Source organism: Pyrus communis, chromosome 17 (assembly GCF_041283825.1).
Source record: "Pyrus communis isolate YQ-2024b chromosome 17, ASM4128382v1, whole genome shotgun sequence".
NCBI lineage: Eukaryota > Viridiplantae > Streptophyta > Magnoliopsida > Rosales > Rosaceae > Pyrus > Pyrus communis.
The window spans coordinates 19,371,361-19,440,839 of NC_142581.1; the positions used below are offsets into that span (position 1 = coordinate 19,371,361).

The following is a 69,479-nucleotide window of genomic DNA, read 5'->3' on the forward strand; positions in this document are numbered from 1 at the left end:
ACATGGCATAGGTTTCCTTTGTTCTTGGCTATTCTCATCTATGAGAATCAACAAAAATTAAGGATTTTATTGTGTTCTTGAGTTTGTTCCCTTTTTTTCAATATGATATACTGCATCATTTACATTATTAAAGTCGATTGAATTCTACATGGACTTTAATAGAGTTTTTGAGACTTTAACCATGGAGTAATAGAGTTATGTGGATTGTCATGGACTTTTTAATGACCAATCTATTAATAAAATACTGTTATTTTCAAATATTTCACACTATTTGAAATGATGATTATGACCATGACAAAATGGTTGTATGAGATTGTGGAAGTGTCATGTGGTGATTTTTAGCAATATGTTGGTAGTAAAGTAGTGTGTTTGGTCATTGCGATAATCGTACGGGTGGAAATAGTGGCGGGTTGGGGTGGTAGTGATGATGGTGGTAGAGGTGGCGGTCACGATAAAGATGATATCAGTGGTGGTCATAGTAGGGGTGAGGATGATAATAAAAAGGTAGTCGTAAGAGGTTGTGGTATGGTGGTGAAAATGGGACAATGGTGACGGTCATGGTAAGGTGGTAGTAGTCGAGGAGGTCTGGCATGGAGGTGGTTGTGGCAATGGAGTGGTGCTCATGGCAATGATGGTGGTGACAATGCTAATGATAATGGTGACGGTTGGGCTGGAGAGATGGTCATGGTAAGGTGGTGGCAGCTGCATGGTGGTGGAAGGATAAACGTTACTTTATGGTGGATGGTGGAGTATATTATCAAAATGAAAAAAAAATGAAATCCATCAAAATTTTAAGGGTGGAGGTTGAATTTGAAATGACAATAAACTTACTATAAGCACTCAAAGTCTATTAAAATCCTTTAAAATCAATGAAATTTTAAATACACTTAGAATTCTGTTACTTGCAAAAAGTCACAAAATTTTCGTAGATTTTCTAGAAGTCAAAAAAGTCTTTGTCGAGAGTGACTTTTATTGATTCCTTAAAATGTTGTTTTAAATACACTTAAAATTCAAAAACAAGCAAAGTTCATCAAACACCATATACAATACATCCCCTAGGTTGTAAATTCAACTTTACCAAATTATATTATAGAAATTGAATCCTCAACATGTTACTAAAACCCGAATGCACAGTTTGATATATGAGCCTAATTTAGACACAAATTCAGTATGCTGAATTCCACATAACTTGTTATTCAAGCTCAACCAAATTGATGTACACAACTAGAGTTTTAGCCTAATTTTTCTAAGTTTTTATTGAATTTATTTGAACTTGGTCAAAGTAGATAGGATTTCCAAACTAAAATTGAGTATAATGAGTTATTGAGATCACATCTCTTCTATTTTTAATGAGTGAATAAGGGCTCCAATTTTTCAATATATTTTTCACCTCCCTTTCTTTGATTGAGAAAAAGAAAAGATTAGGAAGCCATGAAAAGGGTAATTTAGTCAAAAATCAGAAAAATCAAATGGTCCACAATATGCCCAGGTGGGTGGCTCTCTGCAAATCTGTATACTCTCTGTTTTTTTTCACTGCATTCTGTTGCATGCAAAATTTTAACCAAAGAGTTAAGTCAATCAGTGAGTTTTCTGCACAAATGCTCTGTTTGCAATCCCTTCTTCCTTCCTTCCTGCCATCCCTTAGTCCCCACCCACCCTCCCTATTTATTCCTCCATTTCCATACTCTTGCTGCTAAATTCTTCCTATTTCCTCCAAAACCTGCCGAATCTTTCTCACTCCAAATCCAAATCACCACTTAAAATATACAAAAATTACAATTAAATTAAGAACCCCTTTTTAGATTTTAGCCATAAATTTTTGTCACCAACTCACACTAATTTCAGCAGCAGTTGGACCTTGTTAGTCAGTTTCTTGATCTCACTCCACAAGTCTTACTATTTCTTCCCAAACCCATCAAATCAATTTAGCTCAACTTTGTGCTTCTCCATCGAAGTTCTTGCTGTCACACCCAGTTCGTCAAATCTTTGATCTCCCTCCACCAATTGATCAAGACACCATTTTTCCACAATCCACACCCATAAATTGAGCTAATTAGAACAACTCACTTCCCAATTCTTCCCCTTTTTTTCTTTTTGTGTTACCAATGTACTGCAATCATTCTGCTGAACAGATCCCAATTTGTCAAATCTTTGATCTCACCCCACCAATTGATCAAGCCACCATTTTTTCCACAACCCACTTCACAATTCTTCAACTTCTTCCTTTTTTCTGAACTAATTTTCTTGACCATGAAGCTTCAATGGAATCCACTACCAATACTTTTACACCTTTTTCTCCAAATTACCCTTTCCACAGCTTTCTCCCCAAGCCCTATGAACTGTACGGACACAACTCGCCTGTGCACCTCCTTTTTGGCCTTTAAGCCGGAACCCAATGAGACTCTGCCGGTGATTCAGAGCATGTTCGACGTACTGCCGGAAGATGTGACCGTTGAGGGCGGCGACGGGCGGGGCTACGTGTTTGTGAAGAAGAACTGTTCTTGCGCGGAGGGGATCAAGAGTTACTTGACCAACACAACGTTTACTGTGAAATCTGCAGATGGGAATGTTTATGACATGGTTATGGAGGCCTATGGTGGGCTGACTTTTCTGCCTAATACCACTAGGCGGGCCGGGTACGGCGCAGTTGTGTCGTTGAGGCTGATGTGTGGGTGCTCGAGTGGGTTGTGGAACTATCTGATGAGTTATGTGATGAGGGATGGGGATAGCATTGAGTCTCTGGCTAGCCGGTTCGGGGTTAGTATGGATAGCATTGAGAAGGTGAATGGGATTAGTGACCCTGATAATGTGACTGTTGGCGATCTGTATTACATTCCTTTGAATTCAGGTGAGTCTTTTTTTGCTTTATTTTTTTCGGTTCATGTGATTTAGTTATGATTTACTCTGTTTGTGTAATTTAGTGGAGGTGCTTATTGGGTATAATTGTTGGTATACTGCGAGGGAAAGCTGTCCATTTTAATCTGGTTTCGGGTTAGATTAGTTCAAAGTTATCGAAAATGCAATTCAGTTAAACTTGTGTAGTAAACTGTGGGAACAATGTATTAGAATTTAGAGATGAATTACTGAGTGAAACTGAGGAAGCATAGTGCAGGTCTATCAGTTTATTAATAATTTTAAATGAGATATCATGTCATGTTTAGTGGAGCAATGATCAAATCACCATGATTGTACCTTTACCAAATTTTGCTGCCAACACTTACAATCAAGTGTAAGTATGGTATGAAAAGGAAAAATTCATTGGTTTGCTGGGCGAATGGATGATGCTCAATAGAAATTGGTCGATTGGGAATCAGTACTTGTTTAAATTTTCGTATGTATTCCTATCTCTTTTATGGATCTTCCTGTTCCTGGGTCATTATGGTTAGAGCTAAATTCCAATGTTGTAAATTTATTTGTTTGATTTTTTATCATGGTTCTAGTTCCTGGTGAGCCGTATCCTTTGGAGACGATTTCTCCTGCTCCTGTTCCTTCTACATCCAATGCCAGTGTTTCAGGTATGGTTTTGATATATCATGAGGAATTACGATAATTTAATTTGAAATGGCAAGCTGATAGTTTTATTAATGTAATATGCACGAAATTAAAACTAAAACTGGTTGCTTTGGTAGTAGTTCTTTTATTGTCAAATTTTGTTGACCTTAATGTAGAGGAAACATTGGAGTCATTACAGTAGCAGAACAATTAAGGGTTTTACATGATAAAGTGTTTTTCATTAGAGACATAGATTCAAGTTTATGCTGCCCTTCTTTGAATAAAATGAAAGATGATCAGAAACAAATTAAGATTCTCAATGCAATATCTCAATGGGGATCTTGTGAAGAAATGTGGGCTAATTTATAGTGTAAATCTGTTACTTTTAATGTTTAAAATTATTGTCAAGAAGGCAAAGAAAGATGGCCGTGTAAGTACGCATGAAATTCGTTTTCATTTTTTAATTGTGATGCATTTCTAATCTTTTGCACACACTTTAGGCACAGAGGAGCAGAGGCAACAAAATCTGCTGCAAATTTTGTTTCCAGACAATTTTGTTAGTTCGATGAGAATATTAGTTGTTAATGCTTTGAAACAAACTGTTTTTTAAGCATCCCCTCCTATTTCTCTTTCTTCTTAGCTTTTCCTTGCCTTTCTAATTTCCCTGGATTTTCCCACTCAATAACGACGTAGTGCACACTACTGTGCATCTTTTAAATCATTATAATAAGTTGTTTACTTTTTGTTTGCAGCAAATGAAGAGAATCATAAGGCGCATCTGCCATATTTATGGATTGTAGGGAGTTTAGGGATCATTCTTGTTGTGATTGTATTAGGCATAGTTTTATATGTTTGCCTGAGGTCATCAAGCTGCTTTACTGAAGCACAAAGAAGTAGTTCAAAAGATCCTGATGGTCAAATTAGGTTTCATGTTCTTCGGAAGCCAAGTTTTTGTTGTGCTTCGGGTAGGTACATGTGTTGCACCTCATCAGATTGGAAGCAAACTAATGGAGATCCTTGCAGTCAGCAGACAACTATCCCCAAAGGTTTTAATGTCTGAACTTTATTATCTCAAATTGTATTTTATTCCTCATGTTTAACTACGAAGTTCTGCCTTTCTAAATGAGTGATGAGTATTCTCTGTATAAGGAAGAAAAGAGAACGTAGAATGCAGTTTGTGCGTGTGTAATCTGCTTCTTTATCCAATCTTTATATACCAAAATGTGGTCTTCCTCCTTAATCTTGGAATGTCCGACTGATCCTCTCCATTACTTGTTGCAGCTATTGGCAGTCATGTACTTGATGTGGAGAAGCCTGTCGTTTTCACATATGAAGATATTTTTTCCTCAACAGATGGGTTTTCTGATTCGCGTCTTCTGGGCCATGGAACATATGGTTCCGTGTATTATGGCCTCCTCCGTGAGCAGGTTCGCAGATTTCTACTTTGATTCCCATAATTTACATTTTCTTTTACCATCTAGCGTAAGTTTCCTTGTCACACCTTTGTCAACTTGTGGGTAATGGTTTGACTTCTATCCAGGAAGTTGCTATTAAAAGAATGACTGCAACAAAAACTAAAGAGTTTCTGGCAGAAATAAAAGTTCTATGCAAGGTTCATCATTCAAATCTAGTAAGTCTCATTGTAGTTTTGGAGCTTGTTGCTTTCGATGTTTTAGAAATCTGACTTTTATTTGCGTTTAATTATGTCAAGGTAGAATTGATTGGTTATGCAGCAAATGACGAGGAGCTCTTCCTTCTATATGAATATGCCCAAAAAGGTTCACTTAAAAGCCATTTGCATGATCCTCATAACAAAGGTAATTTGCATGGTAACACTAAAATGTCATAAGCTAGCCTGGAGGCTCTTTTTTTTTACTTTCCTGTTGCTTTCTTTGGTCCATAATTGTATTCAGGTTAAAGCGTATTAAAAATCGGCTAATAATCTACTCTGTTTTCCAAATTATGTGAATTTTGTGTTGTTGAGCCATGCAAATGTTATTGACCTTTGTGAATGATTAAAACTGTCTTTTAGGTCATACATCACTTTCCTGGGTCATGAGGGTCCAGATTGCACTTGATGCTGCTAGAGGTCTCGAGTACATTCATGAGCACACTAAAACTCATTATGTCCACCGCGATATCAAGACAAGCAACATCTTGCTTGACGGTTCCTTCAGGGCAAAGGTTCTAAGATAGTGTAGTGATTCCATTTGTGTTGTGCATTATACATTTTATACATTTCACTTATTGAACTTATTGTCTTTGTATTTTAGATTTCAGACTTTGGGTTGGCAAGAATTTTTGGTAAAACGAGTGATGGAGAAGCTACCGTAACTAAAGTTGTTGGTACATATGGTTATCTGGCCCCAGAGTAAGAAACCGTACTTGCAGTTGACTACTTTGTCTTCAACAAATTCAAGTTTTAATTTCTTATCTCTTGCTTCCGTAGATACTTGAGTGATGGTCGTGCTACTACAAAAAGTGATATTTATGCTTTTGGAGTTGTTCTTTTTGAGCTTATATCGGGGAAGGAGGCTGTTATACGAACTGAAGGCACAGCCACAAAAAATTCTGAGAGACGTTCACTGGTGTCAATTGTAAGTTCTGCTGAGGAGACATAATTTTGTTCTCAATAGATAAACGATATAATGATCCTTTGGAACATAACATTTCTTTACGAGTAAGTCAAATTTATATGATTTTACCTATACATATTGGTGACACATCATTTGGTTTGCAAATTTGGTTTAAAAATTTGGTCTCCCTAGCATATTACCCTTATGGAAAATCAGAGCAATCTCCATTCAAATGTCAAAATTCTGTACTTAAAAACCATGCGCTTGACAACATTCAATGAGAAATAAAAGCTAGATTTTAGTTATTCCATTGCACCTGCATTTTGTACTTTGCATCTCTTAGAAAAATCGACATGCGACTCAGTCTCCTTTGGGTTTTCCGTATCCCTTTGTTGCCCTTTTTAGTTACAGTTTCCAAATATTTTCTATTACTGTTGCAAATGTTTGTAGTGCAAGAATTCTTGTTATTTTCTCTATTTGTATGACACGTCCCTATTTTTGGTTGAATGCAAGATGCAAACAGCTCTAAGGACTTCACAAGACTCCACGAGCATGTCAAACTTGAAGGATTACATTGACCCAAATATGATGGACTTGTATCCTCATGATTGCCTATTCAAGGTAAAGTAATCACCTTTTGAACTCATCCGGAGTGATGAATATTTTTGCTTGCTTTTACTGACCGTACCTCTCCGGTACAAGAAAGTGCTATAATTTTCCGATGACAATTGACATATAAATTGATTTATATGAAAATCTGAGTGATAAAGTGGCGCTTATTCTTTCAGTGGCCCGCGGGAATGGGGATCGCAACCTGTGAGAGAATTATAAGTTGAAAGTAAATTATACTAGAATTGACCCATCAGCTTGAATCTGGAAATGTGACATTGATTTTAAGTCATCCTGAGCTTTGTTAATCAAGTTATCATGCTACAGAAAGTGGCTGTTAATACTTCACACCTCTCTTGCAAGTAATTATATCGTCAAAGTATACAAAACAAACGATAGGTTAATTTTGAAGTCGTGTTTCAATGTTCATCAGTAACGCGTTCATTTCTTGTTGTTGGCGTAACTGATTACACAGGTGGCCATGATAGCAAAGCAATGTGTAGACGAGGACCCCATCCTACGGCCTGACATGAAGGGAGTTGTGATTTCTCTATCACAGATCCTCCTATCCTCAGTGGAGTGGGAAGCTACTCTTGCAGGGAACAGCCAGGTATTCAGTGGCCTTGTTCAGGGAAGATAGTGAAACCGCAATTCCTTTTCAACCCGATGCCTTGCAATATTTCATTCTTTCGCCCCTCGTTTATCTGTATCATTATGTGTGTATAGCGGCACATACGTAGTCATAAGCTGGTGGTATTTATAGTGGCCTTTTTCGTTCGGTCCTCTTTTTTGCCCGTTTAATGTTTTATTCTTTGTATTGTCATTTGTGGGATTTTTTTGATTTAATGTAAAATTAGATGGAGGAGCTGAGGAAGGGTTGTTTCCTTGTATTACAAGTAAAGCTTTCAGTAGCTTAATTATATAAGTTATCTTCAGTTGAAACTTCTATCTTACTTTTAACATGGATTTTCTGTTATACCCCTACACATAATGTGGCATAGCAAGTTTTCATCTTCAATTTCTAGAAAGCCTTGAGCTTCTTCGTTGATATTCAGTGTCTCGTTTCTACGTCCGATTTGCACTTCAAAATCCAGCCGTTCGAGTGGATGAAAGCGTTTAGTATATACTTCCAATTCAAGGAAACATCCACAAAAATATCAGTAAAAGTTACGAAGAGAAACTGAAACCTATAGACCTAAACTATTTGCAGAGTGAAGCTGGGACTCTGCGAGGTGGAGTGAACGATTTCCGGGAGTGAAGGACAGCCAAGTTATCGAGCACTACAACATCGGCTCTGCTCCAAGGGAAGGCAACGCTTTCCTCTTCAAGAACTTTGAAGCAGTCGTGGATGATATCCGCCGGCAATGGGCTGCCATCTCCAAAAGTGACGGCCTTTACAGGGTCGTTCCTTGCATCTTTCCAGCCGGTATATGCGCTGCCACCATGCTGTTGAACCAAATCTTGCGCTGCGTTGTGCTGTTAAATTTGATGGCAGGGATTGGTCCCATGATTGACTTCACTCCATCATCCAACCATTCTAACTTCATGCCAAGCTTAGCAGCCCTGCCAAAAGTTTTAGTAAAAACATTTGAGGGCTCATCTGATTTACGTATTAGACAAATGTATGTTATCTGCGTGGCATGTTGACGTGGTGTTACATGCTCACTCAATTTATGTGATTTACCTTTCTAGAGTTTACGCAGTTTAGATAATAATAATTGCACACGTCTTATATATACATTTTGGGTGGGCTTGTGACACTACGATACTAACGTGGTGTTAGTGTTACGATCACGCTGAAAAATGTGTTTGGAATGACACGTGGTGTTAGTGTTGAGAGCCCACTGAAAAATTACTCATTGTACAGCTAAAGTGAAGTAGAGTTTGTACAATTTGAAGCAATACCTTTGCTCAGCTATGCTCGTCTTTGGTCAAGAAGGTGGACTTCCAGCCACGGCCGATTGGAGAAGAAGAATCGTCGTCTTCCCCCAAAACCCGGTTATATAACAACCCGTGCTTGTCGACGAACTCCGGGTACTTCTCTTTCATCCTCTCGTACACAATGTGGCGCAGAACAATCGGAGTTTCTCCCCCACTTCCAGGCTCCACTTCACAGAAGAAAAACAACTTCGGTGGGTACTCCGGCACCACACCACAGGCGCCGTGCAATGAGAGCATACCTGAGCCATTTCGTGGTGGGATGGAATCTTCTGGTCGGGCGGGGGACTCGTTGGCGATAACAACCCGACCCACGACGTTGGTCCGAGGAGCGGCCCCGCCCACATAGGGTTTTTCGGCTTCGATGGTTTTGGTGATGCAGGAGGCGAAGATATAACTAGCGGGAATTGGCTTCCGCCGTTGAGCTTCTGCTGTGAAATTCGGGTTTCCACCAAGGTACCAGCCATGCTGCCTCTCTGGTATGGGGTGGCAAGTGGTTTGACGCGCCGGTTTGCAGTGTCGGGGTGAGTTGGTGAACTGGGTTAGGGAGTGAAATAATATGGAGCTGTGTTGGGTGGGTCTTTCAGGTCCGAAATTGTGTCTAGGTTCAATTTGACATTTCTCATCATGTCTTTTGGTCAGAAGGTTCAATTTCGACCAAAAGGCTATAAGTCACTTTTAGCTCAGATTTGTAAAAAATGTGTCTAGCTAATAACCAAAATGAATGTGTTAAAAAGAATGACGGTCAACTCTAGCAAATCCACAAGAAAGCTTTATCCTAATGAGAGTATCTCCGAATGAGATGTCAAATTGTCCAAATTAGCAATAACGGTAACAAAAGACAGCATTAATGTTTTCTAACCAACAAGCCAAAACTGATGTGGCATGATATGGATTGACATCTCTCCCCCTTGCTACTAAATTTGACAGCACCTTCAGATTTTTTTAATTAATTAGGGTAAAGTACAAAAAATTACCTCAACTATTAGTCTCAAGACACTTTGATACCTCATCTTTTAAAAATGACAATGTCATACCTCATCTTAAGAATTTGTGCCAATGTTAGACCTCCGTTAGTTTTTCTGTTACTTTTTTTGTTAAATGCTGACGTGGCCAAAGACGAGATCCACTCACTAATCCAACTGGATTAAGAAAAAAATAAAATATATTTTTGATGATAAAATATTCAAAAATTAAAAAAAAAGTTAAAAAATTAAACAAATAAAAAAGGCCTAGGGATGCGGGCCTTCATTTCTTCCACCCGCACCAACCCTTCTCTCTTTCTTCTCTTTATCTTTTCCTGCATCTCTCTCCCATTCTAACTCCCTCTTCTCTCTGCAACCATCGACGCCAAGGAGGAGAACAACGGTGGGAACGAGAGGAGGGTTTGAAGGCGAAGAGAGCGGAGGTGGGAAGGAGGAGGAGAGTTTTAACAATCGAGAGGAGGAGGAAATCGAGAGGTCGAGAGAAGGAGAGAGGTTGGAGAAGGTGTGGGGTCGACGGCGAATCAGACGGAAAAGAGAGGTCGAAGGAGGGATCTGGGTGTGGGTTTGGTATATGGTGTACGGAATCGACCTACTCTTCTCGTTCAGAGCCAAAAGTGACTCTTTTATTATCTGAAAACAAAATCCGCAGCCAAAATTCAAAACCCAGAAGCAAATGATGGTGGAGAAAATAAAGAAACCATGATCTCAGATCACGAATCCAAGTACTTGAAAGTATGGAGGATAAGCGGCAGTTTTGGTTTTGGGTTTTGGCTGTTGTGGCTTCCTCTCTTTCGAAATCCTAGGTTTCGTCTGCTTAATCGGCTTTTCTTCCTTCTTGGGCTACTCCGTCGCCGGAGCATTCATTGGTCGCGAGACAGAGGAGGGATGGGTCGGGTTGGGATTTTTATGGTGGGAGCAATCTGTGGCCGGGGTGGGTCGGGTTGGGAGGTGGTGGTGAGGGAAAGACGAGTGTGGGTAAGGATAGGGACAGAGGAGGGATATCAAATCCCAGAGAGAGAAAGAGAGAGAGATAGAGGGTGGTGGAGGAAGGTTGGGGGAACGGGGAAGGGTTTGGTGGCTGTCGAAGAGAAGAAGAAAGAGGCTTGGTGCGGGTGGAAGGGAAGGCCGGATCCCTTAGGCCATTTTAAATTTTTTTTAGTTTTTTAATTTTTAATTTTTTTAATATTTAATTATTAAAAATATATATTTTTTACTTTTTTAACATCTTTGGCCATGTCAACATTTAACAGAAAAACTAACAGAGGTCTGACATTGGCACAATTTCGTAAGATGAGGTATGACATTGTCATTTTTAAAAGATGAGGTATGAAAGTGTCTTGAGACCAATAGTTGAAGTAGTTTTTTATACTTTACCCTAATTATTAAATGCTTTTTATTAATTTTTTTATTAGTTTAAAGCATTATCCTTTTGTTTTTTTTTTCATTCCCAATGCAAAGAAAGTACATGAATTATTATTTTATGTTTAAAATTTGACATATTGATTGGAGAGCAAAAGTTTCAAAGATGTCAAAGTGCCATGTAAACCTTCAAATTTAAATTTTAGGTTTAAAATTTGATATCTCTTTTGGAGATAGTCACTGCTCGTGAAATTGTGACCTAGAATATATTCACTCACACACACAAAGAGATAGGAACCCTACATGAGCTTCACAAACAAGATGACTCATACCTAGGGCTGGAAAAAATTCCCGAAAATCCCAAACCAAAAAATTCCCCAAATTTTTGGGATGACATACCGAACCGATCTCAAAATTTCGGTACGAGAATCAGTATTGTCTCCTCAGTTTTTTGGTATATATATGTATATATATATATATTATTACACATTTGAATTGTTGCTAACTTCTAGTAACAACATAATTAGGGTTTTATCGCCACATCTATAGGTACGAACCTCCCACACACACACTCACCTTGCACTGCTGCTTCTCAACCAAATGTGTCTATGTCTTCAACATGAAATCAAAAAAGTGTATTGTTAGTTTTCGAACATATTAGGTTTGTAACTTATATTTTTGCTTTTGGTGGTTTGTTACTTATTTTATTTTGGTTGCATGTTAATTTGACTTAGTATGAATGATTGGTATTTCAATATGTATAAAATTTGGGAATACCGAACCATCCCTAAATACAGCAAATATTTCGGGAATCCCAAAAATTGGGAATACCGAAATTTTGGTTCGGAATTGGTCTTCAAATATCAATCTCGAAAATTTTCGATTTTCGATTTGGGATCCCATACCGAACCACCCCTACCCCTACTCTAGTCAAAAGATTAAAGACCCTTTAAACTGAAAAATGGTGACCTGGGAAAAAAAAAAAAAAAAAAGTTAACATGACTAAAAATATTGAATTAAATTTGCTACTTAATACTACAGTCTAGTGGTATTTCTCTCCATTTGTAAGTGAGAGGTCTTAGATTCAAATCTCGTGAATGGTGAATTTGATACCAAATTAGGTTGACCAATGTGTGGCTTAGCCGAACTTCCTCTCTCCTTAGTGTAAAAGTATGTTGTCCTTAAAAAAAAAAAAAAATTTAGAAATAAATCTGATTGACAGTGCTAAATATGGACTCATAGTCTAAGTTCAATTATGTGGTGGGCTGGGGTGTAATGGGCCGGGCCCGGATCAAATAAAGTGATGGACCCAATAAATACAGCAAAAAATGGGAATGAAAATTGAGCGCCACTGATGAAATTCAAAAGGAGAGAGTGACGGAGACAGAGAGCGGAAGAGAGATGCCGAGGAACGAAGAGAAAGTGAGGTCAGTAAGGACGGCGTTGAGGGAGATATCGAACAACAATGGCGGCAGATGCGGCGGCGGAGTAAGGTTCTCTAAATTCTCCGCCACCGCGAAGAAGAAAGAAAAGGAAGGGCACAAGTTTAGGGTCGAAGAACATGATAAAGAAGAAAAGGACCACCAAAACGACGACGCTCTCGATCGGCTCCTGCTAGTTCAGTCCGATCTCTCTGCCCTAACTCACCAGGTAACACAATTCCTCCATCGATCTCAATAACCAGAACTGGGAATTACAGAAAAGTTGAAGTTTTCGCCTTTATTTGAAAATTTCATTTTCTTTAGGGTTTTGTGAATCTGTCAGAATGTATGATTTGGGTTGAAATTGAATGGTAGATTGATGAATTGGTTGTGCAAGCATTTAAATGCCGAGGAAAAGCAACCAAAGAAGTCGAATCGTTCGTGAATTTCTTGTCCGAAATGCTTTCGTCTTTGAAGGTCTGCAAATTTATACCCATCATATGATTAGTCTTTGAATTTCGTTATTATCTGCACTTTATGCAAATTTATGCAATTGCTTGCAGCCATGGGTGCCCGGGTTTCAGAAGGCACTCTCCGATCCGATGGAGTATGCTGCAGATGAAGTCGAAAGTGTGGAGATTGAGAGTCCACAAGACTCCTTAATCTCTCCTTCCCCCCTTGTGTCCTGGCGCGCGGAGTGCACTATTGAAAGAGGGAGACATCTGTTTAAGCTAACCCCTCTTCCCATTTCAAAGTCTCTGTCATCCAGACCCCCGGTCCCTTCTAGGTCATCAGTCTTTGAGAGAATTACTTCGTGTACTGTCGATAGGATACCGAAGTTCAAAGCCACTTTCGGAGATGCAAATGATAATTCGCTTGAATTCGTGACAACAAAGTCAACTCCAAGCAAGCCTTCTGATTCAGTTGCTACTGAAGAAGGAAGCAGTCTTGAGCCTGAGTTTGTTTCTCCACCACAAATGTTTCCGAAACAAGGGGGATCCATGGTTATGAATGTGATGACTCCATGCCTAAAAATGTCTCCTCCTAAATCATGTGTTATGCTCGAACCCATTTCAGAGTCTTCTCCCAAGGGTTGTCACGCCGTTCATAAATCCACTCCGTTTCCTGTTGGATTCACTTATTCCAGTGATTCCTCTGGCAACAAAGCTTCTGGGGATCTTGCTTTCAGGTATCCGGAGCTGTTGGCGCTACAACAGCCGTTCAAATCAGGAATTAGAAAGAACGATGTTGAATCATCACCAGAATGGTGCATATCGCCTCCTAAAACTTGTGTTTTACTTAATCCCCATGATGAAAAGTCTGCAGGCAATGCTGCTACTGATTTACAATTGCCAATTACTGGGCATCTTCTAGATAAGCAAATTAGTTTGTCTGTATCAAAAGAAAATGGTTTTCAAGGAGGCACTCACCCAATCAAGACATCTTGTCTTCAAGGTATTTTCGCCATTCATTGTTTGCTTCTTACTATTTTACTTGTGAGCACACGGATAACATACTGGGCATGTTTTGATTTAAATCCTCTGTATTATTCTTTTGTCACAGAGACTGCAGGCGGCAGATTTTTGCTGATGGAAAGCACTCCCATCTGGAAAGAAGCTGAAAGCGTTGGAACGGGCAGACATCCTGGTGAGAATACTTTAAAGAGGGAGCTATGGACAAAGTTTGAAGCAGCTTCTTTGAATGGGGTTCGATTTAACAACACTGTAACTCATAAGGGATTTCTTGACCGATTGGATGAGGTTGTCGATGGAGTTTAGCAGTTGGCTTTTGGTTACATAGTTTCATGATCTTTCGAAACTTCTGATTTGCTTGTACAAGGTGGTTCGTATCTATCTTATAGAAGCACAAGGCGTTTATTACATGTAATTTTGTATCCCCAGTATCTCGAACCACCAGCAAGGGCATGTAATTTTGCAGACTTCATGGTTTAAAAATTAGAAATTCATCGTTGCTGTAAGCCCTTTGGTTGCTACTGGAGTTTGCCTTTCTCTCTCTCAGTGGTGGTGTTCATGAACCAACAATCAGAAAATAAGCTTGAGGCTTATTTATTCGAGCGATATTCTATTTAATCTAAACTATGGGTGATTAAATCAGAACAAAAATGTGCTTGTCAAATAGAGAACAATGGTGCTTAAAATTGGCTAGAAAAAAGCTTTCAAATAACCAAAAGTTTTCATGACTGATGTTAAGCAGAATGAGTTAAAAGTGCTTTTATAAAAAAACATGGATTTTTAATGTAATGTTTTAATTTTTTTTTAGTAAAAGCACTTTTGACATAATTGTGTTTTAGAAAATTATTTTTGAATTAAACGTGTAAGACTATACAATAAGTTGAGAAGATTATAAATGTACGCTTTTTAATTTAGCGAAACAAAAAAGGTATGTTTATACCATTTTTAAAATTTTAATAAATTAATAACAATGAGCTATTTTGTAACGATTTTTTTCTTTTTTCTAATATAAGAAGCGAGGGAATTAAATAAAAAAAATAAAAAATAACACAATAACAATAATAATTTGTGCTAAGGTCACAAATTCCTAAAACCCTCCCCTTTCTTCAACACTTCCTAAAACACTGAAACCTCAATATTCGCTGGCAATGGTTGGACCGAGTGAATTGATTCATCACATTGAGTCGTACGTCGACACGTCTCGCTCTCCTCCCCAGCAGGTTCACGCCCCACTCAATTTCTCCTCCAACTTTTTAACAATTCTCTGCTCCTTTGAGTTCCTCACTGTTCGGAAAATTATGGAATCAAACGTTAATCAATCGAAATTATTATTAAATTATGAAACTTTTTAGGGTTAAATTCTGTTTACACTCCTGGATTTTGAGGTTTTCAACATTTAGTACATCAAGTTTTTTTCGTCCTAAAGTTATATCTAAAATATTAATTTTAGGACAATCTCATACATCCGTTAGTTAAAATGTTAAGTCTGTCGTTAATTGATGACATAGTGCTTACGTGGACAATGACTATGCACAAGGAATTTTTTTTTTCTTGGAGGAGGGGTTAAAAAAAATAAAAAAAAGAAAAGAAAAAGTCTTCTACCTCCCCACCCACACCCCCCCCCCCCCCCCCCCGCGCGCGCGCGCTCTGCAACCCCCACCCATCTTCCTTCCCTTCTCTCCTCTGCAACTCTCATCTCCTCTGATCCATAGCCTGCCTTAACTTCCCCAAAGTGTAAAACACCTGCAGCCTAGTCCGATCAATAAGTTGAGTAACCAAAAACCCTGAATTCCTGAATTAAAATCTGAATCCCAGCTCAAATCCTAGTACCAAATTCTCGATACCAAAACCCTAGTCATGGCATTCGACGACGAGATAGAGAAGACGCAGGAAGAGAGGAAGAGGATGGAGAAGCAATTGGCCTCCCTCACCTCCGTCACCCTTTGAAACAGACCTCTACGGTGGCACCGACAAGGGCGCATATGTCTCGTCAATCCCTGTGAAAGACGACGATGACAACGCGGAGGCCATGGACAATGAAATTGCTCAGAGGATGGCAGCGTCGTACATGGCCCCTAAGTCAGTGCTGAACGAGAGGCCGAGAGACGGCGACATCGATGAGGATTTGGGGTTCAAGAAGCCGCAGAGGATTATCGATCTGGAGGATGATTATCGACGACAGAGGTTGAACTGTATCATATCGCCTGAGCGGCACGACCCGTTTGCGTCCGGGGAGAAGACTCTGGACCCGTCGGTGAGGACTTATGCCGATGTGATGAGGGAGGAAGCCCTGAAGAGGGAGAAGGATGAGACTCTGAAACTTATTGCTAAGAAGATGAAGAAGAAAGAGAAGGCGGTGGCTCTCATTTTTCTCTCTCGGTCTCCAATTGGGACCCATTTCCGGCGGCTCACGGGGTTGGGTTGTGGGTAAAGGTTGGTGGTTACTAAGTTTTCTCACAGAAGAGGGAGAAAGACAGAGGAAGAAGGGAAGAGAGAAGGGAGGGAAAAGGTGCGGAGGGATGAGGGAGGGAGAGGGTGCGGGGGAGGTTGAAGACGGTTTTTTTTTTTTTTTTTTTTTTTTTGAATCTTGAATTTTTTTTAACCCCTTCTCAAAAAATAAAAAAAAAATTACATGAACCATTTAATGACACGTGACGTTCAGTCATTGTCTACATAGGCGCCGCATCATCAATTAACGGTAAACTTAACAGTTTGACTAATGGATGTATGAGACTGTTCCAAAATTAACATTTTTATGACTCTGAGACGAAAAAAACTTGATGTACTAAATATTGAAAATCACGAAACATGAGAGTAGTAAACAGTCTTTTGCCCAACTTTTTATCATTTTTTGTTATCTGGGAGCTTCGAATTTAATAAGTTTTGGTACTTGCATTAGTTCGAATTAGTGTAGGATGGTTTTGAAGCTCCGAATGTGTTTGCATTGCAGGCTGCGAGCTTGAATTCGATCGTTACGCTCATGAAGAGTGACTTTTTAACCATCCAAGTGCTGGTGCGGTTAAATTTTCCATATTTTTGTGTTTCAGTTTGATTTAAAGCTCGTTTGGATGTTCTATTAAAATGATTAAAAGTGTTTTTGGTGAAAATATTATTGGAAACAATCCTTAGTAAAAATACTAGTAAATCTTGGAAAAGTACTTAAAGTGCTTCATTGAAGAAGCTTATAACTGGTGTTTCTTGTAGAAAGCATTTTGAGTGCTTTTGAAATCCAAAAATATTTTCTCTAAAAATGCTTTGAGTCATTTTAAAAGCACATTCAAACGAGCCCTTAATTGGTTTGTTGTAGCTAATTTCTGTGTATTTTAAATAGGTGAAAGAGATGAGGATGTATTTGAGCACTACGCATAATGTCATCCGTGCTTAAGGTAAATGTTGTGCCGTATAAGATTTGTTTTTTGTGCGCTAGTGACTCTCTCTGCCGCCGGGATTCGGTTAGATGATAGGAATACTTATGAACTTGGGATCCAGTAATGTTGCTCTAGATTGGTTTTGTTCTTTAACTCTGATAAATATCGGTGCTGATTCTTGTTTTCTGTTCTAAGTTTAGGAGGTGAAGGATAGAATTTGAATTCTTGATCATATATGCTATATGAAGGGTTATGAGGTCTAGGGCTGGTTTGGTATTGCTGTGCTTTGAAAAAAAAGCCCTAGTAGAGGATGTTTAAGCGGCTACAGGGATTGGTTTTCGAGATATTGGTGCTGGGATTTTCTGGCAGCAGAAGAAGATTCCAGGTTTTAGGGAATGGCTCTAAAATTCTTTGGTAGGGATAAAGGAAGAAACTTGGGGTTCCTCGGTTTAAAGAGAAGGTGAGAGTTTTTATTTGAGATACAAATAGACAAGAGAAGGAAGAAACTTGGGTTGCGGAAGCAGTACCCGCATGAACAGTGCATGAACAAGTGAGAGACAGAAACAAGACACACAGCTTCAGTAACTGGAATGCTTAATTCATCAAGCGCTCTATGGATTGGTCTCAAAAAATGTATATTTGGTTATAAACTCTTTCACATTTTTTCTTACAGAAAACCATAAAACAAGCATCTATTTTGCAAGTAAACTAATCTAAGGGCAGCATGCGATGCCCCTTAATTAATTATACTCATCAATAAAATAAAACTCATATCCTTGAGTTATGTTACCCTCTTCTTTCTCCGACAAGTTTGTAGCTGCACAAATAGTGTCGCTCTACAATCCCGGATTGCAAGATTTTTTTTCCCTATAATTTTCTCTTCTTAGTACTGAAAAGGATAAATTCCAAGACAAAATCTGAGAGCTTCTTGGGACATGGTATCCTTCTTCAGGTATCCTTCTTCTGGCAGAAGTTGTAACGGTTCTGTCATCAAAGCCACTAGATAGTGCAATTATTCATAGCTTGATAGGGTTCTTCACAGACAGACTGGGGCGTTGGCTCATTTATTCTGGAACCTCTGTTTCGTGGTGTTGTATTTTTGCTTTCTCCAAAGTAAATTAGTGATATCATTCTTTATCAGGCAGATTGGAGAGCTTTACGTGGTGCACTTGTTGGTTGCTTGGCGATGCTGAGGAGGAAAGCTAATGCTGGAATGATCTCTGCTGGTGATGCAAAAGTTGTTGCTAAGACTTACCTAGAGTCCCTACAGGTGCAAGCTTTAGGGCACCATGACAGAAAGGTAGGGTTTGTGGATGCTATTCTTAGTGCCTAGGAAATCGGACGAAGAAAAATTACCTGGCTGTTAAATGTATAGCCAATGACTAAGAAAACAAATATGCTTGACTTCCATCTCCAAATTATGTTGCAGCTTTGCTTTGGGCTTTTGCAATGCCTTTTAGTGCACCATCCCAATGAAGTTGCATCGCAGGTATTTCTCCTGTCTAGCTTTCTTCAGCTTGTTTGTGTTCTTCTTTCTGTTTTTGTCTCTTTTCAGCAATATATGATGATCATTAATGTGAAATGTCGATCAACATTTCACACACGCATGCAAATATACAGAATTGCATGCAGCTAAAACCGAATTGTTACTCCTTCTGTAGTTTTATACACTCACTTCCCTGGGACTCCATTCACAACGAACATGGTTAGGGTCGTCGACTTTTCCAACGCTAGCTCAACAAATCGAAGCGTGCTGTGAATTCAACGTTTAACCGTGTGGGGATCGCTCATCGTTGTACGTAAAACGGCTTGTACTTGTTGAGCGTTTGAGTAGTTGTAAATATTCGAATACACAGCGTAGTTGTGTTGGCAGCTAGGCGATTACGTGAAGAGGCAACTTAGTTTTCTGTAGAATGTTTTACATTGTTCAATATAGCAAGGGCACTAAATCCCTCAATTCACTTCCATGAATGTTTTAGCTTCAGCGAGCTCTTATTGTCAGTAGAGTGTAAATTTTGGGCTAGTTTGTTATTGTTGTGTTTTTTTTAAGGGAAGTGTTATTGACACTCCAAAAATCTCATTCTACACTCCGCATAAGTGTATTTGTTTTTCCTAATATAGAAAGTTTGGAGTGTAGAATGTGATTTTTAGAGTGCTAATAACAATTCCCTTTTTTTAAAAAAAACCTTCTATTGTATTGTGAGAATAAAAAGTTATAAAATAAAGTTGTTGGATGTTAGGTAATTTATTATTTTTTTTTTTTTTTTTTTGGGTTTTTGTAAAAGTGCTGTTAACAATCATTCAATTATTAACAGCACTTTGATCCAACGGACATAGCTGCGGCTTGCTTAACTCTTCCACCCATGTGCGGAGACGATGATTCTAATTCTTGAAATTTGATCCAACGGCTAAAGTTATTATAACTTTTAAAGGAGACCTGTCTTTAGATGTTGTATTAAATTTCAAAGACCCAGATTGGTGAATTTGATGAAAGGCATCCACAGAGGATCTTTCTTGACCCCTGGGACCTTTTGCCAGCCTCCGGACCCAAAACTCGCCAAAAATTCATACTCAGAAACCTTGACAAAAAGGAATGCTACAGACGCTTTAGTACGCTTTGGTTTGGACGGTTACGGCAAGGTAGATGCTCGTCCCAAAATCCAATAGAATTTTACGAGCGAATCTAAGCTGCTTAAAATGCAATGTAGGCCCATAATCTAAGTAATTGACTTGAGGTAAAGAAGGCATATTTATGGATTTGCCCCTGGAACCTATATAGAGTTATCAATTTTCCACGTAAACTTTAATTTTAGACGATTATCCTCTGAACTTTTATATTAGCGAATTTCCTCCTTGAATTTTAATTCTAGTCGATTACCTGCCAGAACTTTTATAAATAGCCAATTCTCCCTCCTGACACTAGATTTTAAAAAATCTCATCTAATTTTCCCTTCATTTTGATCACGCAAACAATACATAACAATATGGGGGCAAAAATGATGAAATTTTTTAAAATCTAACGGTAAGAGGGAAATTGGCTATTTATAAAAGTTTAGAGAGGTAATCGACTAAAGTTAAAGTTCAGAAGGGAAATTAGCTAATTATAAAAGTTCAGAAGAGTAATCGGCTAAAATTAAAGTTTTGAAGAAAAATTTGCAGCTCTAGCGAGAGGGTGAACGGACAAATACCTCTGTAAAGTACGTCATATATTAATAACAAAATCAAATATTCAATAAAACAAGCAGGCGCACAATTTATTGCTGAATACCATATTACCTAATCAAGTAAAAGACATGGATTAGAACTGGTGGGAGGGAAAACCTAATCTTTCTGGATGAACTCGAGAGCACTATATTCAAATCAAAACGTTCTAAAACACGTCTAACTTCTTTACAAGGTTTCTTTTCATCTTACCATTTCATGGTATCTGAGGAAAAATGTCTTCTGGCTAACGATACGTGCAGATATTTTGAAGATCGAATGGACGTCCCAAAAACAAGCTGTCAAATGAGTTCGAACTTGCCTTTACTTTGCATTGACATCCGATCGCAATTGGGCAGATTCCAGATAAGTTGCTAGCCTTCACGACAGTCAGCGACATTTACATCAACGGAGAAATTAATCAGATAAATCATCGTCACCACCACTATATTCATCCATATCTTGGTGTCGTGCAATCTTTTGTGGCCTTTCAAGGGTATCTTCAACATCATAGCCTCTTGTTCTCAATTTTGATACAGATCCCCTTGAATAATCCTGAAAACAGCGGCAAGTCATGCAATTACAATCATTCGATTATTAAAACCCTATATTACCCCATAGAAATTTAAATTTCAACAAATAGGTTCTCATACCCCTGCATCCTTTAGTTCAATTGACGCAACAGTTGGTCTCCGCCTAACCGTCACTCTTGCAGGTGCAGGAAAATGCTCAACTTCATCACTGGTTTTTCCCTCTTTGGATCTCTTTTTTCTTAAAACAAGCTTTGTGGGAAGGGGCTGCATTGTAATGGAAAATTTATAACAACGATACCTTTGAAGACTTCTCCAAAAACAAAGATCAAGAAATATGTGCATGCATAATTAAAGATTAAATTCTCGATTCGAGGGGATACCGCATAGCGTGCTTCATCATCATCAAAGGAAACAAGGTACGTTGTGGGGTCGTGCACATCATCACCTCTTACCTGTTGAGACATGAATAGGCTTGTTATTAAATAAACAGTCAAAAAGTCAAACTTATTAACTTCTTAAACTGTGGACAAGGTACATACATCGTAATGATACTCGCGAACCCAAGAATATGAAACATCTTCAGATTCATCATAGGGATCTTTTGATAGCTGCCACGATTGAAATGGTAAATAATATATGAGCCCCGAGAGCAGCTATAAACTGTTAATGCTAATGTTCTCAAAACAAGCATGCCTACCTCATTCGGTGAAGGGACCATGTAAGCCAAAAATTTCTCAGGATTAGCTGGATCTACACCTGTTACCTTATAACTTTTCATTATGGCCTGTAATGGATGAGATCATAACAGATTACTAGCCAATTATTGGATGCTGAAGAAACATGAAAATATTCCAAGTACAACTTTGGAGAAATATGAAAACATTCAAATTCATCTAAAGCTAGGGACATTATGTTGTGCGATGGCACTTACATGCATTATTAATTGTTTCCCAACCAAAACGAATAAGCAACCACCTAAGACACATTAACAGGAAGTGAAGCAATACTGTTTGAAATATGGTTAGGAGCAAACCTGGGTAATTTTTTTAGTGGGAGACGAAGTGGATACTGGTTCTATTAGTTTTTCTTGTTTGCCTGCCAGAGCTTTAACCAGACCAATTCGTACAAATATGTTGGTCTTCTATTAGTATTTTTTAATTCTATTATACTTCACTGATTTTGGGGCTTTCACTTCTAAACAATGTTATAGCCTGCAATGCCCAAGACATTGAAAATGGAAGGTTTGAACATCTAAAATTTACGACAAAAAACTGGTTGCATGCATCATAACCCCAACTCACTCTTGATTCATAGGCATCATGAACCGACAGGTCCAACTTGCTGTAGATTTCTGAATCAGCAGTAGGAGCACCATCAAATGCTGCAAGGACAAATTGGTCGTCATACCTGTTACAAAAGAATCATCAGTAACAGCCCCAAGTAAATATGAACATTCTAGAGGCAATACAATTTCTTTAAGTAAATGCTTTAGGTATTTAATTAATCAGCCACCAGCCCAATTGTTCATTCTCTGATTTGTCATCATTGAAATAATATCTACAATCTGCATGTACGCACGCCCATTTATGAACATAGATGCTTCTGATTTCTAAGTGTCTGGCGCCTAAAATAACAAGCTGTTAATAAACAGCACAGCTTGACTTAACCATACTCCATTGCCACCACGTATAATGACTTTACTTATATAGATCAGCAATAAAAGGATATATCATCATGTTAATAGAACATTAAATATTACATACCGGTCAAAATCAGGCAACAGAGGTAGAACCTCTTCAGCGTATAAGTTCTTGTTGGTTGCATGAACAGGTCGTGACTTGCAGGCCTCAAATGATGCCTCAATTTCCTTGATTTGTCTTTCCCTGAAAAATGATTCATTATAATTAGTTAATAAATAATAAACATTAGTTTCACAATCACAAGAGTAGGTGGGCGCAGAGCAACCTGTCATTGAGGTTCTCCAAAATGTTGCGACCCTTCATTTCCCGCAGTTCTTTTGCTTGTTTTTCAGTTAAAGACTGTAGATGGCAATGCACATAATTATAACATAGCTTACCAATAATTTAAAGACATATTTCTCATCTAAAATAGAGCATTGTTTGACTACCTGTCTTGCAGACTCCATGCTAAGAGGAGATATATATTGGGTTTTAACTAGCCATGCAACCCCTTTATCAGTAGGCCGCTCTTTTCTTCTGATGCCATCCTTTTTCACAGGTGTCACTGCGACATCATCCCGCAATAATTCCTCATCTTCCAAAGCAAGGGGCAGTCTAACACTTGGAGGAGGAGGACTGATTGAACCAGTAAAAACATATGTTCGGAATTGTCTTGCAATACAAAACTATTGATCTTAAAAAGTTTAGGGTTGAGTATGATACTTGTATACACTGAGGTCGAGTAGGTCAAGAGGAATCCCAAGATCTGGCTCAACGAAAAGCTTGGGCTTGTATGTTTTCTCCAACGATGTTATTGTGTATTTTGTATATCTGGGGGAGGGAGGGAAGATTGTAAAACTTACCACAAAATAATAATTGAATTTGATCATGAAATTCGATAATTTGATAACAAAGGAATAAGGATAACAATTAAACAGCCGATCATATGTCATAAAGTCATTATTTGAACCATAAGAATTGGTTCCCATAGTCCAAGCTTCAACAATAACTTAAAAACATGCTTGATCCCAGAATCCCAATGATACTTAAACCATAGAGTGGGTGTTAAAACATGAAAAAATGAACTCAACCTAGACTATTAGTTTCCCCAAAAGATTTAAAACTAAGCCGAGCCATGTAAATTAGTGTCCCCCACCACACCAATCTTTTCTGGATTTTATATTCTAACAGTTAAAATTTCATAAACTGCCAGTTACTCATTCTTGCATACTCAAAAGTCCATGAACCAGTGAACACGCATTACAACAAGGGCAAGCCTAAATGCATAATTGTCTAGATGGTTGAACAACAGAAGAGATGACTTACTGATCTTTCTCTTTCTTCAATGACATAAGCTTTGGCTGTGCACTAGGATCTGGAAGTTCATTCCTGAATCTTCAAAGAAAATACAATTTAATTAGAGTCATCATAGGAGTAAACACAGAGTGGTGAGCGGACACTATTTCAAACTAAAATTATTTTGTTCTATTTTTCTTTGGAGTAGACTAAAAGAATGTTGTTCAGTCATCGAGGACATATGAGATTGACTGTGACATACCGTCGGTAGTTTGAGACAAGTTTACATTTTAAAACATGTTATATTGCTCAAAAGATCATTATGTTCCACTAAACATATAGAATCAAATGAGTAGCAGTTCAACTTAAACTGTTAGGGAATGAATTATCATCATATTATCAAATCGGTATGGATGTATCAAGGTTTGAAGTCGGTTTCCATTAAAACAGAAAAAGATTGAGTTCAATTAGAAAGGGCAAATTTATGTTCTTCAAACAAAGGTAATTGTTAGCATACTTACTTCAACTTGCATACAAATGTCGTTGGCTTCTTTAGCCTATTTTCAGTCCTCTCACCACTCAAAAATGGAGTAGCTCTCCTTTCCCCCATTCGCGACCCAACAATGGAACCATGTCCCTTCCCAGAAGACAACATATGCGTCTTCTGCAAAACTGAGTTTTGGGAATCCTTCAGTTGCTGCCTATGCTTCTCTTCTTGCCTTTGTTTCTCAAACTCTCTCTTCTTCCTTAATCTCCTCTCTTCCTCTGTTTCCACTCTCCCTGGCGGCCCATTTGCTTTTTTTGCTGGCACTGAAGGAACAGGGGGCTTCTGCTGTTTTTCAGGAACCCCATGATTCATATGCCCACGTTCACGCCTCCCAGAAAGTGATGCCTCTCTGGAAGCCCCTTTGTCATGGGATCCCCTATCTACCCCACTATCCTTACTTTGAGGAGGCGGTGGTGGAGGTGAACCAGGGGGAGGTGGTGGCGGTGGTACCGAAGAATTCGGGGACAAAGGTGGTGGGGGCGGAGGTGGTGGCTGCTGGATTGACTGGTGACTATACTGAGAATTCTGGTAGTACATGGGGGCTTGCGGAGGCTGTAATGGCATATTACTTTGCCCCACTGGAGGAGCTTGAGGGGGCGGTGGTGGTGGGTATGAAGACTCGGGTGGTGGTGGAGGCGGTGGTTGATAGTTGTATTGTGGTGGTGGACGAGGGTGTTGAGTTCTTGGAGGGGCATAACTACTATGCTGGTAATTGTAATTTGGTGGATACGAAGAAGGAGCCGCCGGAACAGCCCCATCGCTGCCACCAGAACCACCACTACTAGCATTATATCCCCAATTCTGGTTATACTGACTGCCTCGCTGTTGCGGTAGCGGCGGTGCTGGCGGTAGAGGGTTTTGATTTGGTGGTGGCGCGAACGATGATTGGGGTGGGAATGGCCGGTATGAAGCCATAGCTGAGCAAATTCTCGAGCACCAAACAATCTACTTTACCACAAAAAGCCAAATTCTACAACGTCCCTTCCAAATTCGCTCTTATCAAAACCCTAAGGCAACAAATTTATCATCAAAATCCAAAACAAAATTCCCAATTGTAAGCTATATATACGCACTTACATATCGAATAGCTGAGATATCTAAACAAAATCGAATACCAGAACCCTAGAAAATTGAAAATTTGACTTGAATGAGGGAGATTATATGCGAACGACAGGAAGCTAAGATTTCGCTCCAAACCCTAAATTACAGTTGCAGAGAGGATCAGAAAACCCTAAATTGAGTGACCAGAGAGAGATCGGAGATCGGAGGGAAGGAGACGCTGTTCCTCTGGGTATTTATATATGACACGACGAGGCGCACAGAGTGTTTGGTGAGCTCTCGGATTCTTTCACCACGTCACTCTGTTATTCTGTTTTTGGGTACAAGAAAGCTTTTATCTTAGATTTCATGATTTGGCTGCATGTTAGTTTTTAACATTTTTTTTCAAATTTTTATTGAAATTTTACAAAATTACAAATATGTGAAACTTTTATTTTTTTTTTTTATTTTTTTTTTTATTTTTAAATTTTGTAAACGCTCCCAATGATTTGTATAATTTTGGTGTGCGCCAACATGGGTTTATATTTTTATTGAGTAATTTAGTTATGTGGCCGTATCAACCAAATTTTAACAAAATTAACAGACTAATCGCAACGAACTTTCAAATTATGATCTTGAAGATGATCTTGTTTCCATAATAAGAAGGTATTTATTACCCTAAATTTGGAATCCCATATTCGGTGAGACCAGAAAATCATGTTTATTATAGTGTTTCTTAAATTAACGCATAAATCCTCATGTTTATTGTGTGTGTGTGTGTGTGTCTCGTATGTTACCAAGTTTGAATATGAGACACGTGACATCTCATCAAGGCTACTGACGGTGCATTAATTAAAATATATATATAATTGTTTTAGGAGGGATGTACGATAACATGTTAGCTAGTATATTTAGAAAACTAATGAAAATGGTCTAACAAAACTAATTTTACTTTTAATTAATTGACACTGTAGTAGGGCTTTGAACTCGAGTGTATTGGGTGCATCCGCTATAGTAAATATAAAGTTAAATTACATTTTAGTTCCTCAAAGTCAATTGTAATCTCATAAAAAATCTTTAAAACATTTCAATTTCATATATTTACTTACTGTTTCATTTTAATCTCATACATGATGTGGCTGCCAACTTGTGTCAAGTGACTAAACAATTAATAAAATATTTAATTATTTTTAACATATGTGGGGGCATTTGTGGAACAAAAAATAATCCCAAAAATCGTGGAGGCGACATGTGAACTTTTACTCAAGTAAGACAAGACTACTCTCATTAAATGGGCAGGACTCTCAATCAATTTGGGATATTCCCATTAAGATATTATCTCTTAATTAATATCTTCGAAATATCATTTCCTTGCACATCACATAACTTAGCCAATAGGAAGCTGCCATGTATAGGACAAAACCTTCAGCATGGCATGCCACTACCTCTTATAAATACCCTCATCACCTCCAAGTTTCGGTAAGTTTTTTGCTAAGAATATAGGCCTTAAACACTTACTCTTTCTAGAAAAACTAACTTAGGCATCAATGATTCAACGTGAGAATTTGGTATTTGATTAAAAGTGTTGATTGCTTTGTAGGTACAAATTTATGTACAAATTTATCAAGACTGAAAACTGCGGATTGTTGCTACCATAATATAGTTAATTAAAATAATGATTGTTGAATTCGTTGAAAAAGTAACAAGATGATTGTATATTAGGGGTGTAGTCAATCTCGGATTTGAGAGGATTTTAAAAGACTCTAAAATACTAGGCAGTCCTCAAATCTTTTTCCTCATATTCTAAAAAATGTAACAAGCTAGGCTTTCTGTTGTTCCAAAGTTCAAAGGGTGTTGAAGTGATAGACTTGCTTGGTGCCTTGTTGGAGATATAGTTTGCAGTTTTAATTGCATCACCCCATAGAAACATTGGCAAGTTGGTAATGCTACAATTCCTTCAAGGTACGATTCTTTCTCTCAGAGACACCATTCTGTTGTGGTGTTCCAGGATTTGTATATTGAGCTACAATTCCTTCACTTTGCAAGTAAAGTGCAAAAGGTCCTGGATTTCTTCCATGTTCAATGTATCTTCCATAGTATTCACCACCTCTGTCAGACCTCACAGTTTTGATTTTCTTATCCAACTGTTTTTCAACTTCAGCCTTGTAAATTTGAAAAGCATTTAGAGTACTAGACTTCTCAGTAAGCAAATATAAGTAACAATATCTCAAATGGTCATCTATGAATGTTATGAAGTACCTATAACCATCATACATAAGCATAGGGAAAAGACCATATATGTCAGTGTGTATAAGCTCTAGTAATCCATTACTTCTGATTGCATCTTTCTTGTGTGAACTCAACATTTTTCATTTAATGCATTCAATACGTGTAACTAGATTATCAAACTCAAGTGGTGGAAGTATGCCACTTTTACTTAGGTTCTTTATTCTCTCAATTGAAATATGCCCTAATCTTTTGTGCCAAAGAGTGGAGGAAGTCTCATTTTGATTCAATCTCTTTTGTCTGACCATGTGTGCTACATGTTTTAACTCTTTGCAATTCAGTCTAAACATCCCACCAACATGCAAACCATTTCCAACAAGCTGAGAATTTTTATAGATTGAAAAACCACTGTCATTTATTGAAAAGACAAAATTCTTCATAACTAGCTGACTAACTGATACTAGATTCCTTTGAATTGAAGGTACATAACACACATTCTCAAGGTTTAATGTAAAACCAGACTCTAACTTTATTCTAACTGTTCAAATGAACTCGACATCAGCTCTTCCTCCATTCCCAACGATCACTAAGACTTTATCCCTTTTTGGCACTCTCTTGCTTATGAATCCTTGTAATGAATTTGCCACATGACTGTCAATCCACCAAGAATCCCTAGCATATTCAATACTATTTGTTTCAAAACAAACTAAAACTTCACCTTTAAAAATCATAACATTACCTTTCCCCTTGCCATTGTCAATCCACTTTTTGTATTTTTGGCAATGTATTTTTGGCAATCCACTTCTTGCAGAAAAACCACTTGCCTTTGACAGCTTTGGAACCTTTGTTTGCACCTAGCTTGGAGTGATTCGATGCCCCCTTGTTGTAATCTTGCCTTGCAGTATTATTATGGTGGTCAGTCACCATATTCACTTTCTTTTCAAAAAATTTGTGCCTTATATGTTGCTCCTCATGCACACAAATCATAATCAGTTCATTCAGACTCTACTTTTACTTTTGTGCATTGTATGTCCTTTTCAGTTGTGAATACTCATTTGGCAACGAGTTAAGTGCCACATGAACTAAGAAAGGATCACTCATAGGGACCTTGAGAGCATTTAATTTTGCACCAATATCTAGCAATTCTAATATATGCTCCCTTACACAACCCATACCATTATACCTTTTGCATATGAGCTCATTCATGAGATTCCCAGTTTCTGCCTTATCTGATTCCTTGAATTTTTCATCAATAGATGCCAAGAACTCCTTGGCATTCTCGGACTTAGGGATGCCACCTTTCACTGTATCAGACATGGACTTCTTGATCACCAAGAGAGCAATTCGATTAGCCTTCTGCCACTTTTCATATTTTGCTTTGACATCAACTGTAGCATCTGCAGCAAGTTCTGGAGGAGAATCTTCCCTTGTTGCCATATCTAAATCCATTAATCCAAGACAGATTTCCAAGTCTTTTTTCCACTTTTTGTAGTTTGTTCCACTTAGGGTCTGAACAGTGTTCACAGCATTCATCATTGAATATATATACAACATGCATGCATTGATTAAACCAATCCCAAAAACTTTATAAAAACGAATTTGATTCGACACTTGTGAGCAAGATGAATCAATATGTCTTCTGACACTGATTTATGTGTTATACCAGTTACCTTCATGTTGATTCCCAACACTTGTGAGCAAGATGAGAACCTTCACTACTGATATAGCACATAAATCATGTCATACCATTCATATATGATCTAGAAAACAATGATCAACACTTGTGAGCAAGAAGAATAGTCTCTATATCATATATTGAATGCAATTTTATGAACAACAACTTTACTACATGATTCAATCTCTCATGATATACGGTTGTAGCTTGAATATATGATCGACTGAATTATGCAGATGATGTCCATATCAACCTTATAAGTATCGAAGTACTAATGATCATGCAGAACAGTTAAAACTGGCATGAATTAAAAACTATGCAAACACTGAATGTTTTCGATAGTCATCAAATATAGTTATAACTTTATACATGCAGGTTGATCAATCGAAAACATATGCGGTATTGATTCTTTATTGGTTTTAACCATACAAACAATGGCTCTAATACCAATTGTTATCCATATTGTTTGTATGATCAAAACACAAGATATACAATTATATAAATTTATATGAAGCACTTACTTGTTGAAGGTGCAGCAGCCATGCAACCAATGTGTGATTGAGAGAACACCAACTCTGGTACGTTTGCCGTGATCGAGAGAAAACACCATCTCTTGTGCGAACTCCTAGATTGATGACAATGCTCTATGGGAAGCCTTAGTTGTCGTGTCTAGGGTTAGCAGGGACCGATGTTTATATACTAGCCAAAGTCTTAGATTCCGTCCATAAGGGAAAACTAAAACTCTCCTTTCTTGGCTCTCAAGTAAAATAACATAATCATATATTATTAAGGATTCAATCAAAACCTACTTATAATGTAAGACACTTAATGTAGGGTTGATATAAGGAAATCAAATCGCAACTTAACTGATCTCCAACTTATACATTCCTATTACATATAGTAGATCATTTATGGTTGATTTATGTTGAATAAATCCAACATTGATGGGATTAAAAGGGAGTGAGTACATTCATGCATCTTATTGCATATATTTTATGTATTTGCAAGAGCTACTCATTTCAATTATTATTTTGTTGGTACTTTTTGTTGTGAATTAATTTATGTAGTATTTTATTTCTGCTGCGTATTCAATAAATTATATGTGGTAAACTCAAGTTTTATCATGTAAGATTTTGTGCTGTGATGTATTGTGTTTTAGTTATTAATCAATTTCATTGTAAATTTTTTCACCATGTCTTGGTTGTAGAATTTATTTTTATAGCTAAGATATGGCTCACACCCTAACTCGTGAATAGTCTTTATCCGCAGGTTGGGGCGTGACAATGCTCAATGATTAGAACCCAATGTAGTGTTCAACATATTTGATCCCTACTCTACATAATATTAGTTTGAAGCATTCAAGGATATATCATATATATAGGATTTTGGTTAATAATGGAAAAATGAAGATAGAGTCAGGCTTGGTTGACTGCAAGGTGTGCAAGGGAGCAGGTAACAATTTCTTATACTAGTTTTTTGTATTATTATGACCCCTAGACCTTAATTAGGCAGGTAACAGTTTCTAGGATTTTGTTTAATAATACTCTCTCGCCATTCTGATTTTTTAATGTCTTTGGTACCACAAGCACTACTGAAGTACTACATTGTATGTCTCTGGCAAAAGGGCAATCGGTGGTGATGGTTGTTGATGATGTAGTGCTCAAAAGCTCACCAAAGTTCTGTTCATCTATCAATTGAGAGAGAGATGGAGCCGTAATGATGTGAAAGAGAACCCGAAAAGGGAGGGGATAAAGTGGCTGTCAAGTACAGTAAGGCAAGGGGAAAAGATTTGTCCTTTTTTTTTCAATAAAAAAATTATATGAAAATCCACTAAAATCTACAAACCAAATTCATTCAAATTCTTTAAAATCCATATGCATATGAATTTTGTAGGAGTCTTAAATCCTCCTAAATCCTATCAAATCTATCACTTTTAAAATCCTTTAAAATCTTAGTTTGACTACACCCCCTAATTTATGGGAGTGCAATGAGACTATCCTAAAGGCAAATGATTTAGGACTACAATATCAAAGAATTAGCTATTGCAGGACCATCTGGAGTGGTAAATCGGCAGCCTCGCACTAGTTAAGGGGTAAATCGGCAGCCTCGCACTAGTTAAGGGGTAAGGGTGGGGGTGGGGGTGGGGGAGCAGGGAGTATTTGGCAGTTTACTCGATGATGAATAAGACAGGAATGAGGATATAGCGGATATTTTGAGTAATGTTGGAATCAAATTCGAGCACGTCAGCGGACACAGGAGAAATCCAGTCAGAATTGCCCATAATCTCCGTCAAAGAGAGAAATGGAGTCGATTGGAAGTGGTTGAATCCAAAAAATCAAAGTCCCACACTTGACCACATAATGTGAAGAGGACGCACAGTCGGCTACGCCTGAGAAGACTTTCTCGTATCCGAGCATTTTTTCTTCCGTACAATCGACTCCGCAGTCGAACGCAAGAGTCTAATGGCCGAAAGGTCCCGTCAACTGGAGTATGAAGCATGTTTTCCCAGCACTATTTATGTTTTTATATCAGATTGTATACTAAGACTACAAGAAATTCAGATTTCATCGACAGAAGGCATAACTAAGTTACCAGGACCGTTCAGTTTCAAATTTCTAGCTGTTTACAATTAGAAAGAATTAACTTTTCTCCAACGAAATTTATCTAGCCTATGTTATTTATAAGCCTTCAGACTAGTGCACAACAAAAAGTACAAAACAGCCCGAAAAGAAGACCGAGATGCTGCTCCATTTCCCCAGATTCAGACTGCTTGGATCGCGCTGCTCTTGCCTTTGCTCACGTCCGGCTCACTAGCTGGAGCATTCGGGTGAAATGCTGACTGCCTTGACGGCTCTCCGAGTAGTCTTAAGGAGAGAGGTGAAGGCTCCTTAAGTCCTCCCTCCTTCTCTCCAAGACTGAGCTGAGACATGCCCAGCGCATCAACATTGACAGGCTCCTTAGGAACGATAGGAATCGGCCTTAAGACCGGTTGATGCGAGGGCTCACCAACCATTTCTCTAAAGGGCCCTGCACTTGGTGCCCAATATGGCCAAGGGTAGGACGTATAAGCTGGGATGTAAGGTGGAGCCATTGGCGGGAAACCGTTTGATCCCATTGCAGGCTCCTGATCAAGTTCTATTACTTTTTCTTCATGTGTGGTTTCCATGGGTTTGGTCTCAGAGCTGAGGGAAAGATTTAATGAAGGTAGTGAGTTTGCATCTTCAGATTCTCCTTCCCGAGAAGAAGGCAGAAAAACTTGTTCTTCTGGCACAGGAGGTGGATCCATAGCCTGGAAAACAAATAACAAACAATTCAATCGCAAGTTTTTGCATCATTATCAAACCTTTATCACAGAACCGAACACCAATTTATTTGACCAAATTACATAGTGATAGGTCAGATAGCTCAGAAGTCAGAATTGATAAACACAAGCTAAACCCATGCGATCGATCATCTTTTGGCAATACATTCATCTTTTAAATGAAAGAGAAGCGCATCTTTACCATAAGATGCCTAATATAGAAAACCATATTCTGTGTCTGATAGCATGGTCACAATTGTGAGTAGAATATTTTAAAAGAAAAATAAATCATGGAGTAAGACATACCATATCGGGAACCATGTCAAAAAGGCTGGAGCGCCTCTTTCTTCGTGTAGCATTACTCTGTCGAATAAAATACTTCTGGGCATGGCTTGCCACCTGGGTGGGAGTCCTAGTCGTCACATAACTCCGTGCTATCCCACGCCAGTCTCCCTTCCCCAATTTCTGGAGACCTATCAAAAACATCCGATGCTCCTCTTCTGTCCAAGGCGTTCCTGAGAACCAAAGCCAGTAAAAATTGATTATAAACCCCAAGAATTGATCAACAAGTAAGATTGGGTTGCAAAACATGGTGGGCTTGGAGACAATTATACTACATTTTGCAATGATTTTATGCAAGCAACAACCTGTCAATTCAAGACCTGATGTGATAACAGAAACAGTTACAAACATTAGATGGGCATTTGCAGGCTTTGGAAACAACAAGAGTGAAAACAATAAGGTTTCTTACAGTTGAGGTTTTTAAGCATGCACAAGTCACAGGAAAACATTAATAAATACCCTGCCTTCCTCCGCTTACAGGGCCCTGTACTCGTAATCTTTTGATTTTCTTTTCAACCATGCATTGTATTACCAATCGTTTGAAACAGTCTTAGCGCAAATGAGTCAGCAGAAGGGAAAAAACGAGCAATCTGTAATGAAAGTCAAACATTTGGATATTTTGATGTGGCATGGAAAGTAACCGTCTTAGCACGATACCATCACCAAACACGAAATGCATACCAAGGACCATAAACATTACCTCATCTAAATTCCATTCAGGGCCAAATATTTCAACTATTATCTAGACAGGACATCAACATTCACGTAGTGTACCCATGAACCCCCAGTACAAGTTATGCTCTTATTAGAGAAAGACTTTGGCAGTGTTTTGGGATCCTTTCCCTACCACCAGTTGTACACTACCGGTGGCAGGCAAGAATTACTAGTTTCCAAGAGGATGTTAACTGTTGTCAGAGCATTATTCGAGGCACTACAACGCAGCCTTTGGCAGAATTTATGAATCGTCTAAAACCCTAAAATTGAATCCATCTCTTAGCTTGTCGGGGTATGGTAAAAGTGCAAGCATGTGCTCCTGTTGTTGAAAGACCACCAAACTCCAAGCTCGAAAGCATTACAAACACAAACACTAACTCAAACTCTAAACAATACATGCACAAAAACACGCATAGTGCACTAACGATGTAAATTACTTCAAATGAACCGCGAAACCACGAACCGACGAGTTCCAGCAAGATTACGACTTGAAATTAACCCATTATTTGAAAACAATCCAGACCAATGAAAAGCAAAAGGATAATAAACAAGGACCAAGTCAACATAGATGAAACAATGAAACGAACGGCTCATCTTCCTCAAGAAACGAACAGATTTTTGCATAATTTAGAATAAAGCTATACATAATAAACACAACAAATAGGTATAAAATAATCTAATTCCGTCAGATTAATTTCAATTTTCATTCAATATTTCAAATATTCCATCAAAATTTTGACTTAACTCCGAACAAAACAATAGAATCAACTTCATGCATGCGAATATAACAAACAAATTCAACAACATCAATCAAATATAACGCCTTTTGCTTCCAAAAATTGAAATAAGTTCGGAAAACGGAAATTACCTTTTTTACGATCGCCGCGGCGATTGACGGAGGAAGAGGCGTGGGCGGGGTCGTCGGATAAGTAACCGTCGGGAACGTGAACCGGGTCATGGAGCGGGTCGGAGCTCGGAGAGTCCGGGTTCGGCGGCGAGGAGTGGTAGTGCGCCACCGCACTGGATAAATTCCCCATGCTGGCGCTCTTCTTAATGATCGAGCCATCGGTGAGCCTCACGCCGAACAGCTTCACGCCTCCGCCGCCGCATAAGGAGGGGGACGAGGAGGAGGACCCTACACGTGTCGGGCACGTGCGCGAGTTGTGCCCGTTGTTGCTACAGTGAGAGCACCGCCGAGTCATTGTGCCGACTCGGCCGGTTCGGCGATGGCGGTTCGGGTCGGGCCGGGCCAAGGATAAGCGAGCGAGGGAGCGAGCTGCGAGAGAGAGAAAGAAGAGATTGCGTTTGTGTGCGTTAAAAGAGAGACCGACGAGAGACGAATTTATTTGGGAAAATTATAGGGGTACTTTGGGGAATTTGAATAAAATGGTGGATTAGAAGGACGCGGTGGTTCTATAATTGGAGGGATTTTTAGACCGTCAAGGACGCGATCCTACGCGCCTTACAATAAATGGTTGAATTTTTTCTTTTTAAGTATTTAATTATTTGTATTATCATTTTTTGTATGTACTGAATCTATTTCAACAAACTGAAAAATTACTCTTATAATGCGCGCGATAATTGAGCCTGAAGTACGGTTCTGTACCTGGATAACGTTCTACTTTTTATTTGATTTTTTTTGTTCTTTTTTATTTATTTTTTGTTGGTTTGAAAAATGAGCATTTTGATATGTTCTTAAGAATATCCTTGAAGAGATAAAGGTAATCATGTATCGTTTTGGATATTAAATCAAAATCACGAAATTATTTTAGAATGCGATCTAATCGTGCGTTGTATTCAATTTTAAATTTTAAATTTAATCTAACATATATATTATTTGCAAAATAAGAATGAAAGGATTACAAATATTACTCACAAAACAAGAACACGTTGTATTAAATTTACTAATATTGTGAATTCTAAAAAACCGATTTTTTGTTGTTAATATTTTATCGTTAGAATAAGCGGAAACGATAATCAAATTACCATTTTTCACCCTACGTATTCTTATTTGATTTGTCTCTTGTTTTCATCTGAATTATTCAATTTGATTGTCAAAATTTTGTGTAGAAATGAAAAAATAAATTAGGGTAGAATAAAACAAAATGGAATACAAATTTTGCTTTGAACTTACCAAATAGGTTGGGAGAAGGGACAATAATGTCATCTTAGGATATTTAGGGTCAACTTGGATAACGTCTTTTATTTTTTTTAACAAACAATATCATTTACACTAAGAGACTGGGGGTGGGCTTAGCCTCATAATAAGTGTGGTTCAAATTCGTCTTTGGCGAGAATCAAACATAAGACTTCTCTTACAAGTGAAGATGAATATCATTAGACCATAGTACTAAATGGTCCATCAAACATTTTGGATATAAACCATATTATTGCTAAATTAATTAAACATTTTGGATATAAACCACAAAAACCAAGGTTTATCTTAAATCCTAAATTAATTAAACATTTTGGTGCTATTTGACTTAAGATACAAAACACGTTTTCCATCTGACCAAATTGCCAAAACGATGGAATTGAAGAAGACTATTTTGGTGTAATTCTATCTTGATTAGTCAATTGCTAAGCAATTTAGTGACATGGTCAAATTATATGTGGCATTGCTTTCAAGGTTTTGGAAATTAATTTGGACACGACATGACCACGTTAATATTCTTTGGCCATGCAAAATATGCCACGTGGATAAAAGTTGAATGGTTGAATCATTATCCTGCCGTAAAGGACACACCAATGTTAAATTTTATAATCCACAAAGAGAATATATGCTAATTAAGGTTTGTAGATCTGCAAGTCTTTGTGGATACACCTACAATTGTTTGTACTCTTTTTCTTTCGATCGAGTTGGAGCTTCGACAAAGTTTTAATACGGTCATGCTTACTACATGATTTTTTTTTTTGTTATTAAATACAAATCAGATTTCATTACGACATATTAAACGTTGATAGAGTATGTAAGGGAGGATGTCAATGAAGGTGACTCAAAGAAAATCGCATGTGGTTACTCATATTAAAACATATGTATATATTTTGTATGGTGCTAGACACATTATTCTCAATTTACGGGTGTCAGATTAAATTAATTGAAAACAATAAAAAAATATACGAGTTAACAAGAAATGTGGGTGTGTGGATAGTACTATCTTATATTTTTCCTTTTTAGTATATCATAAAAGTAAAACATATCAACTCTATTATTTAACCATATTATAAACTTCACATGAAGTAGTAGACCAAGTAACAAGTATGATTACTTTCAATTAATTAATGAACAATTTTTTTTTCAATAGTCCAGGCTATGACTTTTTTTAATTTAACAAAAGATATTATCTACCGTAGGAGGAAGGAGAATGAGTTTAGCCTCACAATTAGCTAACAATAATGTGGTTTAATCATGCACGCAATTATCTACACCTAAAATTAAGGAGATTATCCAATTAAATTTGCGTTTATTTTTTAAATTATTCAATCATGCACACAATTACAAGTCTCAAGGTTTCGTAATGTGTAAGATAAAACTATATGATTTGTGGAGAATGACCAATAGTTTGAGGTCAACACGGGTGCTAGATGGATGGATGGAATACAAGATGGATCAAATAATTTTTTTCAAATATTGGATGGTGGATGATAAGGATTTGGCCAACTCCGACTCTAAGACATGCAAATTTAAAACGTGAAAGTCACATTAACATCTCATTTTTAACATTTTCAAGAAATGTAAATATAAATTCTACAAATATTAACTTGGTATTCTAACGCCACTTAGTACTACGGTCTAACGGTATTCTTCTTCACTTGTAAGTGAGAGATTTTAGGTTCGATTCTCGTCAAAGGCGAATTTGAACCACATTATTGCTAGCCCGTTATGAGGCTAAGCCACTCCCTCCTCTTAATGTAGATAATATTGATTGTTCAAAAAAAAAAAAAAAAACGTGGTATTCTATCTACTGGGGTCCGCTCTATGAAGATGTAAATTCACATTTCTTTGATGAGATGAGTATTTTACATCTTGTGCATTAGAGAAATTTCTGACTAACAAAAAATGTACAATGCATGTTCTAAGACATTTTGCATCTTTCATTAATGATGCTCGAAGTGATGATGTTTTGTGGTTATAACTGACTAAATCAGCCACTCAGTACTACGATCTACTTGTATTCTTCTTCACTTGTAAGTAAGAAGTTTTATGTTCGATTATCTTGAAAAGAGAATTTGAACCAAATTATTGTTAGCACATTGTGAGGCTAAGCCCACTATTTTTCTCTTAGTATAGATAATATCGCTTCTTTATAAAATTTAAAAAAAAAAAAAATTCTGACAAAACCACATCCTACATCTCTTACGATCTTAACCATCAATTACTTTATTTTGCACTACAACCGAGGGATACATTTTTATACTAAATTACTGTAAATAACGAATTTTATACTAAATTATTGTTGACACATTTCGTGATTTAGTTTAAATCGTACTAAAAAAAAACAACTCATCATCCTATTCGTACCATCATCTTATTCGTACCATCATTTGGTCTGACTCGGAGCATGGATCACAATGGCATAAATTTAAGATAGTTTTAACGAAACACTTTCAGTATTGTTCACTTTTAACAAAAATGATATTTTTACTCTAAAAAAACACTTCTGTTACTATTCATTTACAACATATTTTTATCATTTTAATTAAAACTCAAAATTTTCAAATCATTTTTCATTAAAGCTTCGAATGAGAAATCAAGAATATTATCATATGAGGACAAAGAAGTTAAAGTTGATTTGTACGGACACGCGAGATGAGAGGTGAGAGAGGAAGGAAGAAAGGAAGCAAAGTCAAGCTTTGCAGACTAATTGTTTTCGAATTTTGTGCAAGACTTTGAAGAGAAAGAGAAAGAGAGAGAGAGAGAGAGAGAGAGAGAGAGAGATAGAGAGAGAGAGAATAAATAAAGTAGGTTATGTTGGTGTGTATTTGGATGGAGAGATGAACTTCCAGGAATCCCTGAAGGAGGCTTTTGGGTGTGTGTGCGTGAACGTGGATATTTTTTATTTTTTGGCCAAAGAATAAATTTATTACCAACACCATTAATTACAAAACAAAAGGTCAGATAGAAGAAAAGTACAAAAAGAAGATGGACCATAAAACACAAAATGGCCTAAAAACAGTTTTGGAGCCAGCATACAAAAAAAAAAAAAAAAAAAAAAAAAAAAAAAAACCAAACCAAACAGAAAAACCCTAACACAGCTACAGTACTTGTAGCCATCACTGCCGCCGCATACGTCTCCCTCCATGCCACGAGCAACCCAATCAGTCGCCCCCTTCGATGTCCTGCAATCACACCAACACAAACTCCAAATCTAATTAAGAGAAAGGTTGCTGCATCATTCCGAGACCACCACAACAACCATCGCCGCCGCATATTAAAGAAGCTACAGACTCTGTAGCTAAAGGACGATTGCAGGAAGACAAATCTCACGGCCAACATCGCCAACAAAGGCGAACAAGGGGAAAGACCAACACGGGCCAACAAAGGTGGTGGTGTGAACATAGAACCGAAGCTCTACATATCCTCCTAATATTGCACGACGAATTGCGAAGAAAATTGTTGGAATCCCATTATCCCACATTGGTTAGAGGTAAAGGAGAAAAGCAATTTAAATATAATTACCTCATTTTAATTAACATCGAGACCTTTTGTGATAAAACTTCACACCTAACAGACTAGGTAGGTGGTAAAGTGGGGACAGTATCAGTGTTGTTGGGTTCTCGGCCCGTTGACCTGAAAAATTCTATATGGTATCAGAGCAAGGGGACGAGCTTCTACTGTCACGTGATTGGATGGGTTCCCTTTGGCCCCACGCGATGGGTGAGTCCCGACATGGCTCCACATAGGCCAAAGTTGCCATGTGATTGGGTGGATCCCCGTTTGACCCCGCGTGTTAGGTGAGCTCCGACTTAGCTCTACGTGGTTACCGATGTGTGAATCTCCACATGTGACCCACAAAATGAAATCTCACGTGCGGGGGTGTGTTGGAATATTCTATTATCCCACATTGACGGGAGGGAAAGGAGAATCTACTATCGTATCACTAAAGAAAAAAAAAACTACTATCCTATCTTTTTCATAAAAAAAAAAAAATAAAATAAAAAAAAAAAGGAATTTAATTATGTATTTTTTATTTGGATTTTTTTAGGAACAAGAGAGGTGGAATGGGAGGAAAATTGAACATCGAAATAGGGTTTGATTAATATGCCTCTGGACGATGTAGAAAACAAAAAGGAAGTGGGCGAGGAATTGGGGATAGGGTCCTTTCAACTTCGACTTTTTTCATCTTTTTCGTTCTTGGTCTTATCTTCTTTCCCACGACCTCCACCATTTTTAGCTTCCTCTTCTGCCTCATCCATCATTTGTCATATATAATTTAAAATTAAAATATGTTTATTCTTGCAAGGAATTGTCATGCAAAAATAGTCAAACATCTCACATAACTATATATATACTGATTTAATTTGTTGTTCAACTTCATGCCATACGTATGAATATATAGTTAACATGCGTACGTTATATATTCAAACTTTCACAAGGCTATCCAAATTGAATAAATTGGAATAAATTGTAACCAAGTTGAATAAATTAGCACAAATTACTATTTAATTAACCATCTATATTATCTTAATGGAATTATGGTACAAATAAGAGTACTACTAATTTGGAAGAAAAATGAATTCTTGAGCAACACACTACTAGAAAAAATAGGGCTTGCCCAACGGAATTGTTTTCATCGGTTAAAAGTCTTTTACCCAACGAGATATTCAATTCGTAGGGAAAATCTGGTCAACGTTTAGGATTTACAGAAAACCATTACGCAACAAAAAGTATTCATAAGGCAAGCTTTTATCTATTGAGCAAGATTTTGGAGCCGAGAGAAAAAAATTGGCATGCAATTGACACATCTCGACCGGAGTCGAGGCATGTTGGCCGTCACCTGAAGGTGACGTAACCAAAAGTGTAAGTGATGTGAAAATGCGAATAAATTAAAACCGAAACTAGAACTTATTTAAACTAATAAAATGAGTGCGCAATAGTGGGTAGAACACATAGAATACAAATATTCAGAAGTGCAGAGGACAAAAGAGTGTGCAGTCGAAACTAATTAAGTACTTAACACTCAACCGGGAAAGGCTCCCTACAATTAATTAGGTATGTCAGAATCCGCCAGAGTTTCCTCATATGCCACAGAGAATTCATCTATCTAAGACCTGGAGGGGAGAAAAACAGAAGGGTGAGTGGGCAAAAACAAAGGTTTATAAAACACATTTATGTTCGAATTTACTAACCCCTCGCTGTAAAACATGTATAGTTTCCAGAAAATCATACTACGTATAAATATGAAATCAATTGTATATAAACAATAATGCCAGAAATACGACAAACTACAACATCTCAACAATAACATAATGAAAATAGGTGTTCATCAATCTACGCTAGCACACGAGTTCATGCAGATAGTTTCTGATATGAACATGACCGGGTGTAATGTATAGGTACGCTCTAGTGCTACAATCACGTGAAGACTAGCGATAATCGCGGTCACCTACGAGTCGGAGTTGCCTAATGCAACCTATACGATAGGACTGGCACCTACTTGGATCTAAGGCGAGTGTGCGGTGCAGAGGTGAACATACACGTGAAAAACTAGCCCTAGCCCCAGGCGAGCACTGACACCGAGGTGCAGCAATGATGAGCAGACTACAAAATATAAACATGCCATAACCATTCAATAATTTCTAATCAACATGGTAAGCTTACCAATGCATCCTGTAGGATTATTTTAGTATTTTACAACAGTATAACAATTCTTATAACATAATAAATCATGGCATAAAATCAATCTAAAAACAATACTGGCATGATATGCATAAATCAATTCAAATGCATTTGTGGAAATTATAAAGTTTATATATATATAGACACACATGAAAACAAATGCCCACTCACATGTATGTGGTCAGATCATAGCCTCCTAGCCTCGCTTGACCTCGTAAGTCCTCGGGATAATTTTCACCTACGTGCGAAACAACTAATAATAATTAGTTAATTAACACTTACACAAAAAGGCTAGGAAAAACCCTCATAGTTTGCTCAAATGGAGGGTTTAAGTATACCAAAACATTCTACTCGACGTCACGGACCTGTATGTGTTAAGCACTCGCTGGCCAGAGGCCGGACGCGACATCACGCGCCGCCGAGTCATGGCCACATGCCCGGCCACGCTCCTGCCAGACGAAATATTTTGTCAGAGTTGACAGAATATTCCATTTAAGTTAACGATGTTACCTTAACGGCGTCAGAATATTTCGTCAACTCTAACAGAATATTCCCCCCTTTCTCTGATTCTCCGGTCACCGGCGCCACCGTCCTTTGCTGTCGTTGTCGTTATCTAGTTTGCCGGATTCTATAAAAATTTTAAAACTTCATATCTTCTTCATTTCTCAACCATTTTTTACGTACTTTATATGGAAATGAAGCTTATGAAGAGTAGAACAAGTCTATACCTTTTGGAAGTCCAAAAAGTGGACGGAGATAGGCTGAAGTTAGCTCGAAAGTCTTGACCATAGTTTTATCTCCTTGAAACTGCATGTTTCGACGTTGGCTTCTCTCCCAACTTAGGTAAATGGACACGGGGAGTTGAGTAGTGGCTTCTAGGCTTCCCAAAACATTGTAACTCGAATGATAACTCGTCAGAGAAAAATCGCCGAGTCAAAGCTTCCGAGTTGACGAGTCAAAACTCGTCCATTTCGTGATCGATGAGTATGGCTGGGTTCGTGAGGTTTAGAGGATCACAAAGGTGGGGTTTTTATGTTTGATCTATGAAGTTTAGTGGCGGTGTATATGTGTTGTAAAGAGAAGAGGCTCGGGCGAGGGAGAGAGAGAGAGAGAGAGAGAGAGAGAGAGAGAAGACTTTCTGATTGGCTGAGAAGAAAGAGAGGGATGTTGTCTGATTGGGTGAGAGATTTGAGGAAAGGGTTTGATTGGTGTGCATGGTAAGTCACAGACAGGCTTTAAAGAGAATGAATAATAAGATTTCAGATTTTTGTACAATATAAAATGTACATAAAATCCGGCTCACCTTATCAAAAACAATACTTCTAGCATTGAAAATTAACACGCACATGTACAATTCTACCCTTTGTTAACATACTTTCACTAAACGTAACTTTTTCGTTACAAGTCCGATTTGGGTCTAACTTGCGCTCATGCATTCGTAACAACAATTACTATTTAATTAAGCTACTAGGAAAAATAAAATAAACATTGAATAACTACATCCATGTCACTTTGCCAACAGGTGTAGAAATGTCAATTTACACACTCAAGGAGAAATTATATAGAAAATTAGGAGCGGGTCGTCACAACAATACCTTGAGGTTTGTGGTACGAACTCCTAGTTCATTAGCTAGGTCCCTTTGCCCGAGGAACATATTTGTCTGCTTACTATTGTAGGTCGTTGGGCAAAGGACCATGATGATGTGTTAAAAAACCAATGGTGAAGCCCTTGCTCGGCGATGTTAGTGTGTTTTTATTTGTTGAATAATTTTGTATTTGAATGTATGATTAATTAATTTTGATTGTTGTAGGTTTATGATTGGTTTTGAAGTAAATTAAAGGAAATGTACGTATTTGTCTCTTAATTATAAAATGTAAGTTTGAAGTTATTTAATTGTGATACCTATGTATGTTGAAATTGTGTGTTATATGAAATTTTGAGTTTGTGTGTTATGAAAGTAAATGTAGATTAGGCGAATTTAACTTGCGCAACTTTAGTCTAGGAAATCATGATGTGAAATTTGTTAAATTTCATAATCGTTTACATGAAGTTAATTATGCTGATTAACTTCGTATAATAAATTTAAAAAAAAAAACCTTTGATCCTTTTAAGATTTTGTTGGATGCGTATGTAAACGCAGTATATTGCTTCGCAATCTAATTGAATCTTGAATTGTCCCGTTCAAAAATGCACTAGTATGTGTTTAGGGTTTGCGGTAAACATGGCTAAGTTTTGTTCGGGGAAAATTCGGTTGTATCCCCCTATTGTTCTTCTAGTGCATACTAGATATTTGTTTGTATTATCTACATCATGCACTTGGAGAACCTTAGGGAGATGCTGTTGAATTTTTTACGATTGAAAATAGTCGCGTGAATCACAAACCACAACACAGAAAGTGCACTTTCGAATGGGATATGATCATTACTTGACGCATAAAGGGGCAATGAAGCTTATATCAAATCAATATGATGAAAAATTTCTGTAAAAACAAGCGCAATGGACAAATCAAGTTGAAAGATATAAGTTGTGACCAATATTTGGATATGATCGACAACTTTATTCAATTTGCAAGCAACCATGTCAGTGCTCAGAAATCATTTGAGGTGTCATTCCATGAAATATAACAACTGTGTTTGAACAATACTGGAAGAAGTTTGATATCATTTGTATATGAATGCGATGGTAAACATTTACTCCAATTGGACTTATCATTGAGAATTGCCTAGTACATCGTCAATGTCTTCTAGGAGTGGGACAGTTAGGCATGAACCCTCTTCATCTAGCCGTGTTAATGATGACCAAGTGATGGACATATTGAATGATGCTTCACTCAATATGGACAAAGAGCTGTCCATAGATCTTGAGAAGTACGATAAATTGTTGAAGGAAGCTAAGCGAGAATTGTACCTTGGTTTAGAAGATTTTTCTGTCGTACCAACCGTTGTAGAGTTCATGAACATGAAAGTAGAGTGTAATATGATCAATCGGAACTACAATATGATGATGGGGATTATTAAACATATGCTTCTAAAACCCAATGCATTGCCTACAAATCATTCTAGCTCAAAGAACATCTTAAAATATCTTAGGCTGGGATATGACAAGATCCATGCATGCATGCACAGACAATTGTGTAGTGTTTTACCATGAATTCAAGAACGTTAAATGTCCAAAGTGCAAGATATTTAAAGAACAAGATTCTAAATAAGATGTTGCATTATTTCCCTTTTAGTCTTTTACGACAAGATTACATTGAAGTTTATGAGTGGTCGTTGATTGATGAGTTGATAGATTTATGGAAAAATGGTGTACGAATGTACGACAAGTTCATAGCGGAAATGTTCACTTTGAGAGACGCAATTATGTGGACAATTAATGATTTCTCAACATATGGTATGTTGTCGGGATGGAGCACCAAAAGTTATATGGCAATGCCCAACATGCGGAGATGATACATCGTCCTTTTGGCTTGCTAGAAATGTATGCTACTTGGGGCACCGAAGATAATAAAAAGGGGTTTTTGAATATTAGTCAGTGAAAAAGATTAAATTTATAAAAATCTAGTGTTGGATTACATATTGATTTAATCCTTTGAAGTGTACTTTATTAAAATTCGTATTCTATATTTGTTATTTAATGTCTCCACATTATAAATGTTGATTTTATTAATACGCACATTTTAGTTCTTCCAATTATAAATAAACCTAAATGAAAAAACATCAAAAGAAATTAGTGACACATAAGACAAATATTTAAATACATAAGTGCACAAAAAAAAAGACACTGAAATATATTAAATTGACTTCTCTATATCGAAATTCCTGTACCTAAATGTTTGTACCGAAATATATTATAATAAACCTAAATGTTTATACAGAAATGTATGTACCAAAATATATTATAATGAACATAAATGTTTGTACAGAACTGTATGTACCAAATATATGTACCGAAATATATTATATTAAGTTAATGTACCTAAATGTTAATACCAAAATGTATGTACCAAAATGCAAGTACCGAAATGTATTATATTGAATTAGTATACGTAATTATCAATACCAAAATGTATGTACCAAAATTTGTTATAAATAATTAATGTACCTAAATGTCTATATCAATAGATATACCCAAATATATTAAATTAATTAATTTATCTAAATAAAGAACACAAATTGTATCAGAATATATTACATGAAAAAAAATTAGATTACCTAAATATCTACAATAATATATTATGATGAATGAAATGAAAATTAGAATTAAATGTAATTAATACATTTAAAATTGGAAGAAAAAGAGAAATAAAACATCAAAATATAATAAATAAATAAGGTGGCTAAATGTACCAATGGACGAAAATTAAACTTTAATTTTACACATGGTTGTAGTTAAAAGTCATATTTTCTAAGTACTAAAAAAAAAGAAAAAAAAAACTAAAATAAAGTTTTCTATAATAATATAAGGTTTATTTTATTGTTGGGTTTTGAGCCTAGCCCATTAGAATTAGAGTTTTATTTCTTTGCCTGTTAAGAATTAGGGTTAGCTCATTAACAATCTTTTAGAATGTAGCCGTCATGGCTATTGTACAGTGTATAGAGATTAGACCTGACATTCATGTCATGTTTTCTATGTTCGTGTCGTTTTCGTATCATACCAGATATCTTAACGGGTTGCATCGTGTAACACACGTTGAAATAAACGGGTAAAATGATCCAACCTGAAATCGACCCGATAATATTAACAGGTAATATGATCCGACCTGTTACCCAATAAGAAAAATATATTTAAAACCAAGAAATAATCAAATGAAAAATATAATACTAAATAAGTATATATATACCATATTGTCACATTCAAAACATAAAAACGCATTTTTCTTTTAAGTATATATTTACATATCCAAAATAAGAGCATAAAAAAAATAAAAAATAAAACATTAGAACATTACAAAATATCAAATGTTCAAAAGATTTGCAAAATTAAGGACATTGGAACATTAGAACATTGGAACCTTGCCCATTTTCTTCCAATCAAACCCTTCAATTTTCCTCAATCACCATGAGAAACAGTATTGGAATTTTGGCTTGATATATTGTCTTCAAAGCAATCCTCACAATTAGACCATTTTTAATGCACAAGATCCAGGATACCCCATCCAAACAAAAAAAAATCCTAAAACTTCTTATCCATCTCAAAGCAATTTCAAAACGTATCCTCCACTTGCCCATTTTCTTCCAATCAAACCCTTCAATTTTCCTCAATCACCATAGAAAACAGTATTGGAATTTTAGCTTGATATATTGTCTTCAAAGCAATCCTCACAATTAGACCATTTTTAATGCACAAGATCCAGGATACCCCATCCAAACAAAAAAAAAATCCTAAAACTTCTTATCCATCTCAAAGCAATTTCAAAACGTATCCTCCAAAGCAATAATCTCAACTGACGCCAAAACACCGACCCCACCAGAGGTTGAATGCTCTTTGGAAAATCTGATGTCAAACCCAAAACTGCATCTTTCAAACAAACCCATCTAATTACACTCACATACAGGTCCCTAAACACTAAATTTACCAAAAACTGCACGCATTCAAAATTTCAAACTTGACAGAACTAAATATTACCCTATATGTCCACTATTTTGTAACCCAATAAAAAAAAAAAAAACAGGTTCAGAAATAACGATTTTATCTTTTTTTATTGAAAAAAAATTGTTCACTCGGATGAAAAGCAAAGCACATTGGCCACGAGAAATACCAAAGTAAAGGAAAAACACGTTAGATCTCAGAATGTCCAACTTCCGATTCGCAATTCCAAAATTTTCTCAGGAACCAAACAGAGAAGGATAAACCACGACTAACCACTGTCGCCAATGAGGAGAAGCTTGATGAGATAATCGTAATCCGCCCGAGCCCTCGTCGGTTGCAAAGTAGCCATGAATTGATTGATTCTCTCACCGACCCCAAATTCCATATCGAAACCACTCTCTGCAACCAAATTCCAAACCAAAAAATCAACAAAAATCAAAATCTAAGAAACTGCAGGAGACCGCAGCGAGAGAGAGAGAGAGAGAGAGAGAGAGAGAGAGAGAGAGAGAGAGATGAGAGAGAAACCTTTCAAAGAAGCTTGTAGCGGGCGGTCGGCGGCGATGTGAAAACGATCCAATGAATTTGGGAGGCGACGTCGGGTTTCAGGAATTCGAGTTTTTGGTCTGTCGATATAATAAGTGGGATCTGATCATCAGCGGCAATTCTTTCTTGATGCACAATCTCATATTCCTTACCTACATTTTCAACAGCTAAACCAGAATCAAATTAGTTGGAGGAACATGGAAGAGGATGCAGCAGCGATATATGTACTTGTAGCAGCTTCATGATCAGCGGTTGGAAGCTCAGCATCTGGTTCAAGGGAATGGGAATATCGCAAGCAGGCTCACGTGTCCAACGCCGAGGCACCCCCATTTTGAGATGCCAATCTCTAATCGGCTTGAACAATCTAATCAAGAACGAATATGGAGCAATTATGGAGAAAGGAGATGCAGAGATGTAGATACAAAATCGAACCTGGAGTGGAATCTGGAGAATGGAGATGCAGAGATGCACAGATGTAGAGACGACCAGAGATGACAAGGATGATTCCGTCCACTGCATGAGGGAGGAGAAAAGAGAGACTGAGAGAGGCTACCGGAAGAACCGAACATACGGCGGGAGAGAAGGGCTAGGAAAAACAGACGGCGGGATCGGGAGAGAGGGTTACGGGAGTGGGGAGAGAGAAGAGGATTAGGGTTTTTGTTTTGATCAAATGGTAAAATTGGAAAATAATGGAAAAGAGAAGGGATTTTCTCGTTCAAAAAAATTCTAATAATTTAAGTGAAATAGAATCTAACAGTACAGATTTATTTTAATTTATTTTACTGTTGTTATTTAAGAAAAGTCTTTAATAATTTTTTAATTAATGTAGAAGTGTAAAAAATATATAAACGTTCATAATGACAAGTTTTACAACTTTCGTGAAGAGCTCAACTTCGAAATTCGCCACTATAATCATATAAATCATAGATCAAAATTTAATCGTTGATTGTTGTTTACATTTACGCTTCATTTTTCTCATCAAATTTTGTTTTTTCGGATTTTCTTTTTTGAAAATATGATCTATTAGAGGATGCAGGAGATGAACGGTTTTGATCGTTGATATTATGTTCAGAGTTTTTATGGTTAGTGAAAATATTGCTTGATGTTTATAAAGTTTCTACAAACTATAAGACATCGACTCATATTTCAGTTAACCATAATATATCGAAACGTGATATCAAAGATTTGAACTGTTCATCTTTTTACATCCGCCAGATGATCATGTTTTTAAAAAAGAAAATTTTAAAAATGAAATTTAGTAAGAAAAATAAAGTGTAAATAACAATCGACGGTTAAATATAAATTTAAGATTTATGGATTATGGATTATAGTGTTAGATTTCGAAGCTGACCCCTTCATGAAAGTTGTAAAGCTTGTCATTATGAGTGATTATATATATTTTTTACATTTTTTACACTTCTACAATAATTATTATTGATTTTATTAATTTTACGCTCAAATAAAAAACATTATTCATGAGGGTTTGGAGGATTTTAAAAATCTAAACGATAGTGTAAGCGCAACCATTATCTACTCGTGAAGGAATAATGACGAATCAAGTGTTTATATATTCTTTCACATGTTTAATATTTGTATGTATATCTTCTTAATTCTTGCATATACAAATATTATACTAGTTTATTTTAATTTTGGACAACAACATGGTAAGTAAAATTTATTCTAGTAATGATGATAAGGAACTCTCATAATAAATATAAATAATGACTTAAACTTTTTTTTTTTCTTAACTTATATAGAATAATAATACAAAACTATATATTTAATATAGAATATATTGTATATATTAATATGGCTATTGTATTTTATAATAAATCTTTTAGTAATTAAACTTTAAAATTATCAAAATAATTTTTTTCTTAACGGGTCATCCGATAATGACCCAATTAGTTATCGTGTTGATCCGAAACTTGTTATTTTCATGTCGTTTTCATGTCATGTCAAAAACTGCCGGGTCTAATGGAGACCCTATCACAAGAAGTGAAAATTACTTTATTGTGATGATACAATAAACTAGCCAGGAAGTCCATTTTTGCCGGATAAGGGTACAGTGTATGGCTCGTTGAAATCATACATTTTTGTCAATCGCGTGTGTAGAAATGACTCATTGAAATCACAAAATAAACATGACTAAATCCTAATCAACATGTGATTCACAGAAATCAAAATCTTTGTACTTCCAAGATAAAAATATCCAAGGGATTCATGTATCTTTGAACATAGAGCCAACTGCATTGTCATTGTTGCTGACCCCCATCTGAAACATGAACCATTTCCACCACATACATTACTCAAAAAGACCACGTATCTCAGTTTTATTTTTTTGTCTTTGCACTCTACCTAACAAACGTAAGTAAAATGTTGAGGGTAGTTGTCTTAGCTACCTAGCCAGCTCTCCCTTATTTTTCCTTCCAAACGTCCCCTTAATCCAATTGGCTATAACGTCATTTTACTCTCCAACTCCTCCTTATAAATTTAGTACTTCTATTCTGGTCTTTTGCTAACAAAACCTAAACCATGGCGCGAGGAGAGTTCAAGGTGACTATGAGCAAGCAAGAAGTGGTAGCAGCTGCCTTGCCATTGCAAGAGCATTGGCTACCACTCTCCAATCTTGACTTGCTTTTGCCACCTCTGGACGTGGGAGTTTTCTTTTGCTACAATAATAAGCAAAGCATGAGCTTTGGGTCCATGGTTGGGGTTCTGAAGAATGCCATGGCTCAAGCTCTTGTGACTTTCTACGCCTTCTCTGGTGAGGTAGTGCCGAACTCTGTCGGGGAGCCCGAGATTCTATGCAACAATCGCGGTGTTGATTTCGCTGAAGCTTTTGCAGATGTTGAGCTTAAGGAGCTTAACCTTTATGACCCTGATGAGAGCATTGAGGGCAAATTGGTGCCCAACAAGAACCAAGGCATATTGGCTGTCCAGGTCTGTGTCTTATTATCTCATGTCATTTACATGTTACAGGTTTCGAATGTTTTTACAGTGTAGTTGAAATATGTAATGTGTTATGGAATCTAATTATGAATATGAACTTTTAACATGAGACATATTTTAAACAAGCATTTCCTGCCACTTAATCTACAGGGCACTCACCAAGTTTTTATTCTCTATGTATGGATGGTTTGCTTTGCTTTGATAATTATTTCCAACCACAATGTGAGACGGACAATATTTTCTAATTCCTAACATTATGGGAACAAATTAAATTGCAGGCAACTGAGCTTAAGTGTGGTGGCATAGTGGTGGCATTCACATTTGATCATCGCATAGCAGATGCCTACTCAACCAACATGTTTCTGGTGTCATGGGCTGAGATGGCTCAGTCCAAATCCCTCACTATCCACCCCACTTTTCGTCGTTCTTTGCTTAACCCTCGTCGACCTGGTCACATCGACCCCTCCCTAAACAACATGTATGTGCCCGTTACGGCGTTGCCACCTCCCAGTAAAGGCAGTACTACAGATGATTATGACCATCTCATCAGCCGCATATACTATGTCACTTCCGAGCAGCTTAAAAATTTCCGAGACCTAGCTACCTCCAATGGCTGCAAAAGGACCAAGCTTGAGTGTTTCTGTGCATTCTTGTGGAAAATGGTAGCAAAAAGTGACACTAGTAATGATCGTGCCCAAAAAATATGTAAAATGGGCATCGTGGTTGATGGACGGATAAGATTAAGGGACGGAAATTACCAAAACGACCATTCAACATTAATGGCTACATACTTTGGAAATGTGCTGTCTATTCCATTTGGTGGGGAAAAAGTTGAAGACCTAACTAAGAAACCACTAAATTGGGTGGCTGAGGAAGTCCATAATTTTTTGGAATGTGCTGTGACTAAGGAGCATTTTTTAGGGTTGATAGATTGGGTTGAGGCACATAGGCCTGTGCCAGGCTTGGCCAAAATATACGGCTGCGGGAGCGATGAGGGACCGGCTTTTGTTGTGTCGTCTGGCCAGCGGTTCCCCGTTTCGAAGGTGGACTTTGGGTGGGGCTCGCCGGTTTTCGGGTCCTACCATTTCCCGTGGGGAGGCAATACTGGGTATGTGATGCCAATGCCAAGTCCAGTTGGTAATGGTGACTGGATTGTGTACATGCACATGTTGAAAGGGCAGATCGAGTTGATAGAGAAGGAGGCTGCTCATGTGTTAAAGCCCTTGACTTTTGATTATCTTGATCAGTTAAATTTAGATATAATCAAGTAGTATTGCCTACAGCTATGTCATTATGCCTTACTTGTAATGTAGCTCTTGCTGCAAATATATTGTATCTTGTTTGTATCAAAAGCATGCAAGAGACTGTTGCTTTGCTTGCATATATTTATATGGTTAATATGTTAAAACAATTTCCCAAGTTTGTCACCTACTTATATTTGAAGTGAGTGTAATCAATATTAGTCATCTATGGTTGATATCAAACTCATTCTTGCAGTCCAATCTTCCATCACATTGTTAATTAATTTTCTATGTATGTATACTATCTACTTTGTAAGTCCTCTCTTAAATCAAGGTATAAAAATTACTTTTAAGTTAAAGACGAGTGTACGTAATATTCTAGACATATTCAGAAAACCGATCTACGTAGTTTTATTATCCTACTAAAATTATAGGGTAAAGTACAAAAAACTACCTCAACTATTAGGATCATGACAGTTTCATACCTCATCTTTTAAAATTGACAATGTCATACCGCATCTTACGAATTTGTGACAATGTCATACCTCGTCAATTTTTATGTTAATTTTTCTGTTAAATGCTGACGTGGCAAGAGACAGAGACCACTTTCTATTAAAAAATTAATAAAATATTATTAAAAACTAAAAAAAATATTTAATATTTTTTAAATATTAAAATAATAAATAAAAGTAAAATTAAAAAAAAAGAAGGTAAAGTACAAAAAATTATCTCAACTATTGGGGTCACGACAGTTTCATACCTCATCTTTTAAAATTGACAATGTCATACCGCATCTTACGAATTTGTGACAATGTCATACCTCCGTCAATTTTTCTGTTAGTTTTTCTTTTAAGTGCTGACGTGGCTTGATTCGTGACCTACTTTCTATTAAAAAATTATTAAAAACTAAAAAACAATTATTTAATATTTTTTAAATATTAAAATAATAATAAAAAGCAAAAAAAAAAAAAAAAAAAACCCTCATTTCGTCCCTCCCTTCCCCGCTCCTCCCTCCTCTCTCCTCTCCCCATCTTCATCTTCTTCCCCCACCTGCAAATCCAAACAAAAAAAAATAATAATAAAATAAAATCCAATTTGTCTTCCCCCCACACTCGCACTCAATTTCCCCACACCCACACCCATACCCACACTCTTCTCCCTCCTGCAACCCAGAAAAAAAAAACCCAGATCTCGTTGGCGGGAAGATGGGTGCGCAAAGAAGGTGGAGGATGGGTGCGGAAGAGGATGTGGAGAATGGATGAAAGTGGTGGATTTGGGGTTTGATGGGTTTTCAAAAAAAAATTTTCTTCTTCCTTCTTCTTCTTCTTCTTCTTTCTTCTTCTTCTTCTTCTTCTTCTTATTCTTCCGCAGGGGAGTTGATGGTTTAAAAAAAAATAAAAAAAAATTTCCTTCCTCATTTTTTTCCTCTTCTTCTTCTTCTTCCTCATTCTCCTTCTCTTCACCTTCTTCTTCTTCCGCAGGGGGGTGTTGATGGGTTTTCAAATTTGTTTTTTATTTTTTCTTCCTCTTCTTCTTCCTCCTCCTTTTCTTCCTCTTCTTCTTCTTCCTCCTTCTCCTTCTCCCTTCTTCTTCTTCTTCCGTGCCGACAGGTGGAATTTTTTTTTTTCCTTCCTCCTTTTTTTTCCTCATCTTCTTCTTCTTCCTCCTGCTCCTCCTCCTCCTTCTCCTTCTCCTTCTTCTGCAGGGGGGTTGTTGGGTTTTCAAAATTTTTTTATTTTTTTTATTTTTTTGGGTTTGCAGGTGTGGGGAAGAAAATGAAGATGGGGAGAAGAGAGAGGAGGGAGGAGGGGGGAGGGGAGGGACAAACTGATGGTTTTTTTTTTTTCTCTTCTTTTTATTATTATTTTAATATTTTAAAAAATATTAAATAATTGTTTTTTAGTTTTTAATAATTTTTTAATAGAAAGTATGTCCCGAATCAAGACACATCAACATTTAACAGAAAAACTAACAGAAAAATTGACGGAGGTATGACATTGTCACAAATTTGTAAGATGCGGTATGACATTATCAATTTTAAAAGATGAGGTATGAAACTGTCGTAACCCCAATAGTTGAGGTAGTTTTTTGTACTTTACCCTTTTTTTTTTTAATTTTACTTTTATTTATTGTTTTAATATTTAAAAAATATTAAATATTTTTTTTTAGTTTTTAATAATATTTTATTAATTTTTTAATAGAAAGTGGTTCCCGTCTCTTGCTACATCAGCATTTAACAGAAAAACTAACAGAAAAATTGACGGAGGTATGACATTGTTACAAATTCGTAACATGCGGTATGACATTGTCAATTTTAAAAGATGAGGTATGAAACTGTCGTGACCCCAATAGTTGAGGTAGTTTTTTGTACTTTACCCAAAATTATAATATGGAGAATAATAAACATTACATAATGTGCTTCCGATACACACAAAAGTTTTTTCAAGACATGTGATTTATCATGTTCCAAACATAATTCCAATAGTTTACTTATTCTTATGGTACATCTTTCTCTCATATTCTTCCATAATACTATTTTTTTTTAATCTGATTCCATCGTACGTTCGATTAATCGATGTGTAAACGAAATTGTTACTCTTCTTTTGTCCATATTATATTTCTTTGGATATTTATTATGAAGTCACTTTGTGGACAGGGGATTGCGAAGCCACTTTATTGCAAGGATATTATTTTTTATCAATGTTGCAAAGATATTAATAAATAATTTTCATTACTTAGTACAACGGTTTAGCAATATTTTTCTTTACTTGCATGTAAGTGAGAAGTTTTATATTTAAATTTCGTAATGACAAGTTTGGTACAATGTTCTCCAATACAATTTTTTAAAAATTCACAATTAGTTTTTTTTCTTTTTCTTTACCAAATAATTCAATTTGACGGTACATATTTGATATTCAATTCCATTACCACAACATTACCGTAAACATAATAATTCAATTTGATGGTACGGATTTGGTATTCAATTCCATTACCACAACATTACCGTAAACATATATATATGTTTATAATATTTGTTTGGTTCAATCCCCCGACCTAACTAATGACAAAAAAAATAAGAAGGAAAAAAAAAAAAGAAAGGAAAGAAAAGAAAACCCTTCAGTAACTCAGGTTCTCTCTTTCTGAACACTTTCCTGTTCCACCGTCGACTCCACACTCGTCCATCTCTATTAATTGATTTTATCATTGGTTTTGTTTTAAGGTTAATTGGGTTTATGAACCTTTTTGTAATATGGAAGGAGTAGGTGCAATTTGGATGTTGTAAGTAAAAAATAATTTGGTTCACCATTGCCAAGCGCCATAAACATGTCTTCAAACAAGATGATGTTTTCAGTAACCATGCTATAAATATATACATTTAAAAAAGTAGTAATTACCATTACCATACCATACCAATTGAATTATTTGACATACCAAAATTCAGTATACCGAAAGTTTGGCACAGTAATAGTAATAGATTTTGCCAAACTGAAAATTTAGTACGGGTTACCGTACCAAACTCGCATACATCTTCAGGTTAGCATAATTGACAAGTATAGTCCGCAGAGGAAAGCAACTCTTGGCCATCCAATGCATGCAGGTGGTCTCTTTTGGCTTGAAATGAAGCTACCATCAAGAAATATTGATTTCAGATTTATACAAGAACATGCTAATTTGTTATGTCCAACTTCTCCATTGCTTCTCAATAAAATCCCACTACACCTTGAACAAATCAGCAACATCAACAAGATTAACAACAATGCCAATGGCATCACCATCAGAAGAACTTCCCAAACCAGGAGCAGCTGTAGTAAAGAGATTACTACAAGTCCAACAAATCAAGCAGATAAATCTGCCATTAGGACGTGATTTGCTACACTGCACGATTCACTCAGTGTCTGCCTTTACTGTTGTATTGTATTCTAATACTTGCCTTCTATGGCTTTACAAAGTCAACTGATGTAATATGTATATATATACAATCTGTGATAATGCAAATAATCAAGTAACTCAATCACAAATTATTCTCACCTATTCTCTGCTCTTTTGTGTTCATACTTTTCTTTTCCAATTTCAAATTCTATATGGTATCAGCCTTCTCCACAAGCTAGCGTTTTATTCGATCCTCTATGGCTTCTGCTACCTCAATCTCCCCTACCTTCTCTTATTCATCTTCCTCTACCATGACTGCCCCTACCATCTCCTTTCCCACCACCTTCAACATCTCTCATATGATCAACACTCCCATGGACCGCAACAATTATCTTAGTTGGCAATCTCAATTTCAGGATATTCTTGAAATTCATGGCATGGAAGATGTCGTGACTATCAATTCTAAACCACCGAAGAAGCTTGAAGATGGCTATGTCAATCCCCATTATTCTAGGGACAAACTCGTTCTTAGTTGGATCAAGGCTACTTGCATATCCTCTATCCAAACTATTCTAATCCCTTGCACCTATGCTTATGATGCTTGGACTCTCTTGGAAAAGCGTCTGTCATCCCACTTCATTCCTCTCACCCACACGATTATTTGCACATGATGGTGATCCAATTTCTGACCCAGAGACATATCGTAGTATGGTTGGTGGGCTCCAATATCTTAGTCTCTCATGCCCCAACATTACCTATGTTGTCAATCAAGTTTGTCAATGCATGCACAATCCGAAAACCACTCATCTTCAAGAAGTCAAGCGCGTTTATCGCTATATCAAGGGCACCGTTGCGCATGGTCTCCTCTTCTATTCCTCAATGGACTTCTCTTTTCGTGGATTCTCTGATGCTGATTGGGCTGGTTCTGTTAATGATTGTCGATCCACTAGTGGTGCGTGCATTTTCCTTGGCCCAAACCTTCTGACTTGGACTGCTACAAAGCAATCCATGATGTCTCGCTTAAGCTTTGAAGCTGAATATCGTGCTCTTGCCACCACAGCAGCTGAACTACGATGGTTCTGCTATTTGTTTCGTGAGATTGGTCTTCCTGTTTATACTCCACCATGCATTTATGTCGATAATGTCTTCGCTCTTCAAATGGCTGCAATCTTCCATGCCCGCACTCGGCACATAGAAATTGACTACCATTTTGTTCATGAGTTAATTGCTCACAGGGTCCTTGCCACTTGGTATATTCCTTCACAACATCAAATTGCCAATGTCTTCACCTAAGGACTATCGCAAACGATTCTCCTTCCTTATTTCCAAGCTCAATCTTCACTTTGTTCCGTTTCCCTTGAGGGGGGATAAAGAGATTACTACAAGTCTAGCAAATCAAGCAAACAAATCTACCATTAGGACGTGATTTGTTGCACTGCACGATTCACTCAGTCTTTGTCTTTACTGTTGTATTGTATTCTAATACTTGCCTTCTATGGCTTTACAAAGTCAACTGATGTAATATGTATATATATACAAGGAGAAATTAGGTTCCCATCATTCTTTTTGCTACTCCATTGATTAAAACCTTATTACTTTTCAATTTTTTATCAAGGTCCTTAGGTATTAATAAATGTCATTAATTATTTCAATAATAAAATATTTTTTATTTCTAAATATATTCATTTAGTGTTAGAAATGTTACATTTGATATATTTAATATTTATGGCTAAATTGTTTATATATTTTTATTTTTATTTTGTAACCATTTTTTATTTGCAACCCTTTATTAATTTGTACCAATTTTCTTTTCACTTTTAATTTGTTCTTATATATTAATTTCTTTTTGTGCCCATATTTTTTAAGTTTTATTTGTACCCATTTTTAATTTTACTAAATGTACCCATGCTAATTATATGTATTTATTTTAGGGAGTTTTAACGAAAAGCTCACGGTATTGTTCACTTTAACGAAAAACCACATTTTTACACAAAAAGTCAATCCTGGTACTTTTCACTTTACCCTTTATTTTGTCCTTATCGTTAAAACTCAAAGTTTTCAAGTCATTTTCATTAGTTTTCCTTTTATTTTATGTTTAAAATATATTAGTAGTTAGTTTTTAAAATATGTTAATAATTATGTGGGTACATTATTTTCTTTGCTATAATTTTGTGAAGAACAATATTATTCTAATTGTTGTAGGCCTATTTGATTGAACGATCTAGGGGTTTAGAGAGAGAAAGGGGCCGACGGTATTGAGGGAGAAGAGAGAGTGATTTAATTGTGAGGTGTGTTTGATTTACTCCATTGTGCCTTTATTTATAGTAATAGGATAGGTAAAAACCTTTCCCTTTAGGATTACAACATTTAATAGGTAATCTACTCCTAATAGGAATATAAGATACATTTCCAGATTCCCTAGGATTTACACAATCACATTCATATTCTAAATATGACTACAACACTCCCCCTTGAGTGTGTAAATACTCAACAAACCATCACATCAGATTTTCAACAGATAAGGTAGAGTAGTTGATGAAATCATCGGTATAACGGGTGATCGCAAGTCTCAAGTTTAAGTGAAGTATGCATTTGTAGTAAAACTCACAAAATCTTGCTATGGTAAAACCCAAGGCATGGGAAAAACCCATAGACTAAGGAGAAAAGTGAGAAGTATGCATAATGTCTAAAACAAACGTCAAACAGGATGAAAGTAGTGAACTCAACGGAGTATGATCATCCCAGGATGGGTGCCTCGTTAGGTAGCAAAAACCCAGTGAGAAAAATGCTCATAATCGTAGAAAAAAGAGTACATTAAGATCATGTGAGTATGCTTCTAGATACTCCCCCTGAGTTAGACATAACTTCTAAATAAGAGAACTATATGCGATTCAACTTAGATAATTTACGCATACCGATTCTTTGGACTAGCTTCTGAAATGTAGACTTGGGTAACGACTTGGTGAAGAGATCGGCCAAGTTGTCCTGGGAACAGATTTGCTTGACTTCAATGTTCTGATCTGCTGCTGTTGGTGTGAGTAAAAGAACTTCGGTGCTATGTGTTTGGTGTTGTCTCCCTTGATGTATCCCTTCTTCAACTGCTCAATACATGCTGCATTGTCTTCAAAGATCGTCGTAGGAAGGTCAATGACTGATGTAAGACCACTAGTGCTTTGAATATGTTCCATAACTTCTCTCAGCCAAAAGGACTCACATGATGCTTCATGCAGGGCGAGAATCTCAACATGGTTCGACGAAGTTGCAACTGGCGTTTGCTTGGTAGACCTCCAAGATATAGCGGTGTCTCCAACAATAAAGACATAACCCGTTTGAGAACGTGCCCTATATGGGTCAGACAGATATCTAGCATCTGTGTAACCAATAAGAGGAGAACCAACCTGATGACCATAGAGGGTGGCAACACTCAGAGATTCGTGGGTATAGAACAAGCCCAAATCCATTGTACCCTTGAGGTAGCGGAAAATGTCTTTAACACCATTCCAATGCCTGCGTGTGGGCACATTGCTGTATATAGCCAATAGATTCACAGTGAAGGATATGTCAAGTCTAGTGCACTGATCCAAGTACAATAAAGCCCCAATTGCACTTAGGTAAGGAACATCGGGTTCCAAAATCTCATCCTCATCTTCATTTGGACGGAAAGGATCTCGTTTAGCATCTAAAGTCCGAACGACCATGGGTGTACTCGAAGGCTTCGCTTTATCCTCATTAAAACGACGCAACACATTTTGGGTGTAGTTTGATTAATGTACTAAGATTCCATCCGAACAATGCTCAATCTCTAGGCCGAGACAGTATCGAGTTTTCCCAAGATCTTTCATGTCAAATTTCGATTTCAAGTGTGCAGCAATTTCTTCAAGCTCTGCAGGAGTCCGGATAAAGTTCATGTCGTTGAATGAACTGCAACAATTGCAAATCCGAAATGTGACTTCTTTATGAACACGTATGGGCATAATTCGTTGTTCACATAACCCTGACTTGTCAAATATTCACTTAGACGGTTATACCACATCCACCCGGATTGTTTCAATCTATAAAGTGACCTCCTCAACCTAATTGAGAGAGTGTTCTGTGGTCTAGAACTATTTGAACCAGTCAATGGAAGTCCTTCTGGAATTTTCATGTATATTTCCGTATCTAGATCCCCATAGAGATATGCAGTTACTACGTCTATAAGCTGCATATTCATTTTTTCAGAAATTACCAAACTAATTAGGTAGCGGAACGAGAAGTCACGTGGAAGTCTATACTCCACCAACTAAAAAGCAAAAGCTTATAGACGTGGTAACTGTGTATCTCTATGACGATCTAGATACGAAAATATATATGAAAGTTCTAGAAGGACTTCCATTAACTGGTTTTAGCACAACATTGACTCTGGTAAAGGAAAGAGACATCACATGGAAGTCTATACTTCACCAACTAAAAAGAAAAAGCTTGTGCTAAACCCTAAAAACAGACTTCCTTTCCACCTATCAAATTTGAAAATGAAAAATTCTGGTGACCAACCATACAGAACTCAAGCAGCAGGAGTACCAACTGTATGAGGTGGTGGTCAACCCGACCAAAGAGCTGGAAGAAGTAGAGAAGTGTGGATTGTTGGGCAAAGATAATGAACAAAACAAGTATCATGAGCTCAGCCCCGTTGACAGCCATGAATATTCTAGTTTGGAATTGCCGAGGGCTTGTGAACCCTCAAAAAGTTCAGGCATTGCAGGATATTATTCGACAAAATGATCCCAAATTGGTTTTCTTATGTGAAACCAAATGTAATGTGAAGATACTAAATGTTTTGAAGGTGAAGTTGGGTTTTCGAAAAGTGTTTGGGGTTAATTCGAATGGGCAATCAGGCGGCCTTGGGTTATTCTGGATAGGTGACATCAATCTGAGAATCCTTTCTTGCTCAGAGAAATACATTGATTCTGAAATTGGGGCAATTGGAGATGCATTTCATTGGTGTTTCACGGGTTTTTATGAGCACCCAGTAACCGATGAACGCCAAAACTCATGGGATATTATGAGACAATTGGCTGCGAATTGTTTTCTTCCATGGTTGTTAGAAGGAGATTTTAATGAATTTCTTGGTATTCATGAGAAAGAAGGGTACTTGTTCGACCAATAAGGTTGGAAAGATGATCGAACCCATTGATGAAAATGATGGAGGGATATAGAGGAAACGGTTGATGTGGAATTGGGGTTAAAAATGGTAGGATCAAAAGGAAAATAGGCCAGCATATTGATGATGGCAGGAGGAAAATAACCGGACATAAACAAGGAAGATAAGCAAGCAAACAACAACAAGAAAAAGAAAAGAAAAAAACTGATGAGAACCATGGGATTGCCACCGACCCTAGCCACAGCTAAAGCTGATAGCAACATGAATCTTCAAAAACTAGATACATTCACACAAAGGTGAGAAAGTGACGTAGGAATACAAAAACTGCTTGATGATGCAAACAGTTTAGAAACGTCCCTAATCATTTAAAGGGTCTTTCCTAATCAATGAGTATTTATTATTGCTTGTCTTTTCATTTGCTTGAAACAAGTCTTCCAAACCCAGTGATGACAATCAACGTCATCAAATCTTTCGCTCCAAGTGCACTATTCGAGACAAAGTTTGTCAATTGGTAATAGATGGAGGTAGTTGTGAAAACTTTGTTACGAGTAAGGTTGTGGAGCACTTTCACCTTCAAACTGAGAAACATTCGCACCCATATTCATTTGGGTGGATTAAGAAAGGCCCGACGGAAACGGTGATTGAAACTTGTAAGGTTTCCATCTCCATTGGGAAGTTTTACAAAGAGGAAGTTGTTTGTGATGTAGTGGACATGGACGTGACTCATGTATCGCTTAGACCATGGCTTTGGGATAGAGATGTCATGCACAAGAGTCGCGACAATGTATATAAGTTCACTTAGGGATCGCATCGCATCACTATGTTCCCTAATGAAAAATCAACTGATGCTACCATAAAAGTTGATAATCCGAATAAGTTCCTTACCTTGATCACATCCGAGCGTGAGGTTACAACTGAAGAAAAGACACTAAAGTAATTTGTGCTTTGGTCATGAAAGACCTCATAACGGCACAAGATCGAAGGTTGCAGATTCTGGACAAGGTTCAAGCAATCCTACGAGACTTTGAGGATTTGGTGAGTGATGATATTCCGAATGAGTTACCTTCCATGCGGAATATACAACATCAAATCGAATTCATTCCTAGGGCAAGCTTGCCAAATCTGCCACACTACAGGATAAGTCCAAAAGAAAGTGAGATTTTACAGGAGAAATTGAGGAGTTGTTAAAAGGGGGTTTCATTCGTGAAAGCCTTAGTCCATATGCAGTGCTGATTCTTCTTATGCCCAAGAAAGACAAGACATGGAGAATGTGTGTTGATAGCCGAGCCATCAACAAGATCACTATCAAATATTGTTTTACCATTCCCCGATTGGACGACATGTTGGATGAGTTAGTCGGCTCCATAATATTTTCTAAGATTGATTTGCAAAGCAGGTATCATCAAATTCGAATATGCCCGGGAGACGAATTGAAGGCCGCATTCAAGAGTGAAGATGGCTTATATGAATGGTTGGTGATGCCGTTCGGTCTTTCCAATGCTTTTAGCATATTCATGCAACTAATGAACCAGGTGCTTCGTCCTTTTATCGGATTATTTTTTGTTGTATACTTTGATTATATTCTGATTTATAGCAAATCTAAGCAAGACCATTTAGAGCATTTGAGACAAGTACTTGATGTGATATATAAGCACTCAAATTAAACCCTCTTGTTGACAATTGTAGTAAAGATGTAAGTAGGGATCGTTCTAGGCCAGGGATTAGGAGGGATTGCTAATCTACTTAAAACTGACTCAAAAACACAAAACTAGTCTTAAAAACACTTAACTAGACTTATATGACTCAAAACAAACTAAAGAGACTCAAAACAGCACAAAACAATAAAAAAGACTCAAACTAGACACTAGGACTTACTTTAGATGAATTCTAACTTTAACTTGACTCAAAACACTTAAAAACACAAATTTGACAGATTCTAGCTATTTTGACACAACAAAGTAAAGGGGATTGGGTTTTTGACGAATTTGAAGTAAAAACAAGTAAATTGCAGAAACTAAGTAAATGAATACGAATTTGGGTGAATTGATGGGTGATTAGCTAGCTAGAGGATCCTTCTCCACACATGACACACTTGCATACAAATTGATTTCCAGTTGCTTTCTCAATAAACCATGAACCTCAACATCCCAGATTAACCGTGACATCACTAATTAACCCTCAGATTTTCCTTAAGTCATTGAATTGGATGGAATACGCATCGGTAACCAAATTATTCTTCAAAAGTTCCCTACATGAATAGCATAATAAAGATACAATCAAAGATCATTAAGCTTTGTGAAAATCATAAGCATTGACAAGGCATTCATAACTATGACATCATGATACTCATGCTAGGAATTTAACTTAACACGATCGTGGCCATCGACCTTCACTACTTGTGAATATAAGTTCATAATGATTATGTGAAACTCCCTTATATTCTAGCATCAAATTCATGCATGCAAACTAAGTGTGCACCCTTAATCAACATACAAGAATAAGTTCTTAATCCAACAGTTAAGCAAATTGCATTCACGATTTATGAAATCACAACTGGAGTTAATCAATTCATATTGCAAATATAATCATGGTTTCAAAGTCTCTTCTAGCCAAAACAAGTTTAGCCTCTCATGTTCATAACCAAACAAAGAAAACTTAAATTAAACATTGAAAACAAAGATTGAATACACCTAGAAACGCTCTAACAATCCAACAATCTTGAATGGCAAGCACGGTTCCAAGGGGTCTTCTCTCCTTCTTCTTTGATGCGGCACAAGGGTGAATGGGTGTGAAATTGGGTTGTGGTGGATCGATGGTAGGTGGTGTGGATGTGGGTGTATGGAAAGGAAGAATGATTGGTGCGGCTGTGTGTTGGAAAGAATGGATGAATGGTTGCTGAATGGTGTAGGGATTTGCAGTAGGAATATATATTAAGAAGGAAGAAACCCTAATTAATTTTAGGAAAGGATTTGGACTCCAAATCCTTAAGGAAAAAGGGTAGTTAAAATCAGAATCCTAGGGGAAAAGAATAGGAAAGTTACGGCAAGGAATTGGAAAGGGGAAAGGGGACACCTTGCACGGCAAGGGAAAGGGAAAAAGGTAAGGTGGTGCAGCATCCCTCTTTGACTGGGATTAGGGCTTCTATAACTTATATTCAAGTGTCCTAAATTAATTAGGAACCCCCTTGATAGCTGGAACATAAGTAGGAAAAGATTAGGATTAACTAAGTCAAAATAAGGAAGTTTGACTCATGTTTCCTTCTTTGTGGCTGATTCCTTTTCTTCCAAGTCTTGAATTAATTTCTTCCATCTCTTTAGCAAATTCCTAGCCTCCTTTGGTCTTCAATTTCGTCAATCCACCTTGCTCCAAGCATGTGTTATCCATTCCAAGCCCAAAACTGCTCCAAAATGCTCTAAATTGCACTTTCTTGCGACTTTAACCATTTGGACCTACAAACACATGAAAATAGCTTAAAATACTAAAATAACTAAGAACTAACAACATAAATGCAAGGAAGTAACCTAACTAAGTCGCATAAATATGCTCATATCAGTACTTCGTTTCCTTCAGGAAAACAAATTATACATTAACTTCAAGAAGTGCAGTTTCTTCATCGATCGCCTATTATTCCTGGGGTATGTTGTGAGCTCAGATGGCATCCATGTAAACGAAGAGAAGATAAGAGCCGTTTGGGATTGGCCAGCTCCCAAAAATGTATCTGAACTGCGAAGTTTCCATGGCCTGGCAACGTTTTATCGACGGTTCGTAAGGAACTTTAACACCATTGTAGCACCAATGACAGAATGGTTGAAGAAGGACAACTTTATTTGGGGTGATAAACAGGATAGCAGCTTTGCTTTAATTAAAGAAAAGCTATGCTCTGCTCCCATCCTCAACTTACCCAACTTTGATAAGGCTTTTGAAGTTGAATATGATGCAAGCGGAGTGGGTATTAGAGTTGTTTTATCTCAAGAAAAATGTCCCATTGCATTTTTCAGTGAGAAGCTCAGCAAAGCGAGGCAAAAATAGAGTCCATATGTTCAAGAGTTTTATGTTGTCATTCATGCTTTACACCAATAGGAGCATTACCTTGTTTAGAATGAATTTGTCTTATACATTGACCATCAGGCACTGAAGTGGGTCAATAATCAGAAAAGTATTGACAAGATGTATATGCAATGGGTGACTTATCTCCAAAAATTTCCTTTTGTTATCAAGCACCAATCTGATACGCTTAATCGCGTAGCCGATGTGTTGAGCAGGAGAACCCAGTTATTGGTGGCTTTGAGTAATAAGATTGTGGGGTTTGATTTCTTGAATGAGCTTTATGAGGAGGATGACGACTTTAAAGACATTTGGGCAAGGTGTCTCCGCTTCCATCCTCATTCTGACTTTCACATTACCGATGGGTTTCTTTTCAAAGGGCATAACTTGTGCATTCCACAATGTTCATTGCGGGAGAAGCTCATTCGAGACCTGCATGATGGTGGTTTAAGTGATTATCTTGGGCATGATAAAACCATTGCAAGCTTGGCAGAGCGATACTACTAGCCACAACTCAAAAATGACGTTGGCAACATAGTTCACAAGTGCTTCGTTTGTTAATCCTCCAAAGGTCAGTCCCAAAACATGGGTTTGTACATGCCATTACCTGTCCCAGCTAATATTTGGCTAGATTTTATCTATGGATTTTGTGTTGGGTCTTCCCCGAACCCAACGTGGAGTCGATTTAGTATTTGTGGTGGTTAACCAGTATTTGAAAATGGCACACTTTGTTGCTTGTCGTAAGACATCTGATGCATCTCACATTGGTCAATTGTTCTTTCGAGAGGTGGTGCGTCTTCATGGCGTTCCTCAGTCCGTTACTTCTGATCGGTATTCCAAGTTTCTTAGTTACTTCTGGATGACTTTGTGGAAGATCTTTGGAACGACATTGAATCGGAGTAACACTACCCACCCTCAAACGGATGGACAAATTGAAGTGACCAATCGTACTTTGGGTAATATGATTCGTTGTGTCTGTGGCGATAAACCCAAGCAATGGGATTTGGTGCTTGCTCAAGTTGAATTTGCTTACAATAGTGGTGTGCATACCGCAACCGGCAAGTCACCATTTTCGATTGTCTATACTTTGATTCCCCATCATGTGGTGGATCTTATGAGGCTTCCTCGTGGCCCACGAGTGAGTATTGCAGCTGAACATATAGTTGAAAGGGTTTAAGCAGTGAAGAACGAAGTTGCCGAGAAACTTGCTCAAACGAATGCCAAAAACAAGGTTGCTGCTGATAAACACCGACGCTCCAAGATTTTTCAAGTTGGTGATTCGGTCATGGTGTTCCTTCGAAAAGAGCATTTTCCCTTTGGTCAATACAGTAAGCTCCAACCTCGTAAGTTTGGCCCTTATAAGATTGTGCACAAAATCAATGACAACACCTATATGGTGGTTTACCATCGTCAAAGGGGATTTCTAGCACTTTCAATGTTGCTGATCTGCATCCTTTCTATCCTGATGATGTTCCGTTATATCCTGATCACTCGAAGACGAGTTCTTTTCAAGGAGAGGAGACTGATGTCGGAATACAAAAACTGCTTGATGATGTGAACAATTTAGAAACGTCCCTAGTCATTTAGAAGGTCTTTCCTGATCAATGAGTATTTATTGTTGCTTGTCCTTTCATTTGCTTGAAACAAGCCTTTATAATCTGTTCATTTGCTTTGTAATGGATAGCTTTTGAATCAATACAAATTCAGAAACGAGAGTTTCTCTCACAACTTCTGGAATTTCGGAGTTCTTTCAAGGGAGACCGTTCGTGATCCCTTTTCTTACAACTTCCACTGTGTCAGAAGGACTCTCACACATGGAGAGAGAGGCTCTCACAAATAGAGAAAAAATGAGAATTAAGAAACATTTTTGTGTGAACGTGGATTTAGATATATGCTTTCTTTGCTTCTTGTGACAATCTACATGTGGTGTCTATTTGGGAAAAAAAAAAAAAAAAAAAGAATTCACAAATTAAACCAGCTCACTTTTGAGGTCGTGGTGGAAAAGAAGGGTTTCAGTTTCGACTCACACATATACAAATCTAATATCGATTACTCATTTGGTTATATTTATTGTAGTGCGAGTATGATATCTAATCGAGAAAGTATCTTTGTACATTTTTTATTGTTTTTCTAAGGTGTGGTGCTATCCACACTTATTTTTATCTTTCACATACGCTCTCAATTTTCAGTCATCGAATTGAATGAATTGAAGAAGATCAATGAACAAAAATTAAAGGATATGTAGGAAGTAAAAGGAGTGTGAATAACGCAAGCCTTTTCCAAGTAAAGACTAAGTGCACTGACAATCTTACACTTAAATAACTTGTGGGCTCTGGCTCAGAAATTTGCATTATTTCTTTGGTAATTATCCTCTCTTCCGGAAATTATTTCTCCTCCCTCTCATCATTTTCTTTTTGACAAAACCAATTATATACTAAGCCACTCTCAATTATGAGGAAATGAATTCAAATTTAGGTGCAAAAGGTGGAAAATAATTTCTTCATAAAAAAAAAACTGTAGAAACTAATTTCTTTTAAAAAAAAACATACACTTTATTATAGACTTTAGACCATCTCCAATTCTTGGGAATAAAACTTACAAATTTAAGTCATAACCCAGAAATTGTTTTTCTCCTCCAATAGTTAGGTTTAAAATTTTAGCCCGAAATTATTAAATCAATTTAACCTGTTTTTTTTGGGTAACCTTTTTGAAAATAAAATTTATGTAGATTATCTTAATTTATTTTTGTGAACATTTTAATAAATAATTAAAAATCATACAAAATCATGGGTATTTATAAAGTTTTAGGTGAAATTTGAGTTAACAAATTTTTTAAAATTATTTTAGACGTTAGATTTAATTTTGAGCCGTCAAATTCTTTTTTTATCGTTAAATTTGTTCTCATTTTGATCATAGTTGTTGAATTATAAGTAAAAAAACAAAAAATGATTTGAAATATGATAATTTGATGGCTCGAAAATAATTTAAGCCACACATAATTTTTAAAAGGAGTTTAGTCTTAAGAGATACTTTCTCCTCAATGCTTATTTTAGCCCAATGGTTCTAGATGGTTTAGAGAGGTTTAAAGCTTATATTTTAAATTTTATCCCATGAAAATGGTCATAGCTAAAGAAAATAAAAGGGCAGAAATGAACAAAAGTATGCATCACGGAAACAAGTGTGCAAAGCCATTTTTTGTTGATTGTGGTTTAGTTGTGTGTCATTTCAGTGGAAATTTTGGGGATGAAGAGTAACTTGAGGTTTATTTCGTGTGAAAATTGAGAGTTGCAACATTTTTCAAACTATAATTTGACTCCCAACCCAACCCAACTACCTGCACTGCACCCATGCTTCTTCTCATCTACCATATAGGTTACACAATAACAGAACCAATGAGAAGGCAAAAACCAGAAACAAATAAACAATCAAAACACACAAAATAATCGATCCTTTTCAACTCTAGTTCTTGACCCCAGTACAACCAACCGAGATAACTTCAAACACTTCACCGGAAACTTCGATAGGAAGGGCTGTACATACAGCTTTCAGCATACCTCTCCAGATCTCTTGGCTCGGGGAGGCGTGTAGCCAAACCTACAAAAGCCAAATGAAAAATACCAGACATTTAGGCCTAGTAGCACTGGCAGCAATATGCGCCCAATATCAGGCAGTTAAGTCGCATAAAAACCTGACGAGAAAAATTCCCAGGAAAAAAGTCTAACCAAGTTCATATGATTTCGCAGCTACTTTAGCAGCAATATGCGCCGAAATCTTTCTGATGTTTGTGAATGGAGGGTATATGAGTCCCTTGTCAAAATCTTCCTGGGTCACCATTGAAGCCAACGCTTCCGCTGTTCCAAGGAACAAACATAGCATAAGGTCTAAAAGCTTAAATAAATGAAAAACCCTTTACATTAATGTCTTTTGTGCACTTACAGGCTGCCAGAAGCATGTCGTCATGAACACGGATAGTACCAGACATTATTAAACCCAGACCGAATCCAGGGAAGATGTATGCATTGTTTGACTGAATGACAACAAAATAAATGCCAAAGTCACTCCAAAAGGTGTTATATATGTTATTTCTGGACATAATTGGATTTCTCTAGAATTTAATACCTGGCCGGGATAGTAAACCTTCCCATTATATTCAACTGGTGGGAATGGGCTTCCACTACAATACATGGCACGACCCTGAAATACGAGAAAGGAAACGAAATGTCAGTCTCTAACCATCACGTGTACCCTGAATTACACAATATTAAGCAAAACATGCAAGGGTTGAATTACCTCAGTCCATGTATATGCTTCTTCTGCAGTACATTCAGATTGTGATGTTGGGTTGGAAAGAGCGAGAATAATAGGTCTCTATTACAAGGTTACAAAAAGAAACGGTCAGCCCTTATCTTCTAGAAAGAAGAAATGCAATTTTTCACTAAGGCCATTAAGTAACATGCAATTTCTCAACATGGCAATTAAACAAACT

The 69,479-nt window shown here is 37.1% G+C and overlaps 7 protein-coding genes, 1 long non-coding RNA gene and 1 pseudogene across 15 annotated transcripts in view; 3 read left to right on the forward strand and 6 right to left on the reverse strand.

The window, feature by feature from the left end:
* The first annotated feature begins 1,355 nt into the window (after positions 1–1,355).
* LOC137708565 (lysM domain receptor-like kinase 3) lies at positions 1,356–7,619 on the forward strand. Of its 2 annotated transcripts, XR_015958422.1 has the most exons (12): positions 1,356–2,848; positions 3,441–3,515; positions 4,245–4,538; positions 4,774–4,919; positions 5,033–5,122; positions 5,204–5,309; positions 5,525–5,676; positions 5,766–5,863; positions 5,942–6,089; positions 6,582–6,689; positions 6,857–7,039; positions 7,153–7,619. XR_015958422.1 is itself a non-coding variant. In XM_068447673.2 (11 exons), exons 1-11 carry the CDS (start codon positions 2,251–2,253, stop codon positions 7,315–7,317), a joined length of 1,980 nt encoding a protein of 659 aa, XP_068303774.2. In that variant the 5' UTR covers positions 1,356–2,250; the 3' UTR covers positions 7,318–7,619. The 2 variants fall into 2 exon arrangements, 1 of the variants encoding a protein (XP_068303774.2); XM_068447673.2 differs by lacking the exon at positions 6,857–7,039.
* Positions 7,620–7,780: 161 nt separating this feature from the next.
* LOC137749365 (clavaminate synthase-like protein At3g21360) lies at positions 7,781–9,196 on the reverse strand (annotated as a pseudogene). The gene is made up of 3 exons (XR_015958423.1): positions 8,859–9,196; positions 8,583–8,826; positions 7,781–8,240 (listed from the first exon to the last, which is right to left on the reverse strand). The product of XR_015958423.1 is annotated as a clavaminate synthase-like protein At3g21360 (transcript).
* A 3,106-nt stretch (positions 9,197–12,302) lies between these two features.
* On the forward strand, positions 12,303–14,359 carry LOC137709513 (uncharacterized). Of its 2 annotated transcripts, XM_068448599.2 has the most exons (4): positions 12,303–12,610; positions 12,757–12,858; positions 12,945–13,836; positions 13,945–14,359. In XM_068448599.2, the coding sequence occupies exons 1-4, from the start codon at positions 12,362–12,364 to the stop codon at positions 14,157–14,159; spliced, it is 1,458 nt and encodes a 485-aa protein (XP_068304700.2). In that variant the 5' UTR covers positions 12,303–12,361; the 3' UTR covers positions 14,160–14,359. The 2 variants fall into 2 exon arrangements, with proteins under 2 accessions (XP_068304700.2, XP_088545166.1); XM_088689040.1 differs by lacking the exon at positions 12,757–12,858.
* Positions 14,360–20,406: 6,047 nt separating this feature from the next.
* LOC137708464 (protein PAF1 homolog) lies at positions 20,407–25,881 on the reverse strand. Of its 2 annotated transcripts, none has more exons than XM_068447546.2 (12): positions 24,452–25,881; positions 23,961–24,029; positions 23,358–23,465; positions 23,084–23,270; positions 22,921–22,994; positions 22,719–22,838; positions 22,257–22,362; positions 21,653–21,739; positions 21,495–21,563; positions 21,336–21,407; positions 21,076–21,219; positions 20,407–20,977 (listed from the first exon to the last, which is right to left on the reverse strand). In XM_068447546.2, exons 1-12 carry the CDS (start codon positions 25,390–25,392, stop codon positions 20,840–20,842), a joined length of 2,115 nt encoding a protein of 704 aa, XP_068303647.2. In that variant the 5' UTR covers positions 25,393–25,881; the 3' UTR covers positions 20,407–20,839. The 2 variants fall into 2 exon arrangements, with proteins under 2 accessions (XP_068303647.2, XP_088545114.1); XM_088688988.1 differs by having other exon boundaries at positions 23,961–24,023; positions 24,452–25,877.
* Positions 25,882–27,461: 1,580 nt separating this feature from the next.
* Positions 27,462–29,190, reverse strand: LOC137708982 (uncharacterized). The gene is given in 2 exon segments (XM_088688504.1): positions 27,462–27,774; positions 28,559–29,190. Coding segments are annotated over 2 exon segments (945 nt in total).
* A 2,788-nt stretch (positions 29,191–31,978) lies between these two features.
* LOC137707530 (transcription factor MYBS3) lies at positions 31,979–35,097 on the reverse strand. Its single transcript, XM_068446414.2, has 3 exons — positions 34,642–35,097; positions 33,024–33,232; positions 31,979–32,705 (listed from the first exon to the last, which is right to left on the reverse strand). Exons 1-3 carry the CDS (start codon positions 34,973–34,975, stop codon positions 32,178–32,180), a joined length of 1,071 nt encoding a protein of 356 aa, XP_068302515.2. The 5' UTR covers positions 34,976–35,097; the 3' UTR covers positions 31,979–32,177.
* An 11,326-nt stretch (positions 35,098–46,423) lies between these two features.
* Positions 46,424–48,525, reverse strand: LOC148689574 (uncharacterized). 4 transcript variants are annotated; one of them, XR_015958800.1, is made up of 3 exons: positions 47,732–48,450; positions 47,480–47,605; positions 46,424–47,128 (listed from the first exon to the last, which is right to left on the reverse strand). It is a non-coding gene; the product is annotated as an uncharacterized LOC148689574 (long non-coding RNA). The 4 variants fall into 4 exon arrangements; XR_015958799.1 differs by having other exon boundaries at positions 46,424–47,134; XR_015958798.1 differs by having other exon boundaries at positions 46,424–47,605; positions 47,732–47,916; positions 48,182–48,448.
* Positions 48,526–50,250: 1,725 nt separating this feature from the next.
* Positions 50,251–52,185, forward strand: LOC148689575 (coniferyl alcohol acyltransferase-like). The gene is made up of 2 exons (XM_088689871.1): positions 50,251–50,692; positions 50,980–52,185. Exons 1-2 carry the CDS (start codon positions 50,285–50,287, stop codon positions 51,970–51,972), a joined length of 1,401 nt encoding a protein of 466 aa, XP_088545997.1. The 5' UTR covers positions 50,251–50,284; the 3' UTR covers positions 51,973–52,185.
* Positions 52,186–68,237: 16,052 nt separating this feature from the next.
* LOC137707460 (NADP-dependent malic enzyme) overlaps positions 68,238–69,479 on the reverse strand; it is a 6,190-nt gene continuing 4,948 nt past the window's right edge. The window contains exons 16-20 of the mRNA XM_068446336.2: positions 69,284–69,361; positions 69,113–69,187; positions 68,930–69,020; positions 68,716–68,844; positions 68,238–68,587 (exon numbers count right to left, since the gene is read on the reverse strand). Coding sequence (XP_068302437.2) covers positions 68,499–68,587; positions 68,716–68,844; positions 68,930–69,020; positions 69,113–69,187; positions 69,284–69,361 — 462 coding nt within the window. The 3' untranslated portion in view covers positions 68,238–68,498. The remainder of the gene's footprint in view (positions 68,588–68,715; positions 68,845–68,929; positions 69,021–69,112; positions 69,188–69,283; positions 69,362–69,479) is intronic.

What these genes read in the sequence shown, in the direction of transcription:
- LOC137709513 (XM_068448599.2), top strand. Translation starts at nt 12,362, where the DNA reads ATGCCGAGGAACGAAGAGAAAGTGAGGTCAGTAAGGACGGCGTTGAGG. An exon ending in TCTCTGCCCTAACTCACCAG is followed by an intron (nt 12,611 to 12,756) that starts GTAACACAATTC and finishes ATTGAATGGTAG; the next exon opens with ATTGATGAATTGGTTGTGCA. An exon ending in CAAGACATCTTGTCTTCAAG is followed by an intron (nt 13,837 to 13,944) that starts GTATTTTCGCCA and finishes CTTTTGTCACAG; the next exon opens with AGACTGCAGGCGGCAGATTT.
- LOC137708565 (XM_068447673.2), top strand. Translation starts at nt 2,251, where the DNA reads ATGAAGCTTCAATGGAATCCACTACCAATACTTTTACACCTTTTTCTC. An exon ending in TTACATTCCTTTGAATTCAG is followed by an intron (nt 2,849 to 3,440) that starts GTGAGTCTTTTT and finishes TCATGGTTCTAG; the next exon opens with TTCCTGGTGAGCCGTATCCT. An exon ending in GACGTTCACTGGTGTCAATT is followed by an intron (nt 6,090 to 6,581) that starts GTAAGTTCTGCT and finishes GTTGAATGCAAG; the next exon opens with ATGCAAACAGCTCTAAGGAC.
- LOC148689575 (XM_088689871.1), top strand. Translation starts at nt 50,285, where the DNA reads ATGGCGCGAGGAGAGTTCAAGGTGACTATGAGCAAGCAAGAAGTGGTA. An exon ending in AAGGCATATTGGCTGTCCAG is followed by an intron (nt 50,693 to 50,979) that starts GTCTGTGTCTTA and finishes ATTAAATTGCAG; the next exon opens with GCAACTGAGCTTAAGTGTGG.
- LOC137707530 (XM_068446414.2), bottom strand. Translation starts at nt 34,975, where the DNA reads ATGACTCGGCGGTGCTCTCACTGTAGCAACAACGGGCACAACTCGCGC. An exon ending in CCGCGGCGATCGTAAAAAAG is followed by an intron (nt 33,233 to 34,641) that starts GTAATTTCCGTT and finishes TTTGGTTCTCAG; the next exon opens with GAACGCCTTGGACAGAAGAG. An exon ending in TTGACATGGTTCCCGATATG is followed by an intron (nt 32,706 to 33,023) that starts GTATGTCTTACT and finishes TTTGTTTTCCAG; the next exon opens with GCTATGGATCCACCTCCTGT.
- LOC137708464 (XM_068447546.2), bottom strand. Translation starts at nt 25,392, where the DNA reads ATGGCTTCATACCGGCCATTCCCACCCCAATCATCGTTCGCGCCACCA. An exon ending in TTGAAGAAAGAGAAAGATCA is followed by an intron (nt 23,466 to 23,960) that starts GTAAGTCATCTC and finishes TCCCTCCCCCAG; the next exon opens with ATATACAAAATACACAATAA. An exon ending in GCATGGAGTCTGCAAGACAG is followed by an intron (nt 22,995 to 23,083) that starts GTAGTCAAACAA and finishes TGCCATCTACAG; the next exon opens with TCTTTAACTGAAAAACAAGC.